This window comes from Mus musculus, chromosome 14, assembly GCF_000001635.26.
Source record: "Mus musculus strain C57BL/6J chromosome 14, GRCm38.p6 C57BL/6J".
Classification (NCBI taxonomy): Eukaryota; Metazoa; Chordata; class Mammalia; order Rodentia; family Muridae; genus Mus; species Mus musculus.
This window is the reverse complement of record NC_000080.6, coordinates 49,106,063-49,178,151: the sequence shown is the minus strand read 5'-3', so window position 1 is coordinate 49,178,151 and position 72,089 is coordinate 49,106,063. Positions and strand designations below refer to the sequence as shown.

Genomic DNA, 72,089 nt, shown 5'->3' with positions numbered 1-72,089 from the left:
AGTCCACGGCTAACATGGCTATATAACCTCTGCGGAACATCTTTTTGTGCATATCCAACTTGCAAACGATGGCACCTACACACTCCTCCCCTACCATGGCCTTGAAAATAAACAAACAGTTATGAAGACACATTGCCATCAGATACTGCACAATTACCAAGGGAAACAGCAACAGACTCTGGGGCAGCATCTCTGAGAGATCAGGAGAACTTCGAGCAAGACCGCAATCTCAAAGCTTCAGAGTCTGAAGCCCAAAACTTTTCAAATATTATTGTTTCTAAAACTCAAACTTTCTTCAAAACATGACTTTGTTTGTAATGCTTATTAAAACCTTCAGGCCAGGGGAGACAAGATTTCTACAAGGTAAAATACTCAAATACATTTACTGACTACATGTCAAGTGCTTACAATTAAAATCATTTGCAATAAAGGTCTGTTTACATTTTGGGAAGAGGGAGTAAGTGAAAACCTATTTTAAAGAAAAGTCTACTTATTAGAATACAATAAAGTATTGTACAAGTTATCCATCAGTAGAGTATTACAACTTTTTATAATGAAGATTTTAATAAAAGATAAATATAAAACATAACTGAAAATTACACCTGGCAATTAATTTTGATCAAGAAAAAAGTACCTAAGATTTTTTTTTCCCACAAAAAGCACTGTTTAGAAGGTATTACTTAGATCACACTCAAAAAGTACGTGAACACTATAAATACACGACGGTCTCACTTTCAGGATATTCGACAGTATGAATCCTTCTCATAAAGCTAAGGTGGAAGGATGGAAGGATCTGAGTCAGAGGATCCCAAGTTCAAGGCAGCCTGCTCTTGCTGCTATACAGCAAGGCCCTGTCTCAAATACATTTATCTCAAATTCCAATCTTTCATTAGTGTAATAGAATAATGACTTATTCATATTTTAATAGAACTATCAGGTTATCCAAGTATTAAAGGTAAATTTTAAATAATGCTGATAACTCATTTTGATATGCCAGTGTTGTCAATGCAAATGTTTTTCAAATATTTCAAAACTGCTAAAAAGTTCTAATAGTGTATCCTGGGAAATATAAATAGGACGTTATCTTAGCAAGCAATATTTATTTGTAAATTAGCTTTCCAGAAACACCTATTTGAACATCACTAGGAATTAGTCAAAAAATTAGTAAGCAATGTCTAGCATACACTTAATATAATATCTATTTTAATTTGAATTTGCTGTAATATTTTGTGGTCTATTACTCAATAAATTTCCAGTAATTCCTTCTTAAATAAACTATGGGAAAATCTGTAGGCAAGAGAACTTTAATCCATTTCACACAAACCTGAAGTAGGATGAAAGAAAACCCTTTTGAAGGAGTATTAAACTCAATAACCATTAATAGTTCATCCCATTGTATATCACATATTCCATAATTATTCTAGATCAAAAAACCTTACAATTATTTCCATTTTGTTTTCTCATTCATAAAATATCAGTTTAATTCACAACAATCAATTTGGTTTGTTTTTGGATTAAGTCCTAAAACAGAGAGAAAGTTATCTTAAAAGACAACTTTTACATACTTGTAGTGCTGAGAAAACCTAGGAGCAGTAACATAATATGCATGTACACTCCAGCCCTACTAAAAGCATTTTCTGATTTGGATTGTCAAATAGTGTGTATGTCTAAGAGACAGAGAGAGAGTATGGACATGTGTACACATATACACAAAATAATCACAGACCAAATCATATATTTGTAACACCCAAAAAATATTTGCCCTGACCTAATAAGTTAGGTTCATGTGAAATGGAAATATATGTGAACCTTATAGACCATAGAACAGCTGTATCCTACAGTTAATAAACCCACTCAAAAAGAAAACTTAAATCCACTAAGTACAGCTTGACAATACTTTCAAATGCACCAGAGTTTCAAGTATTTGTCCTCTGATCATGTAAGTAAAAAGCAAACAAAATACTGTTGTTAGTTCATTCTTGAGACTACATTGCTTCCCTAATTTAAAAATGTAAACAAGTATAAATCAAATTGTACATATTATCTAAAAATAAAAACCTGATGTGGCTTGCTGGTTATGAAAATCAATATTGCAATTTCTTCCTAATTAATTGCATTATCAACATTTACAAAAATCACTAAATTACTTGATTTTTTTTTTCCAAAGAAAAGCTGCTGCACACATTTTGAAGCATATTATTAAATGTGTTTTCTGAAGTACAGGAAGTGGGAAGTCTCTGGTTTAACTTCACAAGGCTAAAAGTCTGTTAAGTCTATAGAACTATGAAAAATGTGTATGTGCAAAATACAGTTTCCCAAACTTCAGAACACTAACCCTGGAGGATGCCAGAAAATTACATTTAGAATAAATGGAAATACTGCATTATATGGCTTGTTGTCTGTTTAAGAACTTCTAAAAAACACTACCACTGAAAATACTATATAAAGGGATACAAGCTTGTGGTAAATGACAGGGACTCATATTTGTACTGGCTTCTATTCTCTAAAGTGTTAGGAATATTAGGGAGAATTTTAAGAAACTTATTTTTATGAGTCAACCAAGTACAGGCAATTTTTATGGTTCATATATTCTTCAAATATTCCATTAGGTCTACCACGTTATCCCTGGAACCTGGGGGCACACGGCAAAGTTTAATCCCGAGACTTATTCATGTAAGGACAACTTTCCCTTGCTGAACACAACCCCAGCTACAATGTGTTTCATAAACTAGGTCAACGGTATGTCATAGTCCCTCACCTTACTGTCATGAGAAGCCAGGAGACCTGGATTCTACCTTTACCTATCTGCTACTAAATAGCTAGAGATTTAAGCATTGTACATCACCATGGGTTTTATTTCCATTAAAAAATTAATAGAAAGTGAGTCTATATTATCTTTAGGGCTGTCCTTTCAGATATAATTTGGAAAAAAAAGTTTTATTTATAAAAATTAGTTCTTATGGGAAATTCAATTTGAAAAGCATACCAATATAAAATACCTAGTTGTAAACTACCTCTGTTGCATATCACTTTGTTTGCTATCTCCAAATTCATATTCTATACTTTCATGTGAGATACCCTAGAAAAAGCTTTTTGTACACATTTCAACTTCTAGATATGTGTTGCTTAATGTTCAACTTTGGCTAGTAAAGGCTGAAGTACAAGTTATCTATCTGACAATTAAGACAGGTCTACATAAAAACTGACACTTACCATAGTCTAAATGCCAGGAAACTGAGCTATAGCTGAAACATAACTCAAGCCCACTCCCATGAGCCACATCCCCAGCTCCATTTCAGTTTAAAATGTGACTCCATTACACACTTTTGTGGCTTACCTTACGACTAAGTCAATCCACAATTTTGAGGAGTGGCATTTGATGACATATGCAGTAGTGTTGTAAATACTGCACCATATTCACTGACACTGTCTTAGAACCTCTTGTTTTGTTTTTTAAAACAAGTTCTCTCTACATGGCCCAGTTGTCATAGAACTCAGTATGTGTAGACCAGGCTGCCCTTGCCTCCCAAGTGCTAGGATTGAAGGTGTGCGCCACCATGTCCAGCAGAACTACTTTAATACAATGTTAAGAATCCGGGGCGGGGTACTGAAATACAAAATAGTACCTAAAGTTTAAACAAATGTTCTAAGAAAAAAAGTTTAAGCATAATTTACATGGGAGCTAGCAAATTACCAATATCTACAATATCCATTAGTATTTCTGTGCAGTATTTCTGCTTGCTGTGCAAGCAACCACGAGACTTTTTAAGTCTTGTCAAAACATACTGCAAGGAAGACTGAGTGCAACTATGTCAGGGTTAAAACAATAAATAGACGTGGGAACTTTACTCTCCTAAATATGTGCCTTTAGTAAACATCTAAGCCTGTGCTCGCCACACACGGCTGACACCTCAAGTCTAATTAAAGGTTTCATACAGACTGAAACTGAGTCAATATTACTGTTGAGTGATTACTAGATTACTGATGCTGGCAATGTAAACTTAATTATTCATCTTACCCGACAGACAAATATACTCAGCTTACATATAAGTAAAAAAAAAAAGCCTTCACGCAGCTATACCCACACTAACCAATGGTACTAGTTTTTAGACTGTTTTTGAGTAGTTTCACACTTAAGTTTCCTGCATCCCACAAAAGGGCCTTCTATTCAAGTTTCAGGGCCCTCTCAGGCACCGGAAGTGTTAGTGACACCTTCTGCAATAGCACACCTGAAAGCAGGCTGACTACAACTGTTAATGGTCCACAATCAATGAACAGGGCCTGCGATTTCATTCTCCTGTGTGGCCACAGCAAGTTTGCTGACAGCCATGTTGACTAAAGCACATTTAGCGCATATATTCTTCCCCGACCATGGCTGTAACTGAGTTATTACTAAGGCCTGTATCGGATCAAAACCATGTTCCAATTCAATCACAGCAAAGTGCTCTAAGGATGAGGAAGGTTAAACATGATTAGAAGCTAATGTAAACAGGATGTAAGACAGCCCCCATGTGAAACATGCTCTGCACAGGATTGCTGCTGTTCCAAAAGTCACAAGATAACCCAGATCACGAGCTCTTACCTTCCACACAGTTCCACGGAATACCTGGGAAAAGTGCGCACCTTCGCGCCTCCCATCTGTAAGGTACTATGAAAATGAAGGATACATCCACGGCCACACTCCGGGCCCTCACACTCCCTGCCCCGAGTGGCCTGGATCTCTGCTGGGCTCACCCTGTTTTCATTCCATCCACTTACCAAGAAACACAGCTGTGGCCAGTTGTGGATAAAATATCTATACGTATAAATGGAGTAGGGTTCAGACAGATCTTTGGTGATCAGTCTCATGATATCAGGCATTTGGAGCTCAGATTCATATCGGACGTATCGTATCGTCCGATCCTCCCCGGGCTCGGCCTCCCTGCCCTGGGAGCTCCTTAAACTGCAGCCGGTGGTCAGAGACGAAGACAGCAGCCGCACCTGCTCGTCCATCTCCTCCTCCTCCTGCTGCTCGGTGCCCTCCACCAGTCCATTTCGGGCCGCAGCGGGGTCGCTCGCCGCCCCCGCCGCCGCCGCCGCTGCCTCTGACCGGCCGGGGAGTGCAGTTCTTGCATTGTTGGGGACCGAGTGGGGAGGTCTCTCCCCCGGGTGTCCCTCGGCTCCTTTTGTGGCAGTCACTTTGGAGGCCCCGTCGGGGGCGGCCGCCTCCGCTGCACTCAGAACCTTACTCTTGAGGGTCGCCGCGGCCCGGAGGTGTCGCAGTTCTGGGCCGATCAAGCCGTTGAGCTGCTGCTGCTGCTGCTCCGGAGGCAGCTGCGGGCAGCGAAGGCAAGAACGCGCCTTGGCCGAGGTCGCCGCCTCGCCGCCCGCTGGGCTCCCGCAGCCGCCTTCGTGCTCCTCGTCGTCCTCCTCGTCCTCGCTGCAGCAAGCGAGCGCGGCCCCCGCCGGGAACGGGCAGCGGAGCTCCGCCGCCGCTGGGGCCGCAGGCGCTGGTGGTGGGAGGAGGCTGCTAGGCCCAGGCGGTACCTCCGCCATCCTAGAAGCGACACAGCCGAGAGAGGAGGCCATGAGAGGCGGCCGACCGGCGCCAGGCAGCGCGGACTGGCGGGCCGGGGGCGGCCGAGGCGGGGGGAACAAAGGCAGAAACCGTCCCTCACCGAGTGTCCCCAACGCCGCGCCGCCCCCACGCCGCCGCGCCGGCCACCGTCCCTGGCCGCCCGAGCCCCGCCGCCGGCCGTGTCACCGCCTCCCACCCGCCCCTCCTCGCGGCTCACCCCGCGCCGCTCCCCGCCGCCGTTTCCGCCGCTCCTCTCCCTCAGCCACCGCCGCGCCGCAGTCGCCTTCACCGCCGCGGCCGCTCCGCCGCCACCACCGCCACCGCTGTCGCCGCCGCTGCCGAGCCTCTCACCCGGCCGCCGCCGCCGCCGTAAAGCGCCTCGCCTGTTACCCCGGGTAAAGTTTCCTGGGCCAAGCTTTACGACACTTCCCTGCCTGCCGGCTGCCGGGCCAGAAAAGGGGGCGTGGAGGGAGGTGACCTGTGCAGGGGCGGGGCCCGAGGTGTCTCCGGAGGGCTTCCGGGAGGCCGCGTGCCGGGGGTGGGGCTCTAGCCTGGGGTTCCAGAGGTTCCTGCGGAACTCGCCCCGCAGCCTCCCCGGGTGGGCAGGGCTAGGTGCCCTGGGAGCTGCTGGCTGTTGACATCCAACCTCTAGTGCCTTTATGCAGCTGTACTGTTACAACTTTTGCTCTGACCTGGCGCGTGGGGCAGGGAGCGCCGGCTACAAAGGCAGCAAATCCCGGCCTGGACCGCGAATTAGAGGGAATTTAAAACATTGAGCTGTGAAGATAGCATTTTGCAATTTAAAAAAAAGAAGAAGAAGAACCTTTACCTACCCCGTTGGGACAAAAGAATGGCTAGTAGTCTTGTTGCCCCATTCCTCCACCCCAAAGATTGAAGGCATAAATGTGACAAACAGGTGCCGGACAACGAAAGGCAACAACTGGGGGAAGCGACAGAGATGGTGGCGGCTAACAAGCGTACTCCTGATTTGTGGTTGTAATTGTGTTAGGTTGGGAAGCACCTGGTAAGAGTTCACGGGATCCTCCCATGTGATATGCTAAGCAGGTGTAAAAACTTTGAGCGTGTGGGTTACCTCTGCTCTAATCCACAGCTGGTAGTTTTCTGCATATCTGATCTGAGAGTTGAGTAACTCACACGCATACTAATCAAGTTACTTATTAACTTGTAGGAGCTGAAGAGATGAGTCAGCAGTAAGGAACACTAGGGTTAGATTCCCAGCACCCAAATGGCAGTTCACAACTGTCTGTAATCCCAGGTCAAAGGGAGGCTACAGCCTTTTCTGGCCTCCAAGGGCATCAGGAATGTGCACAGATACGCCTACATACAGGCAAACACCCATAACAAGTTTAAAAAGAATAAAATGTGTTAGATAGCTTTTTTATTTATTTCAACTGATTTATAGAGCTAGTCAGGTATGCCCAAGATTCATGTTTTCAGAGATAGGCTTTTATGACAGGTGTTTGCAACTTTGTGCCATAATCTAAACTGAAAAAAAAAAAAAGTGAGCTGCAGTAGTCAGCACATGTCTGGAATCCAAGTACTCAGAAGGCAAAAGTAAAAAGCTATGGAATTCAAAGGAAGCCTGGGCTGCATAGCAAAACTGTTTCTAAAAATAAATACTAAGTAAAAATAAAAATAAATTTCAAGTGAGATTAACCTGCACTGTGGCATGGTTTGAGACACGAGGGTGACAATCCTTTTCACTAAGACTATTAAAGGACACCACCAGCTCAAACAGAGAGACTCAGCCTCTAAAGATGATAAAATGTGTAAGTATCTACCAAGTATTGTACAAAGTGCCCTCTATACACTACGACTTTTATGAGTTCGTGTCTTACAAAAGTACATTCCTGTATAAACAGGCATGAAAACACATATATATTTCAGTTTTCTCAGTAATATGGAAGAAATAATTAAGTAGCTATAAATTTGAGAATGACTAAATAAGCTACTTTGCTTTTTTTTTCTCTGTATGATGTGTGTGCCAACGTGTGTGCCTGTGTATGTTGGTGAGTGTGTGTGTGTGTGTGTGTGTGAACACACGTGTACAGGTATGTTCAGGCCTGAGGATGCTTGACACGGATGTTAGAAATCCTCCTCCATTGCTTATGTGCCTTGTTCTTTGAGGTGAGCTCTCGAAGTTGAACCTGAAGCTCCCCAGTAGAGCTAGTTTTTCAAAGCAGATTGCTCCAAAGATCCTTCTTTCCCACCTGCTCAAGCTGGAATTACACGATCCATCACACCCACCCAGCATTTACGTATGTTCTGAGGACTTTGAACTCAATAGAGTTCACTTGCATGGCAATTTAGCCATCTCACTGTCCTAGATTAAAATAAAGCCTACTACTGTTAAAGTATGCTATTGTTTTCAAAAACAGAAAGAAATATTGCTATTGGTTCTCTTGTAGCTCCTATGACTCCTCTGAAAATTACTCCCACAATTATTCACTATAAAATAACCATTTGTTATGTGTGCTACCTAGCCTTAACTTGACATAAGCTAGAGTTAAGAGAAAGGAGGGAACCTCCATTGAGAAAATGCCTCCTTAAAATCTGGCTGTAAGGTATTTTCTTAGTGATTGATGTGGGAGGGACCGGCCCATTGTGGGTAGTGCCATTCCTGGGCTGGTGGTCCTGGCATCTGAAAGAGAGCAAGCTGAGCAAGCCATGAGGAGCGAGCCAGTAAGCAGCACACCTCCATGGCCTCCGCATCAGCTCCTGCCTCCAGGTTCCTGGCCTGATTGAGTTCCTGACCTGACTTCCTTTGATGATGAACAATGAAATGGAAGCATGAGCCAAACATCCTCCCCGGCTTGCTTTTAGGCCCCAGGGTTTCATTGCAGCAGTAGAAACCCTACCTAAGACCATTTTGGAAAAGTTGAGTTTCTAAAGGTATTTCCATGGAAACACATCCTAAAGCCAAGCTAATGAACCGCACCTGTACTCTCAGCACCTGGAAAGCAGAAGCAGGAGAACTGCCACAAGTTCAAGACCAACCGAGTCAATATATGGAGTTCTAGACTAGGCATGACTACGGAATCAGTATGGCATAATCCTCTTTGTCCTCTTCAAAAAACACAAAACAAAATTAATTTGCAAACCCAAGCATGGTGACATGTACGTATAACCTTAGCATTTGAGATGCTGAGGTAGGAAGGTTGCAAGTTCAAAGCCAGCCTTTGCTACAAGGTGAGTTCAAATTGAGCATGGCCTATGTGTAAGACCCTGTCGAGAAAAATACAATACAATCATATCTTTAAACATATGACTATGTCATTTAAAGATAAACATTTAGCTCAGATACATAACCACCTATAATCCCAGCATCCAAAAACCTGAGGGAAGAGAATCATGATTTTGAGATCAGCTTGGGCTACACAGTAAGAGTCTATCACACAAAAGAACAAATATAGGGGCTACAAAGATGGCTCTGTGATTAAGAGCACTTGTCACTTTGTGTGGGGGGGGGAGGTTAGATATTTTCTTTATTTACATTTCAAAAGCTATCCCAAAAGATCCCTATACCCTCCCCCTGCCCTGCTCCCCTACCCACCCACTCTCACTTCTTGGCCCTGGCATTCCCCAGTACTGGGGCATATAAAGTTTGCAATACCAAGGGGCCTCTCTTCCCAGTGATGGCCGACTAGGCCATCTTCTGCTACATATGCAGCTAGAGATACGAGCTCTGGGGGTACTGTTTAGTTCATATTGTTGTTCCACCTATAGAATTGCAGACCCCTTGAGTTCCTTGGGTGCTTTCTCTAGCTTCTCCATTGGGGACCCTATGTTCCATCTTATAGATGACTGTGAGCATCCACTTCTGTATTTGCCAGGCCCTGGCATAGCCTCATATGAGACAGCTATACCAGGATCCCTTCAGCAAAATCTTGCTTGCATATGCAATAGTGTCTGGGTTTGGTGGCTGATTATGGGATGGATCCCTGGGTAGGGTAGTCTCTGGATGGTCCATGCTTTTGTCTTAGCTCTAAACTTTGTCTCTATAACTTCTTTCATAGGTATTTTGTTCCCTATTCTAAGGAGGAATGAAATATCCACCCATTGGTCTTCCCTCTTCTTGATTTTCTTGTGTTTTGCAAATTGTATCTCGGGTATTCTAAGTTTCTGGACTAATATCCACTTATGAGTGAGTGCATATCTAATGACTTCTTTTGTGATTGGGTTACCTCACTAAGGATGATATCCTCCAGATACATCCATTTGCCCAAGAATTTCATAAATTCATTGTTTTTAATAGCTGAGTAGTACTCCATTGTGTAAATGTACCACATTTTCTGTATCCATTCCTCTGTTGAGGTACATCTGGGTTTTTTCCAGCTTCTGGCTATTATAAATAAGACTGCTATGAACATAGTGGAGCATATGTTCTTATTACCAGTTGGGACATCTTCTGGGTATATGCCCAGGAGAGGTATTGCTGGAGCTTCCAGTAGTATTATGTCCAATTTTCTGTGGAACCGCCAGACTGATTTCCAGAGTGGTTGTACAAGCTTGCAATCCCATCAATGGAGGAGTGTTCCTCTTTCTCCACATCCTCACCAGCATCTGCTGTCACCTGAATTTTTGATCTTAGCCATTCTGACTGGTGTGAGGTGGAATCTCAAGGTTGTTTTGATTTGCATTTCCTTGATGATTAAGGATGTTGAACATTTTTTCAGGTGCTTCTCAGCCATTCCGTATTCCTCAGTTGAGAATCTTTGTTTAGTTCTGTACCCCATTTTAATGGGGTTATTTGAATTTCTGGAGTCCAGCTTCTTGAGCTCTGTGTATATATTGGATATTAGTCCCCTATCAGATTTAGGATTGATTAAAAATCCTTTCCCAATCTGTTGGTGGCCTTTTTGTCTTATTGACGGTGTTTTTTGTCTTACAGAAGCTTTGCAATTTTATGAGGTCCCATTTTTCAATTTTTGATCTTACATCACAAGCGATTGCTCTTCTGTTTAGCAATTTTTCCCCTGTGCCCATATCTTCGAGGCTTTTCCCCACTTTCTCCTCAATTAATTTCAGTGTCTCTGGTTTTATGTGGAGGTCTTTAATCCACTTAGACTTGAGCTTTGTACAAGGAGTTAAGAATGAATCAATTCGCATTCTTCTACATGATAACCACCAGTTGTGCCAGCACCATTTGTTGAAAATGCTGTCTTTTTTCCACTGGATGTAAAACCATCCAGTCAAAGATCAAGTGGCTGTAGGTGTGTGGATTCATTTCTGGGTCTTCAATTCTATTCCATTGACCTACTTGTCTGTCACTGTACCAGTACCATGCAGTTTTGTTTTGTTTTTTATCACAGTTGCTCTGTACTACAGCTTAATGTCAGGCATGGTGATTCCACCAGAGGTTCTTTTATTGTTGAGCATAGTTTTTGCTATCTGTCTTAGTCAGGGTTTCTATTCCTGCACAAACATCATGACCAAGAAGCAGTTGGGGAGGAAAGGGTTTATTCAGCTTACACTTCCACATTGCTATTCATCACTGAAGGAAGTCAGGACTGGAACTCAAGCAGGTCAGGAAGCAGGAGCTGATGCAGGCCATGGAGGGACGTTCTTTACTGGCTTGCCTCCCCTGCCTTGCTCAGCCTGCTCTCTTAAAGAACCAAGACTACCAGCCCAGAGATGGCACCCCCCACAAGGGGACCTCCCACCTTGATCACTAATTGAGAAAATGCCATACAGCTGGATCTCATGGAGGTATTTCCCCAACTGAAGCTCCTTTCTTTGTTATAACTCCAGCCTTCATCAAGTTGACACACAAAACTAGCCAGTACACTATCCTAGGTTTTTTTATTGTTCCAGATGAATTTGCAAATTGCCCTTTCTAACTCAGTGAAAAATTGAGTTGGAATTTTGATGGGGATTGAATTGAACCTGTAGATTGCTTTCGGCAGGATAGCCATTTTTACTATATTAATCCTGCCAATCCATGCACATGGGAGAGATCTTTCCATCTTCTGAGATCTTCTTCAATTTCTTTCTCCAGAGACTTGAAGTTTTTATCATACAGATCTTTCACTTCCTTAGTTAGAGTCACACCAAGGTATTTTACATTATTTGTGACTATTGTGAAAGGTATTGTTTCCCTAATTTCTTTCTCAGTCCGTTTATCCTTTGTGTAAAAAAAGGCCATTGATTTGTTTGAGTTAATTTTATATCAAGCTACTGCACTGAAGCTGTTTATCAGGTTTAGGAGTTCTCTGGTGGAATTTTTGGGGTCACTTATATATATACTATCATATCATCTGCAAATAGTGATATTTTGACTTCTTCCTTCCCAATTTGTATCCCCTTGATCTTCTTTTTTTTTTTGTCGAATTGCTCTGGCTAGAACTTCAAGTACTATATTTAATAGGTAGGGAGAAAGTGTGCAGCCTGGTCTAGTCCCTGATTTTAGTGGGATTGCTTCCAGCTTCTCACCATTTACTTTGATGTTGGCTACTGGTTTGCTGTAGATTGCTTTTATCATGTTTAGGTATGGGCCTTGAATTCCTGATCTTTCCAAGACTTTTATCATGAATGGGTGTTGGATTTTGTCAAATGCTTTCTCAGCATCTAACAAGATGATCATGTGGTTTTTGTCTTTGAGTTTGTTTATATATTGGATTACGGTGATGGATTTCCTTATATTAAACCATCCCTGCATCCCTGGGATGAAGCCTACTTGGTCATGATGGATGATCATTTTGATGTGTTCTTGGATTCGGTTTGCGAGGATTTTATGGAGTATTTTTGCATTGATATTCATAAGGGAAATTGGTCTGAAGTTCTCTTTCTTTGTTGGATCTTTGTGTGGTTTAGGTATCAGAGTAATTGTGGCTTCATAGAATGAATTGGGTAGAGTACCTTCTGTTTCTATTTTGTGGAATAGTTTGAGGAGAGTTGGAATTAGGTCTTCTGTGAAGGTCTGATAGAACTCTGCACTAAACCCATCTGGTCCTGGGCTTTTTTTGGTTGGGAGACTATTGATGACTTCTATTTCTTTAGGGAAAACAGGACTGTTTAGATCGTTAATCTGATCCTGATTTAACTTTGGTACCTGGTATCTGTCTAGGAAGTTGTCCATTCCATCCAGGTTTTCTAGTTTTGTTGAGTATACCCTTTTGTAGTAGGATCTGATGATGTTTTGGACTTCCTCAGGTTCTGTTGTTATGTCTCCCTTTTCATTTTTGATTTGTTAATTAGGATACTGTCCCTGGGCCCTCTAGTCTGGCTAAGGGTTTATCTATCTTGTTGATTTTCTCAAAGAACCAGCTCCTCATTTGGTTGATTCTTTGAATAGTTCTTTTTGTTTCCACTTGGTTGATTTCAGCCCTGAGTTTGATTATTTCCTGCCGTCTACTCCTCTTGGGTGAATTTGCTTCCTTTAGTTCTAGAGCTTCTGGGTGTGCTGTCAGGCTGCTAGTGTGCGCTCTCTCTACTTTCTTTTTGGTGGCACTCAGGGCTATGAGTTTTCCTCTTAGGACTGCCTCCATTGTATCCCATAAGTTTGGGTATGTTGTGGCTTCATTTTCATTAAACTCTAAAAAGTCTTTTATTTCTTTCTTTATTTCATCCTTGACCAAGGAATCATTGAGGAGAGTGTTGTTCAGTTTCCACGTGAATGTTGGCTTTCTATTATTTATGTTGTTATTGAAGACTAGACTTAATCCGTGGTGATCATATAGGATGCATGGCATAATTTTAATATTTTTGTATCTGTGGAGGCCTGTTTTGTGACCAATTATATGGACAATTTTGGAGGAGGTACCATGTGGCGCTGAGAAGAAAGTATAACCTTTTTTTTTACGATAAAATGTTCTGTAGATGTCTATTAAATCCATTTGTTTCATAACTTCTGTTAGTGTCCATGTGTCTCTGTTTAGTTTCTGTTTCCAGAATCTGTCCATTGGTGAGAGTGGGGTGTTGAAGTCTACCACTATTATTGTGTGAGGTGTAATGTGTGCTTTGAGCTTTACTAAAGTTTCTTTAATGAATGTGGCTGCCTTTGTATTTGGAGCATAGATATTCAGAATTGAGAGTTCATCTTGGTAGATTTTACCTTTGATGAGTATGAAGTGCCCCTCTTTGTCTTTTTTGATAACTTTGGGTTGGAAGTCAATTTTATTCAATATTAGAATTGCTACTCCAGCTTGTTTCTTCGGACCATTTGCTTGGAAAATTGTTTTCTAGCCCATGTCTGTCCTTTTCCCTGAGGTGGGTTTCCTATAAGCAACAAAATTTTGGTCCTATTTGTGTAGCCAGTCTATTAGTCTATGTCTTTTTATTGGGGAATTGAGTCCCTTGATGTTAAGAGAAATTTAGAAAAGTAATTGTTGCTTCCTGTTATTTTTGTTATTAAAGTTGGGATTCTGTTCTTGCAGCTGTCTTCCTTTAGGTTTGTTGAAAGATTACTTTCTTGCTTTTTCTAGGGTGTAGTTTCCGTCCTTGTGTTGGTGTTTTCCCTTTATTATCCATTGAAGGGCTGGATTCGTGGAAAGATATTGTGTGAATTTGGTTTTAATATTTTGGTTTCTCCATCTATGGTAATTGAGAGTTTTGTTGGGTATAGTAACCTGGGCTGGCATTTGTGTTCTCTTAGGGTCTGCATAACATCTGTCCAGGATCCTCTGGCTTTCATAGTCTCTGGTGAGAATCCTGGTGTAATTCTAATAGGCCAGCCTTTATATGTTACTTGACCTTTTTCGCTTTCTGCTTTTAATATTCTATCTTTATTTAGTGCATTTGTTGTTCTGATTATTATGTGTCAGGTGGAATTTATTTTCTGGTCTAGCCTATTTGGAGTTCTGTAGACTTCTTGTATATTCATGGGCATCTCTTTCTTTAGGTTTGGGAAGTTTTCTTCTATAATTTTGTTGAAGATATTTGCTGGCCCTTTAAGTTGAAAATCTTCATTCTCATCTACTCCTATTATTGGTATGTTAGGGCTTCTCATTGTGTCCTGGATTTCCTGGATGTTTTGAGTTAGGATCTTTTTGCATTTTTAATTTTTTTTTGATTGTTGTGCCCATGTTCTCTATGGAATCTTCTGCACCTGAGATTCTCTCTTCCATCTCTTGTATTCTGTTGCTGATGCTCACATCTATGGCTCCAGATTTTTTTCCTAGGGTTTCTATCTCCACCATTGTTTCACTTTGTGCTTTCTTTATTGTTTCTACTTCCCTTTTTAGGTCTTGGATAGTTTTGTTCAATTCCATCACCTGTTTGTTTGTGTTTTCCTGTAATTCTTTAAGGACTTCTACCTCTTTAGCAGTGTTCTGTATTTCTTTAAGCAAGTTATTAATGCCCTTCTTAATATCCTCTACCAGCATCATGAGATATGATTTTAAATCTGAGTCTTGCTTTTCGGATGTGTTGGGGTATCCAGGACTGGCTGAGGTTGGGAGTGCTGGTTTCTGATGATGTTGAGTGGTCTTGGTTTCTGTTAGTAAGATTCTTTTTTTTTTTTTAATTTTTTTTATTGCATTTGAAGACATTTCCAGTAAATGTTTGAAGCCTTGGCCTAGTAATCCATCTGCCCTACTCATCAGATTTCTCGAGCACAGTCCCATTGCTCGCAATGGTATTTATCAAAACTAAAAATGCTAGCATACTGAATATGCCAACACTGCAGTAAAATTAGGCTCCACTACCCATGGTTTCTCGACTTTTTAAAAAAACCTAAGCTCTAAAAGGTGTTAGTAAGATTCTTAGGTTTGCCTTTCGCCATCTGGTAATCTCTGGAGTTGGTTGTTATAGTTGTCCCTGGTTGGAACTTGTTCCTCTTGTGATTCTGTTAGCCTCTTTCAGCAGACCTGGGAGTCTAGCTCTCTCCTGAGTCTCAGTGGTCAGAGTACTCTCTGCAGGCAAGCTCTCCTCTTGCAGGGAAGGTGCACAGATATCGAGCATTCAGACCTGTCTCCTGGCTGAAGATGAAGGCCCAAAACTGGGCCTGTCCCAGAAGATGTGCTGCCTCTGCAGTCTGCGAGCTCACCTGCACAGACTGGTCTCTGAGGGACATGGGACACAAGATGGCTTTCTCACCTTCTCTGGCGGTCAGAGCCCTTCCAGGCTTTCTCCTCTGGCGGGGAAGGTACCTGGATGTCTGGAGCCCGAAACGGGGTCTGTCCCAGTAGCTGTGTCGCTTCTGCCTGTCCCAGAAGCTGTGTTGCTTCTGCAGTCTGCTCGCTCACCCTTTGTTGTCTGAGAGCTGACCTGGGCAGACTGGTCTCTGAGGGACCCGGGACCCAAGATGACTTGTCACTTTTTAAAGAGGACCCAGTTTGGTTCCATATGGTAGCTCCTAACCATCTATGACTCGTTCATGGAATCTGATGCTTTCTTTTCAGCTGCATGGGTACCAGGAGTGTACACAGTGCACATGTACATACATGCAAGCAAAACACCTATATAAATAAACAAAGTTTTTAAATGTTAAGTAGATATAATACATATATATATATATATATATATATATATATATATATATATATATACACACACACACATATATATATTTCAAAATACATGGAAGTTTGGCCAAAGAAACATGATCTATTCAAGATCATGAAGGAAGAATGCCCAAATGGACTCACACAATCCTCCTCACACAATCCTCAAATAAGTTTATGGGAAACTTTCATTTAGAGTAATGTTTAACTGGAATGGTTTGTATATGCTCAGCCCAGGGAGTGACACTATTAGAAGGTGTGGTCCTGTTCGAGTAGGTATGGCCTTTTTTGGAGTAGGAGTGGTACTGTGGTGTGGGCTTTAAGACCCTTGTCCTGGCTGCCTGAGTACTCTGCTAGCAGCTGTCAGATGAAGATGTAGAACTCTCAGCTCCTCCTGCGCCATGCATACTTGGATAGTGCCACGTTCCCGCCTTGGTGATAATGAAGTGAACCTCTGAACCTGTAAGACAGCCCTAATTAAACGTTGTTTTTAGAAGAGTTGCCTTGGTCATGGTGCCTGTTCACAGCAGTAAAACCCTAACTAAGAAATTGATACCAGCATAGTGGGGTATTCCTGTGAAGACCTGACCATGTTTTGGGGAGGACTGTGGAAGGACTTTGGAACTTTGGGCTAGAAGAGCCATTGGGTGTTAAGAGCTCTGTGGGATGTTCTGTAGGAATTTGGAAGATACTGTTGAGAACAGTGCAAACAATGGAGGCCTGACTTGTGAAATTTTAAAGGGAAGATTAAAGACTCTTATCAGGGCCTTGCTATTTTGATTGTGAAGATTCTGTGGTTCTGGTTAGCTGGGTTTGAAGAATCATCTGCGATTAACAAGATACCAGAACTACTAAATAGAAACCTTTGCATTACTGAGTAGACTGATGCTGGTTATCTGGAGCTAAGAAATTAGCAGTGATTAAGAAGAGACCAGCATCACTTAAGTGAAGTCATCTGATAAGTGTTTTCTGAGTGCACAGAGAAGCTGTGTTCCAGAAGCAGCCACAGTTGTACCTCATGTTGGCAGCCAGACTTGATAATGTGTAAGAGTCACCCAGGTGATACAGGTTTTGAAACATGAAGTGGTAGCCGCAGATACTTGGCACTGTGAGAGGCCAGGAGAGGCCATTGGTGACGGTGCAGCCTCAGTGGCAGTTGGAGGCCCAGGACTGAAAGTGTCATGCAGCAAAGTTGAGGACTGACACCATGTAAAGAGCCTATGAGGGGCTATTTGTGAAAGTGCAGTCCAGTTGCAGCAGAAGACAGCAGTGTTTTGGAGATGCCAGTACCATGAGATGACCACCAAGAACAGCAACAGCAATGGAGTACAGGCAGCTGGAGTCTAGAAGGAGAGGTGTGTGCTACAAAGGGCAGAGTTGGAAAAGTGACCCTTCGAGGAGCCCAGAAGATCATGAGTGGATTTCAGACATTGTGCCGTTAGAGTTTAATTTTGCTTTTGATTGTGACTGTGCCCTGATATTTTTCCCTCTTGAAGGAAGAAAGTATTTTAGTAGAGCCCACAGTTAAGAGATTTTGAACTGTAAAAAGACTTTGAAATTCAAAGGAGATTGGATATTTTAAAGGGACGGAAATGTTAACATGTAAGAATTTGTAAAGACTGTGGGACTTTTAAAGGTATTTAGATATTGGGGATGAATAAGAAAGAGTTAAGGCTTCATAGTGATGTGTTTGTGTGTCAAGTGGACCAGGGGTCAGTTGTACTGGCTGGTTTTGTGTGTCAACTTGACACAAGCTAGAGCTATCACAGAGAAAGGAGCCTCCCTTAAGGAAAGGCCTTCATGAAATCCAGCTGTAAGGCTTTTTCTCAATTAGTGATCAAGGGTGGGAGGATCCATTCCATTGTGGGTGGTGCCATCCCTGGGCTGGTAGTCCTAGGTTCTATAAGAAAGCAAGCTAAGCAAGCCAGGGGAAACAATCAGTGAGCAGCACCCTCCATGGCTTCTTTGTGCCAGCTCCTTCCTCCAGGTTCCTACCCTGTGTGAGTTCCTGTCCTGAATTCCTTTGGTGATGAACAGCAATGTGGAAGTGTAAGCTGAATAAACCCTTTCCTCCCCAACTTGCTTCTTTGTCATGATGTTTGTGCAGGAATAGAAACCCTGATTAAGACATTAGCCATTCACTTTGCAATACAGCTGTATCAAAAAAAAATGACTCTAGTATAAAAAAGAAAGGCAGCTGGCCTTCAGGATTTTTTTATATTGTTATTTGACAATGAATTTAGTTACACCGAAGAGCTGGTTGGTTGGATATTGTCTCTCCAAAAGTTATTTAAAAAAAAATCTCAGATTTTTGGGACATGAAGATGGCTCACAGGGTAAAGGGAGGTTCCACCAAGCCTGATCCCAGGAACTCACACTGTGGAGGGAGAGAAACGACTCATGAGTTGGCCTCTGACCTCTACTCTTGAGCTGTGACAAGGCTACCCTCTCCCCTCCCCCTCTGTCTTACGCACACACTTGATAAAATGGCTTTTAACATGTTATTATCATTGTTGTTGTTGTTATTATTATTCAGAATTGTGAAGACCTCAAAGTCAAGGACTGTTACTTTGTATCCCTCAGCTAACACGTAGAGGAATCTTCAGCCTTTTTGACACTATCATTCAGCCTTCTAGAATTCTTACAGAAACGAAGTAAATTCTGGCTTCCTTTACAATTAGGCAGAAATGTCTCTGACCTCTGAGAACCAAAGACCTCTCTTTGTAATCCAGAATTAAAATCTCAGTAATGTACTTCTGGGTCAGATGACCTGTCTAGGAAGTTTTCTTTTCTACTTGGGAAAGAGAAAGTTTTTACTTTTTACTTGACACGATGATAACATTGTTGGAGTATGGAAATAGAGGAAATTCACTACAATGCTGCAGGCGTATCTGCCTGCTGGGAAAGTCTCAAAAGAAAGCTACCTCCATGAGCAAAGGCTTTCCAAGAAAAGAAATGGCCTCGGAGCAGGGAAGGGATGCACAGCTACTCCTCTGTCACAGCTACTCCTCTGTCTGGGTAGTTGGTAATTTCATGGTTTTGTAAGATCCTATGATGCAATAGTCACTCAGGGGAAAAAAAAAAACTACCTGTTCTCTTTTGATAACAAAAGGACACATCTTAAATTCTAGCAAGGAAAACCACTCTCCTCATTAAACCTGTTAAAATGCGCAGCAGGGATTTCAAAACATCTTAAAGCAACTTCCTGGAATTTCTCCGAAGAAGAAAAATTCTTTCCTGAGTCTCTCTACCAGCAAGCCATTTTTCCCTTGTTGGCTAGGTTTAGAGCTGTGTGCCTACCTGCGTGGTAACTGTGGGAATGAAGACATTAATAATGAAAAGATGCTTTGAGGTCCCTTAACTCCACAGGATGACACGATGTGCCATAGGCACAAACACTGAATAATTTAAGTATGTGTGTAGTTTTGTTTTACATGTCTTGTGCTTCTAAATCCTACTCATCTTATCTATTATACATAAAGCACGGGATGTGTGTGTCCTTAGCTCTTTTTCATTATAGTGGAAAGAAAGGGCGCAGCTCAAATCTGGGGGCATATAATTTAGCCAGAGGACAGATATTAGAAAACTGTCGTTTTGCTCCCTAACCTGGTGTGCTCTGAGATTCCCAATTTAAAGTGCTTTAATTAACATTGATTCTTCACTTCGAATCGAGGGCTCGGGGTGGCAGTCTGTTCTTTAACCTTTTGCCTTCCTTTGAGAACAGTAATTGGCAGTCTCAGCCGCAGGCACAGACCCCAGGCCTCGGAGCCACACAGGCTTATAGGCAAACAACAATGCTCTTCCCTTTCTTTCTACCTCTTACTCTGCCAGCTGAGCTGAACCGACTGATCCCGTAGGTACAACAGGGCTGGGGAGAACTATCCTTCCTTCAACCGAAAGCTGTTGAAAATTATTGGCCTCCAATTTAGCTGTGCCCTTAGCTATTGGTACTTCAGATTCCGTTCATCCGGTCTCTGGGGCCAGTCTCAGCCAACCACAGTTGAACGGCTGCCACTTCACCAAGAAAGTGAACTATTTCTTTTTTTCTTTTTTTTCAGATTTATTTATATATTTATTATATGTAAGTACTTCAGACACCCCAGAAGAGGGGGTCAGATCTCATTTCAGATGGCTGTGAGCTACCATGTGGTTGCTGGGATTTGAACTCAGGACCTTCAGAAGAGCAGTCAGTGCTCTTAACCGCTGAGCCATCTCTCCAGTCCAAAAGTGAACTACTTCTTAACTGTGCATGCCATCCTATCCAATAAACTCATCCATATCTGAACTCCCCTTACCTCCCTCCCTCCCCTCCCTCCCTCCCTCCCTCTGGAGGTGGGAGAAGGCCCTCCTGGTTCTCCATGGCTCGCACCTCCCTCTGTCTACAAGATTCATGAAGCCTGGTTCAGAGCCTCTGGATTCCCCCGGTCACAGATGCCCAAGTGTTAGTTCCATGTTGCCTTTGCTGGCAATTGTGCCTCTGCGTTGAAAACCATGCTCTGTTTGGAAACTGTCCCTTCTTCCGTGCTATATCCAGCCTTTCATCTGTCCTGCTTCAGGGGCAGGCTCAGGCTTGCCCTTTAACTAATGTGTTGGTCTCTCTTGTTCTGTCGGCTAATGTCCCTCTGGCAGCAGTCGCTTGCTGTGTTCCCAAAGCTGAACCTTTCACCTCCTTAGTGCCCCTTCATCTGTTCCCGTGTGGCATTTCTCCCTGCCCTTCAGCTATTTTTTTCTCTCCTGGTCTATTAGTCCATTTTCCATTATTTTCTTCTAGTAACGAATTCAACTCAAAATATTCAGTTAATGGTGATTATTCATATGAGTGTGTGACTTTAGAGATGAGTTGTCTGCATTATGCCAAATGATTTCTAGCCACTGTGGGCTGTGCTCATGATACCACATGAGTGCCTGGAATCATCCTTCTAACCTCCCAGCTGTTCCTGTTTTGTTTTTTAAAGATTTATTTTTTTTATGTACATATGAGTACACTGTAGCTGTCTTCAGACACACCAGAAGGAGGCATGGGATCCCATTACAGATGGTTATGAGCCAGTATGTGGTTGCTGGGAATTGAACTCTGGGCCTCTGGAAGAACAGTCAGTGCTCCTAACCACTGAGCCATCTCTCCTGCTCCTGCCTTCTGGTTTTACACGGGCATGTACACCTTCCCATGATCAACCAACCTGTATGCGCTTTGGACATCTGTGCCTGCGCTTCTTTGAAACATCCATTTGTCTATCTGTGGCTTCTAGAAAAGGTTTTAAACATGCATTTATTTATTCCTGTGGGTGTCTGTGCATCGTGAGTGTGCAGTGTTCCTGAAGGCCATAACAGGAGGCCAAATCCATGAAACCAACGTAAGCCACCACGTGGGTGCTGGGAACTGAACCCAGTTCCTCTCCAAGGGCAGCAAGTGCTCTCTTACAGAGCTGTATTTCTAGCCTCTACTGAAAGATTTCTTTTTTTTTTTTTTCTTTCCATTTTTTATTAGGTATTTAGCTCATTTACATTTCCAATGCTATACCAAAAGTCCCCCATACCCACCCACCCGAAAGATTTCTTAAGGGTACGCGTGCTGTCTTTGTGCAATGCATTAATTCTAAAGTTACGGATGCAAGATTGAGTTCTTTTACATCCTTTAAGAATATGCTCTCTATTGGTATAAATGCCTAACCAAGTTTAATTACATAGGACTTTCTTTTACCCCATAAATGACATATTTGGGGCCTAAGGTAGCATTTCTTAAATCATCACTTACAGATATAATTTTGTTATTAAAATGAACATTTGGAGGCAATGTTTACAAGAAAACAACAGTTTATATGGTTGACTCTGTTATTTTGGCTTCAGGTCATCATAACCTGCATGAAATGTCTCAGTAAAAGGACAATTTTCAAGGCCAGGACCCAGGCTGTGAAAAAGGAAAGTATACTTTGTAAACTTGAACATTGCATTACAACACAAAGCATCTGAAATAAAATACTTGTTTTATTTTTTTTGTATACATGAGAAAATTCAGAAAACAACTGAGACTTTAAAAAAGAAAAAAAAACTTGTAGAAAGTCTCACACACACACACACACACACACACACACAAACACGGAAAAAAAAAAACACATAACACTAAGCCAGAACTACAGTGCTCATTGAAGTGGATCGGTCTCTATCCCTAATATGCACTTTGATTTGCAACTCATTTTTAGTATGTGCACAAAATCTCCAATGCAGCTGTAGTGAGGAAATAGAAAGATGCCGTAACCTTCTGAGGTAATGCTGTGTTTCCACACAGTAATGGAACTCTCCAAAGTAGAAAGGGCCAGCCGCTCCTCGGTTCCCACTAGAGAAACCTTTGAAGTTCCGGAGCGGTTGATGGTCCCTTTGATCCTCTTAGTCTTCTTGCACTTCAAGGAGCTTTGGGGGAGAGTGGTTTTGCTTATCACTGGGACCTATTGTTAAGCAAGAGAAAAGCAACTTCCTAGATTTGTTGAAGTAACTGGAGCAGGTGAGGGACTTCCCTGGCCAGCTGTGGGGGTGCTGCTTAGAGCCCTGTGCATCCCTTTTGCCTAGTCTCTAACTCACTTGCAATAACTGTACATTGGTTAATTGCCATAAAATTCATGCTAGTATAAAGATTTCTTAAATTTATGGTTCTTTAACAAAAGAGAGTCATTCAGAGAAAATACTAAAAATTCTTTTAAAAAAGTATTTTACACAGAATGACCCTCAGAGACATAGATACATACATACATACATTTATACATACACACACACACACACACACACACACACACACACACACACACACACACACTGGGTCTTCTATGTGTCTCTGGCTGTCCTGGAACTCACTATTTGATACTATATAGACTAGGCCCGTCTCAGACTCACAGAGACCCACCAGCTTTGCCTCCTGAGTGCTAGAATATCCAGGTACTTTCTACATCTTGATTAAATAAACGCAGAATATATTTTATGTGAAAGACAGCAGTTTATTTAAATCATGCAGTTTGTATACTAAAAAAACTATTTTTTAGAGAGGAGAACCTGAAACAGGCTTTATTCGCAGCAAATACAACTGTGCATGTAGCTGAGTGTGATGGCGCACACTCAGGAGGCATAGGAATGCAAGTCTCTGAGTTCTTAGTTCAAAGACAGCCTGGTCTACAGTGCAAATTCTAGGACAGCCAGGGCTATAGACAAAAACCCTATTTCAAAAAAAATTTTTTTATATACATGAAAAAACATATTCCAAAGTTCAAAATCTGTGTATACACTTTTGTTCACTAATTATATAATTAAATATATGTTGGACATCAATTAATAAATAGTTAATACTAATTAAAATTATATGGACATTTCTTGTGTCCTTAAAGATTATTTTTAATCGCCTATTTTATTCACTCCCTTACTGTAAGAGGTGTCTTTAAAGTATTAGAGGCCGGTCAATGTATCACAGTGTAGTCATTCTCCCCTCCATAAAACATTTGAAAAGCAAATTTAAAGTACAGAGTCGGGGAAGAAGGGAAAGAGATTGACACAGAGAACAAACTTGAGGGCTTGAGCCTGATGCAATACTCCTAGCATCCCCTGAACCGCCATCATTACAAGACTCTCACAGTTATTTCACTATGCACGGGTGTCTAGGAATGTTTTGTTGGAAGTGTGCAGAGGCAAAATCTGATCAGGCTACCTCATTAATTCATTTGCTCGTTTACATGTAGTGGACAACTGTGGCTTCCCTGCCAAGCACTATCTGTGACAAGGAGAAAAGCGAACACTTAGTTCTGTCCTCACCGAGACCATGATCTGGGGGAAGAGATGGACAAATAAGGCAGAGTTAAGGATGGGAGGCTGGGAGGTACTGATTAATGGTAAACTCCTACCCCGGAATGCATGGGAACCTGGATCTATCCCCAGCACCAACTACAGAGACCTCAACAACATCCATAAAGGACTTCATTGGGGAGAGTCAATCCAGGAAGGGTGTGTACAGCAGGTACCACTAAAACTCCCAGAAGAAAGCAGCATTTCATCGGAGTCTTAAAGTGTAGGTAAGAATTGAGCCAGACAAGACACATCTGTTTTACCTCAAGTGACCACGAGGGGGCAGTATGGTGAGGAGCAGAATGGCCTGTAAAACCGGAGCAGCTTAAAAGAGTTGGGTAAGTAGAAGGCAGGTCACTAGGAGTCTTGCCAGCTACCGAAAGACTTTCAGCTTCATCCCACGAGACACCAGGAGATTTGTTCATCGGCTGCAAACTGGAAAATGGACATGGGTCCAGTGAGACGTAAGAGATGGGGTTGTTTAAAAACTTAGGGTAGTGACAGCTACCCACTAGCTGAGGAGGTCCTACAAGAAGACTGGAGTTGAAGTTTAGCTCCATCTCACTCTGTCCACTCCTTCCTTACATTTAGTATCCAGCCTCATTCAAGCAACCTAACACTCAAAGTGCTTAGTTAGGCTGCTGCTTTCTTTACTCTGTGTTTAGGGAAGGATCTATTATCTGACTCCTTTTTTTTTTTTTTAAATTGGATATTTTCTTTATTTACATTTCAAATGTCATTCCTTTTCCCGGTCCTCCCCTCTCCGGAAACCTCCTATCCCATCCCCACTCCCCATGCTTCTATGAGAGTGATCCCCCACCCACCCACTTACTCCCCACCTCCTGCCTCCCGCTTCCCTGCCTCCCGCCTCCCCGTCCTGGCCATCTGATTTCCTAAAGCATCAAATATGTAGAGTTAGTTTCTGATGTACGAACCTTAGTCTAATGCAGGCGCCCCCACTTTCCTACCTGTACTCACTGAGATGCTGTGTCCTGAGCTCAAAGCTGAAGTCTGAGTTTTCTTTCTGAGCTTAAACATCAGAGTTCAGAATGCATACCTATGGAAAGAGGGACATTATCTCAGCTCTACCAAAGCTCAAAACTGAGTAGTTCACCAATCAAAGCATTAGTATAAGTATATGTTGAGTATGAAATAGATATTAAAAAATACAGACAAATGAAAAATAGAGGGAAACTCACCTGTACTGCCATCACCAAATGACAAATATTATAGTATTTTGAACCATTTCTGGTTTTGTTGTTGTTACTATTGTGTCAGAGATGAAAACCAAGAGTTCAGACATCCTAGGCAAGCACGGTACCACTAAGGTGTTTTAGTTTTTAGGAGTTTTGCTCAGAAGTCACTGTGATACATGCGTGTGTACACACACACACACACACACACACACACACACACACACACCCTGATGCTTTTAACTTAACATAATACAAGAAGGTTCATGTCAATTAAAATATTAAGATACAAAATGAAACATTTATTTATGTATTTGTATGTTATTACCGGCATGCATACATGTGTTTCACATACACGCCTGGTGCCTGCCTAGACCAGAAAAGGATGTCATGTTCCCTGGAGTTGGAGTTACAAGAAGATGTGTGCTTTCTTTTTTTGTTTTTTGTTTTTTGTTTGTTTGTTTGTTTTGAGACAGGGTTTCTCTGTGTAGCCCTGGCTGTCCTGGAACTCACGTTGTAGACCAGGCTGGCCTCCAACTCAGAAATCCTCCTGCCTCTGCCTCCCGAGTGCTGGGATGAAAGGCATGCGCCACCACTGTCTGGTGGATGTGAGCTTTCTTATGAGTGTTGGGAACCAAACCTCAATCCTCTGCAAAAGCAACAAGTGCACTTCCGCACTGAGCCATCCCTCCAGCCTCTATGACGAAGTGTTAGTGGTTATAGATCATCTCGGTGTGTGGATTGTATGGCAGTCTAATTCAACATGGCACCATGCATACGTTTTTGTATTAGAAAATAAAGTGTATAATCAATAAAGTATTTACATTGTAAAAAAAAAGTTATGAACAGTTTGGACATGAAATTTGGGGGTCCTTAGGATTGTGTTAAAATGATTACTAGAAGCAAGTCTAGGCTCATAATGCATAGTGCTAATTTGATTTGAAAAAAAAAAAAGTACCAGTCAATAATCCATGCATGGTGGAGCTTGAAAAGGAAACATGAAGTTTTAGGCTAGCCTGGACTACATCGGAAGACCCTGTCTCAAAAGGTAACTCAGTGGAAGAATACTTTCCTAGACAAAGGGCGGATGTCTGTCCCACAAAAAGTCTGGGTATGTGCATCCATGTGCATGCACACATGTGTGCATGTGTGTTTACATGTGCGTATGCATGTGAGTGCACGTGTATGCATGCATGTGCACCAAATTTACATTTCTACTGGCAACATAGGAGTACCTGCTTTAGCTAGAAAACATTGAAAATGAAATTATTTGGGGGATAAAATGTGACTATTTCTACTTGGTTCTGGTTCTCTTTATTATTAGACCGTAGTGTTTATAAATGATGCTAGTTAGGGGTTTAACCTCATTTAACAAGTCTTAACACTGATCTGTGTCATTCTTTATTGTTTAGTATAAAGTTCATTTAGGAGCAAGTTAATTTTAGTTAGGAAAGTTAGAAAGAAAGCTAAATTAATAAAAGTGATTACAATTTGACTAGAGAAAACACAAGAGGGCAATCTTGCACAGCAATAAAATGTTTGCATAAGGTGAAAAATACGTCAATATTTTTAATCAACTGTGAGCTTTTCAATAGAAAATGTATACAGTCTAATTACTATGTGTTGTCCTTCTATTAACTTATAAAAGAGTAAATTTACAAGGAAATTTAGCATTGATGTCCATGTAATGAATTCTTGACTAGAATTGTGCTGACCTTGTTTTTAAATCTTGGGAAAAAGAATCTATCTTTATTTGACTACTCTATATGTTGGTTTCAATTTCTAGAAAAGCAAAAGATAAATGGGGACACAGAACAATTTTTCTGTAGAATTTGGTATAAATATCACACACATAAAGATGAAACTATCTGTATGTGTGTATATAAGTGTGTGTGTGTGTGTGTGTGTGTGTGTGTGAGAGAGAGAGAGAGAGAGAGAGAGAGAGAGAGAGAGAGAGAGAGAGAGAGAGAGAGAGTTTGTATGTGTGTTGTCATTTCTCTGTTTTATTTTGTGACAGGTATCACTATGTTGCCTTGGCTGCTCTCCTGACTCAACCTCCTGAATTCAGAGATTACAGACCTGTGCTACCATGCCCAATAAGGCTTTTTCCCCCCTTTTCCTTTCTTCATTTTGTTGTTTTAATTATACTTGTGGGAGTAGGGGTATATGAACATGAGTGTAGGTAACCACAGATTCCAGAAGAATCTCTCATTAAGTTGCTATTTGGGTGCTTAGAACTGAAAATTCTTTGGAATAGGTTCTTATCCAACAAACCTCTTTTCCAGTCTCATGCTATTTGTTTTACAACCCAGGGTTTAGGGATGGTTCAGTATATGGAAATCCATCAACGCAATCCACTATATAATCAAATGCAAAGGAAAAAAATCAAATAATCATCTCACTAGATGCTGAAAAGGTCTTTGACAAAATACCACACTCCTTTATGTTAAAAGTCTTAGAGAGATCAGGAATTCAAGGCCCATACCTAAACATAATAAAAGCAATATACAGCAAACCAACAGCCAATATCAAATTAAATGGAGAGAAACTTGAAGCAATTCTACTAAAATCAGGGCCTAGATAAGGCTGCCCTCTCTCTCCTTATTTATTCAATATAATACTCAAAGTTCTAGCCAGAGCAATTAGACAACAAAAGGAGGTCAAAGGGATACAAATTGGAAAAGAAGAAGTCACGGTATCACTATTTACAGAAGATATGATAGGTTACATAAGCAACCCCAAAATTTCTACCAGAGAATTACTATAGCTGATAAACAACTTCAGCAAAGCGACTGGGTATAAAATTAACTCAAACAAATGAGTAGCCTTCCTCTATACAAAGGATAAATGGATTGAAAAAGAAATTAGGGAAACAATGCCCTTCACAATAGTCACAAATAATGTAAAATATCTTGGTGGGACTCTAACCAAGCAAGTGAAAGGTCTGTGTGACAAGAACTTCAAGTCCCTGAATAAAGAAATTGAAGAAGACCTCAGAAGATGGCAAGGTCTCCCATGCTCGTGGATTGGTGAGATTAACATACTAAAAATGGCCATCTTATCAAAAGCAATCTACAGATTCAAGGCAATCCCCATCAAAATTCCAAGGCCATTTTTAACTAAACAAATTGATCACTAAAGAAAAAAGTATCCCAAGGATTTAGTCAAGAAGAGTTTAGTCACGTCCCAAGAGTCTTCTGACACTTTAGTAAAATGCTCTGGAAAATGAAGGTCATGGGACAGTGGCAAGTTCAGGCGATGGATAACACACTTGAGCATGCAAAGGCTCTTCTAGATCTTGATTTGCAGGTGCAGTGCCAGTTTCCTGTGCCCCACCCACTTCGATCAGATTTGGAGCTTTGTGTGTGTGGCAAACAGCATGGGAAGGAGTAGAAGCTGAGATTCAGTGACCATGTACCTGGTACTAAAGAGCAGCATAGCACCACAGCTAATTGTGGAGTTTGGATCCCCAGTTTTTACCACGACTTTCCTGGGCTTAGAGCTCATTTCTTCACCCACTCTGAGCCTTCTTTTTCCTTATCTGAATAATGATAAAAACCCATCATCCCACCATGAAATTGGGTGTGAGACTGAAATCTGCAGGAAACGCTTGGAGCTGCTTGTCTGTTTCAAGGTAAGCTTCATTTAAGTACTTTCTCTTCTACATACCAACCTCAGGAATCTCTGAAGGAAATTAAGGTCCAGCCATCAGAAAATGGGATACAGGTAAGAATACTGTTACATGCAGAGGGAAAAATTAGCAGAGGCTACAAGAAGATAAACTCCAGTTATAATTGTTTTTCAAGATACATTTGGCCAGGGTCTTTCTTAAGTTCCTAGAGAAAAAGGGTAATTAGTAGCACACACACACACACACACACACACACACACACACACACACACACACACACACACACTGCTCAAATACATATGTATATTAATAAATCTTCTACATATCATATATGTATCTACATACATACATACACACACATACCCCTACACACATACACATACATTTACATATGGGCTCTATATTTATCCCAGGCTGGACTTGCATGTGAATTGTTCCTTGACCTTGAGCATTTGACATTACTGGCGTGTGTCACTATTTCCCATTTATGTCATGGTGAGGATAGAACCCAGAGCTTTATGCATACTAGCAAGCATTTTTCCATCCGAACTACATCCCCAGCCCATAACTATAGCAACTTCTGCTCAATAGCCATAAATGTGTTTGTTAAAGAGTCTCAGTGTCAGGCTGGGCTGCAATGGTGCTCACCTTTAATCCCAGGAGAGGGAGGCAGGCAGGTCTCTGTGAATTTGAGACCAGCCCGTCTACAGAGTGAGTTCCAGGACAGCCAAGACACAAAGAAACACTGTCTAAATAAATAAATCAATCAAACAAACAAAAAACAAATGAGAGGGGCAGGAGGGAAGGAGAGGGCAGTGAGAAAGGAGGCCGAACTAAATAAAATATTGTCTTGGTGAGGGTTTTACTGCTGTGAACAGACACCATGACCAAGCCAACTCTTTTTTTTTTTTTTTAAGATTTATTTTATGTATATAAATACACTATCTTCACACACTAGATGAGGGCACTGAATCCCATTTCAGATGGTTGTGAGCCACTATATGGTTGCTGGGAACTGAACTCAGAACCTCTGGAAGAGCAGTCAGTGCCTTTAACTGCTGAGCCACCTCTCCAGCCCCCCAAGGCAACTCTTATAAGGATATTTAATTGGGGCTGACTTCCAGGTTCAGAGGTTCAGTCCATTATCATCAAGGCAGGAAGCATGGCAGTGTCCAGGTAGGCATGGTGTAGGAGGAGTTAAGAATGCTACTCCTTGTTCTGAAGGCAAACAGGAGAAGACTGGCTTCCAGGAAACTAGGATGAGGGTCTTAAAGCCCACGCCCACAAAGACACACTTTCTCCAACAAGGCCACACCTACTCCAACAAGGCCACACCTCCTAGTAGTGCTACTCCCTGGGCCAAGCATATTCAAACCATCACAAGTATGTATTGAACACATGCCTCTCCTTTGTGTGCTGACTTAAAACATAAAGATAAACTGTAATACTACAATGTAACAGTTTGCTGTATGCTCCTCCACATTGGAGAAGTCCACTCCTGAGTCTCGTTCTGGATAGTCTGCTAGCACACCTCTCCAACATCAAAGCCGACTTCTTTCCATACTTTTCTACAAGTCTTTTTTGATTGTTAGGACGGTAAGTCTTTGAACACACTAATAACGTGTGTCAGTTCTATGAATGAAGCGTTCTTTCATCCTAGAAGTGCTATATCAGTGTCTGGTTCTATTTGTAGCTCAAGACTCTGATCCCACAGGTACCTCAGTGTGCTCAAGGAAGAAACAACATGAACCCTCCTCAGGTAGTTGATGTATGCACTCATAGAATTCCTAAGGCGTTAGGAGGAAGGAACAATGAAGAGCTGCTCGACTGCCATATGAAAATGTATAGCAGCATTACTGATGACACCTAAAAGGTAGAAGCAACCCAAATGTCCATCAACACATAGATGGATAAATAAAGTATTATCTGTACATACAATGGAGTACTACTAGGTCTTTTAGAAAAGTGAAGTTCCAAAACATGCTACAACATGCATGAACCTTAAAGATACTGTGTTGACTAAACTTAAGCCATACACAAAGTGGTAGTGACAGAAATTATGATCATGGATACCAGAGCTAAGGAGGAAAGAGAGTGAGATGTTCTCACATATGACACAGTTTCTGTTTGAGATGATGAAGATGATAGGGAAATTAGTAACAGTGATAAAGCCAGTAGTTTAAACGAGTCTGACGCCAGTAAAATATATAATGAGCAATGGTGAGAATGATACATTTTCTTATATAGCTGTACCACAAGGCATACATATAAGAAGAAAAACAACCGTCCAGACATCATGATGAAGGGCTGCAAGTATCTTGTGGGTTATAAATATAAGAGTATTATTTCTGGTACACATATAAGATCTAGTGTTTTTCTCAATTTCTCTTTCCACATGCAATTATCCCATCTTTTAACTACCATCTATTCATCTCATCCTGTTGTCCACAGTGTTTTGGGCATGTGGGTACTGTGGTACCAATATAGGTGTTCTTCCTATTGTTAACTCTGGGCTTGCATCCTCTGCCTGGTGCCCTGATGGTATAGGAGTTTGATACACCACTGTTAACCAGTGAGTCCTGTATTCTTGGACAGTGCTGTTGATCAGCTGGTGACTGTGTGTGTTTCTAGTGAGCTCTTGTTCTTGACACATGTCTTAGTTGGGGTTCCATTGCTCTGGAGAGACACCATGACCATGGCAACTTTTATAAAGAAAAATATTTAATTAGGGCTGGCTTACAGCTTCAGAGGCTTAGCTCATTATTGTTATGGCGGAAACATGGCACTGTGCAGGCAGACATGGTGCTAGAGAAGGAGCTGAGAATTCTACATCTATATTCAAAGGCAGTAGTAGGAGACTGCATGCCACACTAGATGCAACCTTTTTTTTTTTTTACATTTTTTTATTTGTTTCTTAATTTTTTTAGGATTGGATATTTTCTTTATTTACATTTCAAATGTTTTTTCCCTTTCCAAGTCTCCCCTTCAGAAACCCCCTCCCTATCCCATCCCTCCTCCCCTTGCTCCTATGAGGGTGCTCCCCCACCCACCCACTCCTGTGCTGGCATTCCCCTACACTGGGGAATCGAACACTCTCAGACCCAAGGACCTCTCCTCCCACTGATGCCCAACAAGACCATCCTCTGCCACATATGTGGCCAGCGCTATGGGTCGCTCCATGTGTACTCTTTGGTTGGTGGTCCAGTTCCCTGGAGCTCTGGGAGGTCTGGCCTGTTGACACTATTGCTCCCTCCATGAAGCTGCAAACACCCTCAGGTCCTTCAGTCCCTTCTCCAACTCCTCCATCAGAGACCCCTGAGCTCAGTCCAGTGGTTGGCTGCGAGCTTCCACTTCTGTATTTGTCAGGCTCTGGCAGAACCTTTCAGGAGACAGCCATATCCGGCTTCCATCAGCAAGCACTTCCACTGGGCACAACTTAAGCACAGGAGACCTCAAAGCCCACCCCACAGTGACACACTCCCTCCAACTAGGCCATACCTACTCCAACTAGGCCACACCTCCTAATAGTGCCACTCCTTATGGGCCAAGCATCCAAGCACACGAGTCTATGGGAGCCATTCCTATTTGAACCACCACAGCAATGCAAGATGCTATCAGATACAACGGAAGCGTCTCATCTGGACTCCTTCAAGAAGCCCTGAGCACAGGCTAACCTTAAAGCACCTGGACAGCATAAGCTCCGTAGGGGAACTGCAGGGTAGAGAGGGGCTTCTGCTGTGAAAGAACTGTATAAAACCAAGAGGAACACGTGCCTAACCCCTCTCTCTTTCTAACACCTGTTTGGCCTTGTAGAGATATTTTCATCACTGGAAAAAGTGCTTATGGCGCTCTACCCTGGGGATCTTAACAAGAAAAGGTAATTGTGAGTTTCAGCATGGGTAGAACTGCCAAAAGAGCTTGTTTTGTGATTTGAAAGAGCTCAAGAGATACTATTATTCATGAAACAGTGAAAGTTGTTTACAGGTACATTTATTATGTAAAGCTATCTAATAATCAACCTAGACCTGGTGATCTAAGAAAAGCAAATAGATAACAGATATAAAAATGTTTTCCTCTGTAGGGGCCCCTGCCAACAGGGCCACATTCCATCTAAGTTGAGTTGCAGGTAAATGGTGTGATAAATAAATAAATAAATAAATGGTTATAATATCAAACACTATCTACAGCTTGTGATAATTTATTTTATTTATTTATTACTTTTACAGCTTGTTTTCATTTATTTTCTTAAATAGTAAGACAAAAGGGCTGAGGAGATGACTAAGCAGTTAAGAGCACTGACTGCTCTTCCGAAGGTCCTGAGTTCGATTCCCAGCAACCACATGGTGGCTCACAACCAACTGTAATGAGATCTGATGCCCTTTTCTGGTGTGTCTGAAGACAGCTATAGTGTACTCACATATATAAAATGAATAAACCTTTAAAAATATTAAGAAAAAGTAGTTTATACACTGTCCTACTGTATAACATTCAAAAATTTGACTGGTACATAATAAAAATAACTTTTACTTCTAGTAGGAAAAAAACAGAAAGAAGAAAGAATAGAGGAAAAAATTGCTTATTCACGATTACTATGAGATTAGATTTGCTAATATTCTTTTTTAACACCTCTATTATTTGTTTACCTAACTTACTTTGGCTTCTTGAGACAGATATTATTATGTAGCTCAGGTTAGCTTTGAATGAGCCTCCTGTCTCAGCCTCCTGAATGCCTCCACACCTGGCTTGGGTTAAGTTTGAAACATAGAAAAATCCACAGTGGAAAAAAACCCAAAATCTTGTTTTTGTCTCTCTCCTCTTACCACATAGTCCTTCAGGCGAGGTACTATGTTTGTCTGCTTTTTGTAGCCTCTGAACCTAATATAGTGTTTGGTATAAAATAAGTTCTAAGTGTGTGTGCACTACAGTTCTAAGGCTGACTCCCCTGGGGAGTATATATATTATCCTGGATGGGCAGCATTGGTAGTCTTTAGTCCTGAGATATACAACCCAGGCTTTAACTCATCACTAATATATTATGTCAAGCTGACCTGTGTAGAAAACACCACTGGGCATCACATGGTAAATGCTATGGAAACCAACTGCCTTAAGGGCTCAGAGATTCAGATAGGGACAGTGTGCTCCAGCCTTTTTTTTTTTTTTTTTTTTTTTTAACCTCAGAGCTGCCATACTCAGGGGGAAGGTGACATCCCCTTATGACAGACTTCTAAAGTACACACCACAGCTTCACCCGCCCTCAGATCCCTGCATAACTGTCGGAGGGGGAAGTCTGAAAAGTCTGTCCTTTTAGATCTAGCTAGTTCAATCCCCAGAGCCCAAATGGTAGAGGACAGAAGTGATTCCTGCAAGTTGCCCTCCAGCCTTCACTCACGAGCTGCAACATGCATATATCAGCCGTAGAAAGAAAGAAAGAAAGAAAGAAAGAAAGAAAGAAAGAAAGAAAGAAAGAAAGAAAGAAAGAAAGAGAGAGAGAGAGGGAGAGAGAGAGAGAGAGAGAAAGAAAGAAAGAGAAAGAAAGAAAGAAAGAAAGAAAGAAAGAAAGAAAGAAAGAAAGAAAGAAAGAAAGAAAGAAAGAAAGAAAGAAAGAAAGAAAAAGAAAGAAAGAAAGTTGTAACAATTGTTTTCCAGAAACAAGTTCGTGGACATGTATATTCTCTCATTGTAGAAGAAGATGGTTCATCAGCTCACACCTGTGGGCATCCAAGAGCAAGTGCTGGCATTGAATCAGCCCTGGACATCGCCAACTGCAAAGGGGTGTTTGCAAGGAAATGATCTCATGGGAAGACAGAAAGACAGCAACACTGGGGTCCTTTCTAGCTGGACTCTCCCAGTAACTGAAGGCTCTGACACTAGGTTCCACCACCTCTGTGAAGAAAGCTAATCGGCTCTCAGCACTGCATGCACTGCGAGGAGGAAGACAAACACCCAGACCACAGCAATTCCACTCCCATTGGATCATCTGCAAAGACCCTGTTTCCCCAGCAAGTACATTAACAGCTGCAGCAGCAATGACTTGAACAGAAGTTTGAAAGGATGTGATTTAACTCTAACGGTGGGTAAGATTTCAGTAGGAAAGAATTGATGGGGGGGGGGGAGACAATTGGGAGCAGTGGTGGGAGGGAGGGCAGTCCCCAGATTTCAATAGAAGAGAACGAGCAGGAACTAAGAATAACAACAGCTTTCAATAGGATGCACAGGATAGCCAATAAATTTCAAACACGTCCACAGCGCTGCGCAGTTTCGTAAGTAAAGGGCTAACTGGCAAGCCTTGTACCTGTTCCTTCTCCAGGGAAGAGCAAATACTGAACCCTTTAATCAGATGGCACAGGTCAATTCCTGAACCCTAAAAGGGTTAGCCTGAAGCTGTTTGGAGGATGGACGGAATGGAGAAACAGGTGGAAAACCAGAGAAGAATCCATTGTCACTGCAATTGCTGGTTCAGAGAGGTCAGGAAGCAAACCTTGACCTTCCAAAGTAGGGAGTCTCACAAGTTCTGAGACTTCCACAGCCTGGGAATGAGGGCACAAAAGGGCAGCTTGCTTGTGATTTGCATATTCCCAAGGTCCAGATGCGTCTGTCCTCCTCTCCCTCAGAAACAGTGCTTGCAGACCGCTTTTCCATTTCTCCATCTGACTGGGTTGCTTTGAGAGTCGCAGGGTAGTTCATTGCCAAGGGAGATGATGTGTATGTTTGCTCCAAATGAGACCCAGGGGTTGTTTATGAATCTTTGGAAGGCCTTTCTGATTCTATTCCACAGCGTTTTCAGATTGCGTCGCAGAAACATCCCGAATCCAGAAATGAATTTGAAAAATGTCTTCTTTTTAAGTTCTTAAGAGCTTTTCCGCATCTCTCTCTGTCTTTTTTTTTTTCCCCTGTCAAAAGGGTGTATAAAAGTGGGTTAATGGCCGAATTAAACAGGGCCAGCCAGGCAGGTATTGTCTGCGTCTGCGGAGGAAGTGTCCACCCGCCGCTCACCATTGTGTTTGCCTGCGAGATGCTTACAATTATGTAGGGGATCCAGCAACAAAAGAAAATAAAAGTCACCAGAAATAGATGAAAAGTAGCATTGTGTCCAGGAGCATGGGCGGTGCACGGTTCAAAATGACCTGTTTTCTGCTACGAGAAGAGGAGCCGAGGTGTGTGTGTGTGGGTTCTCCGCCATGTTGAAGACTGAGCAGCCGCCCATTTTCGGACTATTTCCTTGAGGGCACAGAACACATTTGGAATTACATTGGTCCCTTTGTTCAGACAAGGCTATCCTTCGCTCCATCTTTCACAGCAGTTGGCTTTCAATACCAGGCAGCCACTTGGCTTGATCCTGAACTGCTGTGGTGCACGAACACGCAAGCAACACTGTAGCCACACATCGGCAAAGAACCAACACCAGTGAGCCCCTGTGAGCCAGGGATACACCCTCTCGCAGGGAAGAAATCTGGAACAAACAAACCAACCTAGAAATGCTTAAATCTAAATGCCAGCACTAACAGTTGCTTTAAAGCACATAGCATTTTGCTACACACCCGAGCAGCTATGTTTGCTCAAGGTTTGGCTTGAGCCCCACAGGGGCCAAGCTGGGTCAACAGGCTGAATGCTAATTAATTGCAAGGTGGTCCTGGCAGCAAAACTGAGTTCAAAGAGTAAAGTGAAATAATAATAAAAAAATGTCTATAAAGTAAAAAAATAAAAAATAAAAAAATGAACCTCTTAACAGCATACATGAGGATAGGAAAATCTACACAAATGGTACTTTATAAACAAAGCAAACCAAAACAAAACCATAAACAATAACTATGCTTTTAGTCTTGCATCCAAGCACATTAAGAGGTAAAGGTTATCTTTAAAAGTGTTTTCTGTGAGATAAAGTAATGGGGAAGAAGACACATTTAGGACTCCTGTTTCTACATAGTATGTGTACTTGGAAAATACATCTACTTAAAGAAATGGGTGTGGCAGGAAAGATGGCTCAGCAGTTAAGAGCACTGGCTGCTCTTCCAGAGGTCCTGGATTTAGATTCCCAGCACCCACAAAGCAGCTCACAGTCATATGTAACTTCAGTTCCAGCAGCCCTGATGCCCTCTTCTGACTTCCAAGGACATGGGCATTCATGTGACACACAGACATGCACGAAGAGCAAAACATCCACACACATAAAAGAATTTTTATGGATGTTGGGGTTGCAGAGATGGCTCTTAGATTAAGAGCATGAAGTTCTTTCTCTCTTGTAGAAAATCAATGTTCAGTTCCTAAGATGGCTCACTGCCTATAACTCTAGCTCCACCCTCTTCTATTGGCCTTGGGCACTGAGCTCGAGCACATGTACGCACACCATTAACACATTCACAGACAAGTCAGTAACTCTACTAAACCTTGTAAAAATCAGTCCCTTCACATTCTCTTCTCTTGCTTGTTTTCCTCCAATGGTATTTGAATATGCTTGGCCCACGGGAAGTGGCACTGTCAGGAGGTGTGGCCTTGTTGGAGGAAGTGCTTCATTGCATGTGTGGGCTTTGAGATTCTATGCTGAAGCGCTGCCCAGGGCAGAACTCAGAACTAATCCTCTTCTTGGCAGCCCTCAGAAGACAGTCTCTTCCTTGCAGAACTCTCAGTTCCTCCAGCATCAAGTCTGCCTGCATGACGTCATACTTCCCACCAGGACGATCATTGACCGAACCTCTGAAGCTGTAAGCCAGCCCCGCTTAAATGTTGTTCTTATGAGAGTTGCCTTGGTCATGGTGTCTCCTCACAGCCATGGAAACCCTAACTAAGGCACCTCCTTTCCTGTTTTGTTTTTTTTTCCTTGATTTTTGGTTTTTCATTTGTTTTCATTTTCTATTGTTAAATTTTCTTCTTTTTTTCCTTTCATTTATTTTTTTCTCATTACGTTTCCTCTCTTTCCCCATCACACTTAATACCTATGACTTTATATGTAAGAGAAAATATTTCAGAAAATATCGCACATGCATCAAATTGTTCTTAAATATTTAAAACTAATCCTTCCTAATCCTGTGCCTGTTAACGATAAAAAAAATGCTCATTAAAAACTCCATCTGATTTTTTTTCTTGTATCTTTATTTTGCTTAAGGTTTCAGACAAATGGTTCCCCTTGCCTTATAAATACCATAGTGAAACCAGGAAAGGAAGCCTTGAGATGAACCGCATCGCATCGCATCGACTTGTATCACATCGCAATAAAAGAGACTGATGATTGGGCAGATAAAGGGAAGGTGGAGCAGAAGGTTGAGGGAGAGAAGGAGGTTTGGGAGAGAGAAGAGGAGGAGGAAGAAGAAAAGCAGAGAAGTAGCATGAGGTCTGGGGAAACCACAAGTTCTAAGGGGTCTCATAGATGTGGAAGATGGTAGTGTAATGGTAGATCTGCCCAATCTAGGCACACAGAATATATTCATATTAATTGAGTTGTGTTTTCATTGCCAGGGCATATTTGGGTTGGAGATTTACCGTAACACCACCCCTTTCAGTTTCTGTCAACTTCCTGGCCTCTTCCTCTTCTTCCTCATCTTCCTCTTCCTCCTCCCTAATTTTTATTGTTTTATACACACACACACACACACACACACACAAACACACACACACAAACATATATACTCATAAATATATACATACAACTTCCTGAGCCCATTCAGTATTGCGGGACTGACCACTTGGTAAGGAATAACTAGTTGGAGGTCTCCTCCACGGGAGAAGGCTGTTTCTCCCAATCTCGGCATGTTTTAGCTGTCTTTAGTTCCTTGTCTGAGGTTGGGGCCCTGTGAGTTTTCTCCATTCCATGTTAGCATGTCCTTTGGTAGTGCACTTGTTCAGGTTGAGCAGCCATTTGTTAAGGCATCAGAGTGAAGCCTCCCTGTCGTTTCCAGACACAGCCTCACAGCAGATGCCCTGGTCCTCTTCCTCTTACGGTCTTTCTTCTCCTTCTTCCATGATACTCCCTGAGCCTTTGTTGTATAGATGAACCCATTGGGGATAGGTACCCCATGATCTAAACTGCTTTTTTAAAAAAGCAGAAGCATACACACAAATGTATTAAGTATATATAAAAAATTAAAATTTAAAACCTCAAAAGAAAGTGGTAGATAAATCAGAGCTTTGGTTGATTGCTGTAAAAAAAAAAAACAAAACAAAAACAAACAAACAAAAAAAACAGCACTCAATATTAGTCATAACAATACACACAGAGGATTGAACCCAGGGCCTTCCTTCTACCGCACTACTGGGCTTCAGTCTCAAACCCAACATTAACATTCTGTTGCATGTGGTGGGACAGGTCATGTTTTTCATGTGTGTGGAGGCAGAGGTTGACATCCGGCATCAGAAGATGCTCCATTACTCTCCAACTTATTGTTTGCAAGAGAGTCTCACACTGAACCTGGAGTTCACCAATTCACCAAGACTCTCTGGCAAACAACCCTCCAAGAATCCTCCTGTATCAGCCTTCCCAGTGCTAGGGTTACAGGTACATGGACCCATGGCAAAGCCTCTTCTATGCTGCTGAGGGTCTGGCCTCAGGTCCTCAGGCTTGCAAAGCAAATGCTTCACTCTCTGAGCCACCTTCCAAGTTCTCAGCCTGCATGTTCTCCAGCAAGCCACATATGGTACTGGTGTGTATGTCTATGAATGAGGTATGCCGTTATTAATTCGATACATTCTTTACTTTTCAAAAAATATGATTACATACTTATTTATTTGGTTTGAATGTGCAAGTGAGGTATGCCGTTATTAATTCGATACATTCTTTACTTTTCAAAAAATATGATTACATACTTATTTATTTGGTTTGAATGTGCAAGTGAGTATGTGTGTGGAGGTCAGAGGACAATTTGCAAGAGTCACTTCTCTTTTTTTCATCGTGTGGGCCCCAAGCATCAAACTCAATATTTGGTCTTGGCCACATACACATTTCCCATCTCACAGGCCTCTCTTTGTTCCTCCTAAGTATTTCCTTCCCCACTACATCTCCTGTACCCTTCACCTTTGAACAGACCATGTTGAATCTACTTCTTTTCTTGAGGCAAATCTAATTTGAGGAAATGGGTGGCTGCCTGTCACACCATGACAGAAGGATTCCAAAGACAGATCTGGGTCAGCATGCCACTATCAGTTAGACCACCAACACAGTGATGAGTGTCATCCCTGAATCAAGCAACTGTGTTACAGCTTTACCCCTGGGCCAACCCCCCCACAGTTACCACTGTAATTTGGGAATAGTAATTTGTATCACTACTTTGTTTAGAATCTTTGAGTGGCTTAGAAAACGAGGGAAATCAGAATTAAATGGATCAGAGATTATGTCACTGATCAATGATTCTTGGTATCTCTTAGATGTATGTATGTATGTATGTGTCTTAGTCAGGGTTTCTATTCCTGCACAAACATCATGACCAAGAAGCAAGTTGGGGAGGAAAGGGTTTATTCGGCTTACATTTCCATACTGCTGTTGGTCACCAAAGGATGCAGGACTGGAACTCAAGCAGGTCAGAAAGCAGGAGCTGATGCAGAGGCCATGGAGGGATGTTCTTTACTGGCTTGCCTCATCTGGCTTGCTCAGCTTGCTCTCTTATAGAACCCAAGACTACCAGCCCAGAGATGGTCCCACCCACAAGGGGCCTTTCCCCCTTGGTCACTAATTGAGAAAATGCCTTACAGTTGGATCTCATGGAGGCATTTCCTCAACTGAAGCTCCTTTCTCTGTGGTAACTCCAGCTGTGTCAAGTTGACACAAAACTAGCCAGTACAGTATGTATGTATGTATGTATGTATGTATGTATGTATGTATGTATGTATGTATGTATGTATTACCTCTCCTCAGTTTCATGCATCTGACTTCCTCTGTATCTGGCTGGCAAATGTCTCTGCCTGAAAGTCCTACCTGATCTCTTTTTGCTTTGCTATAGGCCATTGGACTGTGTGTGTGTGTGTATATGTACACTTATGTGTTGGGGTGATCTTTTGTGTACTATGTAAAGATTGTCTTTGTATTATTCAAATACTGATATATGAGCTCACAGAGAGCTGAATGCAGGGCAGACTTCAGTACTGTTAAGTATCACCTGTCTCAGTGTTTTGTAAACACTCCCTCTATCACCTTCTGATTGGTTTAATAAAGAGCTGAACGGCCTATAGCAAAGCAGGAGAGAACACGCAGAACTTTTGGGCAGAGATATAGGAACACTGGGAGAGATAGATTTGCCAGCCAGACAAGGCAGAAGTCAGATGTATGAAAATGAGGAGAGGTAACAAGCCACATGGCAGGGCATAGATTAATATAAATGGGTTAATTTAAGCTATAAGAACCAGTTGGAAACAAGTAAGCTAAGGTTGTTATTCAGAAGCTGATGGGCCTAGAAAGTCAGGCCATATTCATGCAAACACCTGTACATGTCTGTGGGTATTTTCAAAGGCCAGGAGAAGATGTTGGATACCCTGGAACTAGAGTTACAGGCTGTTGTTAGACATCCATTGTGGGTGCTAAGAACCATACTCTGGTCCTATGGAGCCCTCTGGGTTGTTTTTGCATTATGATTTTACTTAGCATATAGCTCTTGAGCCTCTCAGGCAATCGTGGCTTTGTAAAGACAGTGGACACACTAAAAACACAAGCATTGACTTTCTTCCTGCCTTTTGTTTTTAGTAATGAAAGCGGCAGTGGCTTCCTGTGACTCCAGAGCCACAAAGAATTGTCTCTATATCTCATTTTAAAACCATATATACCTCCTGTGGGAACTTTTAGATTGCTTCCATTGTCTCTTCTTTCTTGCCTCTCCTCTGCTGTCTTCCTCTCTTCTCCTCACTCCCCCGTCACCCCCAACTTTCTCCTCTCCATTCCCGATTGGTTGCACTTTGTTGTTCAACTGATTTGATCAACTCATCTCTGGCTAAGATGACCCTTCCTGAGTTACAGGTGTGCTCCAGCTCTTGGCTTTTGTGAATCTGGTTCTGTGAACATCTGAACCTGTACAGATGAGTGCCTATCTTCAGTTCTTTTGTGTGCACACCTACCAGCAAAATTGCCAGGTCTTTCAGTAATTCTACATTTAACTTCCTTGGAACTTCTCAGCTGCTGCCTTCCTTGGCCAACAGTGTGTGAAGGTTCCACGTTCTAGGCATCCCTGCCAACATTTGCTCTCCTCTGTCTTTTTTTTTTTTTTTTTTTTTTTGGTTTTTCGAGACAGGGTTTCTCTGTATAGCCCTGGCTGTCCTGGACCTCACTTTGTAGACCAGGCTGGCCTCGAACTCAGAAATCCGCCTGCCTCTGTCTCCCGAGTGCTGGGATTAAAGGTGTGTGCCACCACGCCGGGCGCCTCTGTCTTTTATTTTAGGAATCTTAGTGTATATCAAGTAGCACGTCACGGTGGTGACTTTTTTACTTCTCTGGTGATTAGTCATCTTGAACATCTTTTCAGGTATGTACTGGACATTTGTATGTCTTCTTTAAAGATGTTTCTGTCCAGATTCTTTGCCAGCTTTTCTTTTTTATTTGTATCTTTGACTTTCCTTCCTAGATTTGCCAAGATCCATATAAGAACAATATTTATAGATAAAGGATACCTACTGTCAGATTGTTGTTGTTTGGTTTGTCTTTTGTTTTTAGCAACAACGGTTTCTCTGTGTAGAGCTGACTGTTCTGGAACTCTGTCTGTAGACCAGGCTACTCTAGAATTCAAAGATCTGCCTGTCCCTGCCTCCTGAGTGCTAGGATTATAGGTGTGTACCACCCCCACCTGGCTACTGTCAGATTATTATAGGGAATTAATTCAAGTTTTTTTCCCAGCTCAGAAATGGGAAAATGCACTAGACTTCTGATTTTTATACATATAGTAAGAGGATTCCATTTTTAATATTTTATGTAGACTTTAAAAAGATTCGACTAACACAGCACTATTTTGTTTTGTTTTGTTTTATTATTTTTGAGATAGGGTCTCAAATAGCCCAGACTAAACTGGACCTCACCGTAGAGCCAAAGGTGATCTTGAACTTCTGATTTTTTCTGACTCCACCTCCCAATAGGTGAGACTAAAGGTATGTATTCCACATCTGGTTTATGTGGTATGGTGGATTGTATGCAGGGCTTCAAGCATGCCAGGTAAGCACTCTACAGAGAGAGCTATCTATATCCTTAGCCTCAAACATTTTTTATATACTACGAAGATTTATAATATCTACATGATGGTGTTGTAGTAAAAAACATGAATATTTCACTACTATCCCCATAGAGTCAGTGCTTCTCAACCTTCAACCCTTTACAGCAGTTCTTCATGCTGCAGTGACCCCCAACCATAACATTGCTTTCATTGCTCCTTCATGACTGTAACTTTGCTACTGTCATGAGTCATAATGTAGATACCTGACATTTCCAACGGTCTCAGGTGACGCCTGTGAAGGGTTGTTCAACCCTCCCTGAAAGGGCTTGCAACCCCTTTGGAACTGCTGCCCTAGAGGTTAACATGGTAGCGGATATACAGTAGGCATTCATAAATACATGCTAGCTGAATTAAGAAAACATTCCACCAAGCCTCACATTAGTAAGCCCCGGTTTTCTTGCCATCTTGTTCAGGAAAATACAAAGGACAGAAGCCTGAGAGCTTAGCAGACCCCTGTGAGATGGCAGGGTTAGGGTTCAGACCCCTGTGAGATGGCAGGGTTAGGGTTCAGACCCCTATGAGTTGAGTACCTTGCTCCCTAAGCATGACGATCTGTATGGAGCCAGGTGCTTCAAAGAATGTGAGTGCTGCTGGCCCACCTGACTCCATTTTTAAAGGAGAGTCTTGACAGATGGCATGTTCAGGTGAAGAAAGATGCAAAGGTCCCCACGTTGATAGGTATGTAAAGCTGAGTCCTTTTCCATTTAGTAGGTTTTCTGGATTGATACTCACAATGTCAGCAATTCAGAACATCCCAAAGTCACCGAAATGGAACCATGGGAATGCTCATGTGAAACCTGGGATATCTGGGTATTTAAACACAGGGGTTTGGGGTTTGTTTTTGGGAATGATTACATGCCAAGTGTCATCACAACTAATATACCAATTGACATTTCGGTAATCAGTATGTTAATCAATAATGGAAATTGCAGATAGGAACATCACAGTACCACCTAATAAAGTTAGTTAATCTTCAAGAAGTGTTAAGAGAATACTATATAAATCAGGAAAATTTACCACTCACTGTCTAATATTTCTTATGCCGATGCATAATCCACCATGACAAACGGAGTGTGACATCCACCTCATTATGAGCAGGATTTGACTCTGGGCAAGAGGAAACAAATGACTAAGTGCAAATTTGAAACTTCATTTTCTGTGATGTCAAAATAGTCAATTAGGATTATAAAAGTTTGTAATACCTATACACTAGACGTGCTAACTGTGCACTGTATATAAATACCTGGGAACATATGAAAGTTCAGGATTTAAAAATATCACCTTTTTTGTACTTAAAGAAAAAGAAGTATTTTAATAAAAAAAAGAAACTCGGGGCAGGGATAGTTCAGTAGTTAGGAGTGCTTGCTACTCTAGCAAAGGACCCACACTTAGTTTTCAGCACCTACATAGGGTCTTACAACTATTTGAAACTCCAGTTCCAAGGGCACCCTCTTCTGACCTCTGCAACACCAACCCAGCATGTGATACACATACATGCAACACTTATACACATAAAATAAAATAATCAAAGAACCCCACCCTTTGATAACGTACTTCATATACACTTAAAAAAACAAAAACAAAACTTGACCTTTCAAAAATATGTATTTAACCTTGTTGAGCACTGACAATAAGGATGTTTGAACCTGAAGGAAAACTGCCTCTTCGCTCTTCTAGGTACAGAGAAGTCATTGAGAATGTACAAATCCCATTTCAAACCCAAGTTGGAATGATTTTCTTTCTTGGAGCTACACTAGGTAGAGTCAAAGACCAAGGTATTCTAAGCAGTGTAATGTACTCCTGGGACAGACTTTGAAACTCCCCCTAGTGCCGTAGACAAGCAGCTCAATACCCACAATGCTATGCTACCTTCCTTAAAGTAGTTATATTTTCTGGGGTCTAATGCAGGCTTTCCTTGCAGCCTCAGGTGATTTGGAGCACTTGTTGCCTGTGGTATACTTTCAGTCTCATGGGAATTTGTTTGTTGTAAAGAAGATGGAAGCCCAATATCAGAGTTTAGTAACTAGATCCTACTGTGGAAGGAAAGAACTGATTCCTGAATGTCTTCTGAACACTACTTGTGTACTGTCACACATACACACACACACACACACACACACACACACACACACACACACACACACCTACACACCCCTATACTCAATTCCCCCACAGTAAATGGATGCAATGAAATTTTAAATAAATTTGTTTGTTTTATTTTATGTGTATGGTTGCTTATCTGTATGTGTAGTACACGAATTCAGGTGACCAAGGAGTTCTGATGAGGGTGTCAGATCTCCTGGAGTGGGAGTTGCAGATGCAAGACTCCCACCCTCGGTCAGTGGTGCTTACTTCAAGATGCTCCTGAGTGAGACACCGAGACACAGATTGATGCAAAAGCAAGAGGTTTATTTTCTGACACATCAGGGTCACCCTTCAATTAGTCCCTCAAGGCAAGTTACCAAGAAGGTGACCCTGAATGGCTATTACAAGCAATTTTTATACTTTTTAGAGGCACAGGTTACATCAGCGAGGTTACAGTTCAAAAAAAAAAAAGTTATTGGCTAAGCATATTGACCTTTAAATCTATTGGCTAGCAAGCATGACATGAATTTGAATCTACCTGGGACTTTCCAAAGGGTCAGGTAACTCAAAAATGCTCCTGTGGGTGGAGAATGGAACGTGGCCTAACCTTGACCCCAGGAAGGAAGGGGGATCTGGAAGGAGGGTGTGAGACTGGAAAACCCCTTAGGGTCTCTCACAAACAGTCTTAAGCCTCCCTAAGTGGGTGCTGGGAGCCACACCCAGGTCCTCTACAAAAGCCTCATGTACTCTTAACCTTCGGCCCATCTCTCCCACCCCTAATACATTGTTCTAAAAAGAATATTTGAATAAGATCATTTTCCTTTGCCTCTTCTTCATTGTACACTGGTTTTTCAGTTTCCCCTTGAAATTTAATTTCAGTTATTCATATTCTTAAAAGCTTTTTATCAGTGCTGTAAAACATTTCATGACCACAATCCTGGTAACATTGACACAATTCAAGGAAAGCTATCCAGTATAATTTATTATTCATTTCTTTTCTCCTATTATGCCATATTATATGAAGTCATGTCTATCATATCATGGGAAAATGAATAAGGAGTAACTATTTATTATGAAATATCAATGTTCCTATAGCTGGAGCAAAGGAACTAATTAATATTGACAGTGATTTACAGAACCACTATTTAAAAACTCAGCTAGCAAGTTAAATAACCCCCACTGCTTTGGGTTACCTGAGGAGACAGATACTATTTTCTTTTAATTCTATTTTAATCTCACTATATTGCCCCTCTCCTCAAGATTCTGCCATTTCTTCACCTTGTTAATTGCATAATAAGTATCTTGAGGGGCTGGAGAGATGGCTCAGTGGTTAAGAGCATTGACTGCTCTTCCAGAGGTCCTAAGCTCAATTCTCAGCAACCACATGGTGGCTCACAACCATCTGCAGTGGTATCTGATACCCTCTTCTGGTGTGTCTGATGACAGCTGTAGTGTGTACTCTTATAAATAAATCTTTTTTTTTAAGTATCTTAAATGTGAATATATATTTCTTATTCTCGCCACATATTAAACCTCATCTTTCAATTTTTAAAAATGTAGAAACCATGCTACCCAATTATACAGTTCCAACACCTGCATGTGTTCTTTTACTCCCAGTTGAGATATGAAACAGTATTGCCAAGAAAATGGTTAGAAATTTGAACTATATCTCAATTGTGGTAACCTTAAAATCACTATGCTTATATTCAAATTATCCCCAGCAAAAGTTTTCAGGACAGAGCACTAGTGATTCTCTTCCAACTGCAGCTCAATCATGAATTTGATAGAACATTTGGATAAATTGTCAGGGCAATTTCCACTTGTCATTCCTGTAAATATACCAAGCACCAACATACTCACAGGCTAGTATGACTATTAGAGAACTTGTTTGCAGGGAAGTGTCAAGATTCCTAGGAATTTGAGACAAAAGAAACATTCAGGAAAGCATAGTCAGTCTGTCACTCACTTGAACCTGAAAGAACCTAGTGGGGAAACCCCCACTCACGCACCCAAGAATCACGAACAAACAGACCGTCTTGATGTAAAAACACGAGGTAGTTTAATGGCGGAGCTCCGGGTCGAAACGTAGGAGACAGTGGATTCGGCTTGGAAACTAGGGGTTTTTATAGGAAAGGGGCTGGGGGTGGGGGAGGAATTGGCTCGGTTTCACATGATTGGTCCATTTAAACATCAGCAGACTGTACATGCAGATAACATTTAACTTAGGTCAGAAGGGCAGGAGATAGGGAGGCACCGGGCCAGTCCTGACATGTCATTCTCTTTATCTTTATGGCCAAGCAGCCTCAGGAATGTCTTAACGACCGGCCTGCCTGGGCATGTCCTGGCCTGTTCTGCTATGTTCTCAGCCCCAGGTTTCAAAGCTCACAGACAACTCTTTGGGCTATTTGACATAAATTACATGAATCACAGGTCTCAAGTTTTATTTTCTTTCAAACCTATGTCCTCATTTATTCTTATGTGGGTAATACGCCTAGTCACGTACAACTTCTAAGTAGCAATACAGTAAATCCAGGACAGACTATCAACTGTGAAAAAAAGTCAGAGGGAAAAAGGCAGGTGAAGCCTGAGAGCCATGGCCATGCAGCTTCTAACACAGACCAGTGCCGCAGGTTCTGTTGTAGATCTTTTTCTTTTACATTTCTCCAGTACAGAACACTCCAGCACTCCTATAGCAAGGTGAGAGATGGACACAGCTAGGAGAATTTCCTGCAGTATGTGCTGCAGCAGCAGCAGCAGAAACAAAGGAAGATCCTGCCTCAACAAGGCAGCAGGCAAGAATCAGTTCCCTGAAGGTGTCCTCTGACCTCTCCCTGCACACCATGGTACACACACACACACACACACACACACACACACACACACACACACACCCTAGAATTGTAATGTTAATTAATGCCTTTGACTCTGAACACATGTTACGCCTTGATCATAGTGTTTTGCTGCAAGACATTGAACTAAGGCTATTTTAATCTTCCTCTTCCTCCATTCCTTTCCTTTCTTTTTCAATATTGAGGGTTGAACCCAAGGCCTTAGATGGGCTAGACAAGGGTTCTATTATCAAAATACACCCCCAGCCTTAATTCACATTTTTCATTTAAAACATAACAGATTTAATAAGGGAAAGCACTTAAGGTCAGTTGTGTTGGCTTTGTTATGGAGGCCATACCATAAGCCCCAGATTCCCCTTTGCTTGTTTTACTGCATCTCTTCCTTCCTGAAGAGCTGCCTGTTTGGGCTTATCAATAACTGCTTGCTGTTAGTAAAGAAATAGGCTGAAAACATTAGCTTCTATACTGCCACTAAAAGGAGCCACTTCTAGTATTCTTACCCTCCATGTTCTGGATGAGAGTGTGAAAACCACTTATCAAGATTATATTTTTCATTTTTGAGTTCTTTTGTTTTATTTTTCTTCTTCCATCTCTCCCTTCTGCCAAAGTTAATGTCTTATTTATTTATTTTTTGATGCTTTTACTGAAACAGGGGCCTCAGTTGCTTCAGAATGATTGGTCTTATAAGTTTATAAACCATCTACCCTTTAAACAAGGTACAGAAGCATGGAATTGTGCATCCACTCAGTTATATGGAACATTCAAGTTACCAGTGCTTTGAGTTCTTGCTGTGAGCCTTACCCGGTTCTGAATTCCCTCAGAAATTATTTGCGGTAGTCGATCTTCCAGAGACACTAGTTTCCTGTTCTGTCACTGGTAGCTTTCACGTGTGTGCTTCATGATGGCTGTAAAGGGCCACACTGAGAAGCCATGTGATTGATCATGAACTAAACAAATAGTATTTTTTTTTCAAGCAGCTTTAAAAATAAAAACGGACTCTAAACGAGTTGCTAGGACGTATGTGGATCACCACATCCTGCTTGCTGTCTCTTTTATGTTATGGAAACTAGCCGTAGGGATGGATTTTAAGGGACAGTAATAGTTATAGGAGCAGTTGCCACAATGTCACAGACTCCTTTGATGTCTTTATGTACTTGCAGTCGCAGGTGATATTTGAATCTTATCCAGTGCCATTTCCGTCTTGCCCAATGGGGAAAACGATTCTTGTGGGCATTCTTTGTACTGTTTCCACCTGCCACGGGGTATTAGCAGATTACAGGAAACACTGGGAGGTGCCCTGTGACATCCAAGTGAACAATGGCACATTTGTTTGCCTTTCTGCCTTCAAGGACATTTGAAGGGTGACTTCTGAATAGAGTGTTTTTGTGAACGTTAAAAAGCTGTGTATTCGTGTGAACATAGACAGAGGAGAGACATAACTTCCAACCCCATAACTGAAATGAGAGCTCTAACACAAGAGGCCAGTTTTCTAGTGTTTTGTGTTGTGTTGTGTTGTTTTTAATTTCCAGTTTGCTCCTAGGCACCTCCTGCTCAGGAAAGCCGTCTTAGAGACACCCAGGATCACACGGGGGGCTGCGGCCAGCAGCCAGCAGCCCTACCTTCCTTTGACAATGTGGAAGAATTGTTAAGAGGAATGCCTTTCTTCCCACATCTCTGCCTGTCAGAAAAGACAGCTATGCAGACTTTCTCATGCCATTCCTGATTACCATACCTTTTATTACCTTGGATCATGACAACTAGAAGAAGCAATCAAGAGAGGAGTCTGTGAGATTTTATGTTATCATAGAAAGAATTCCAACAACGGAACTAGCATGGCTAAATCCCTCATGAAAATGTGACTAACAGTAGCTAAATCACTTTATTCCACAACATTTCTGACACCTCACAAGCCCAGATTGCACAATAGAATTCTACAGAGAATATGTGGCCAACCTGAATTTTATTTCTTATTTCCATAAAATGAAAAAGATACTAGTTGGATGAGTCTCAAGTGTTCCAAAGTCCTGTTTGGTTGGTTAGGTTTTTTGTTTGTTTGTTTGTTTTGTTTTGTTTTTCAGAAACAGTGTCTCACTATATAGCTATGGCTGTCCTGGAACTCACTATGTAGACCAGACTGGCCTCGAACTCACAGATGCACCTGCCTCTGCCTCTCTAAGTGCTGGGATTGAAGGTGTGTACTACTACTCTGGCTAAGCGTTAGGACATTTTCTGCATGTTGACAAACATTTGTTTAAATTGAACTTGGGAGGCTCTTAGCTCTTAAGATTCATTTATGTGTTATTATCCTCTATTACGACAATTAGAAAAAGACAATCAAGAGAATAATTGTCTGTGAGATTTTATGTTATTGTAGAAATTGGCTGGTCTGGGTTGTCTAAAGGTTGGCCGGTAACAATACAGACAGGCATGTGGCTAGTCCATAAACCTCTGAAAAACTGCAGTGGGGCTGGTATCTCTCACTGAAGGAGAGATATAGGTGCTACGGCTCAATTGGTGTTCAGTGTTAAAAGACTCAAGATTAGATCAGGGACAACTGAAGAATAAAGACCTCCCTGTCAATGAGCATCAATCGTGCACAGAAACGGACATTCACCGAGCAGAGTTCCGTCCTCCTGCCCTGGAGAGTTTTCCAAAAGTTTAGAGACGTCAATAAGGCCAAGCTTCAACTGGCTGCAGGCGCAGCAGCTTTTCCACCGGCAAGAACATACGTAGTGAACCAGCATCGTTTTGCGTCTCCCATGGTGACTGCCAGTCGCGTGCAGGCTTTTGTCTATCCTTTGTGTACTGTTAGACTCAGCTAGAGCCAAAAGAATCAGCTCTAAAGCCAGAGCCTACCTTTCTGCAGAGAGGCTGACGTTTGATGTTTCTCAACGTTTTCATGGCAAGCCGTCCTGAGCTCCTGCCGCCTTACAAGCACTTCTCACATGAAAGTACAAGACTCAGACCGTCCATGCCGCACTCTGTCCTCCTGTCCGGGAGACAAGAAGGCATTGCTTCCTGACAGAGGGCTGCTCCGCTGTTATGATGTGTGGCAGAAGGGCGCTGCGGTGTAATAGGGGAGATGAATTCTTTTCTGAGGTAAAAACTGGGCTTGAGTGTTCCCTCCTTCGGGGTTCCTACTCCTCTGCCCAACATCAGCCAGGGTGCCCAGGGTCGCACCATTACCTGTCCTCATTGGCAGTATATCTAAGCAATCTGTGCTTACCAGCGTTTTCTCTGGAGCACAATAAACGTTTCAAACCCTCTGTTACAGTTTATCATTGTGAATGCATTACTAAAGATTTTTTTGTCGTTGTTTGTTTTTGCTTATGTTTGTTTTTAAAAGAATGTCTACTCTTGTACGCTTTTATTCTTGCCTGAAATTCTTTATTTTTACTTACTTGGGTATGTTTTCTAGCCTGTCTGTCAGAGAAAGCTGGGAGAAATGTTTATGCTAATCACAGACTTTGCAAACCATAAATTTGACTGAAGGTAATCTAAAAACAAACAAACCAACCCTTCGTTAATCTTGGATTTGCTGTGTGCGAAATGAATAAGTAGTTCAAACATCTGCATATAATATATATATATTATAGATGCCCAGCTTAAGAATTGTTTGGAGAAATATCACCAGAGATGACTGGGTAGGGTATGGTGGCACACAGCTTTAATACTGGGGGGCAGAGGCAGTCAGCTCCAGGGCAGCTCAGTCTACATAGTGGTTCTAGGTGGGCCTCGGCAACATGGCGAGACAATGTCTCAAAAATAAATAAATAATTGAACTTGGGTCTGGTGAGATGACTTAGTGGGTAAAGGTGTTTGAGGCAAAACCTAATGAACTGAGTTCAGTCCCTAGAACCCACGTGATAAAGAAAACTAACTCCCACAAGTTGTCCTGTGACCTCCACATAATCATACACACACACACACACACACACACACACACACACACACACACAAAACACAGATACACACACATGAAGTAAATAAATGTCATAAAAAAATCTTAATTGTATCTGGTGGCTACAAAAAAGTTTGTACTTTTATGGACAACATCTTCCAAGTAATGAAATATAAAAGAATGTGATTTAAGTGGCAGAATTTTCTAAGTTGTCCTATTATTGATAACATGCATGCCTTTTTTCAAATAACATAGATGGCAGGGGTACAAATCACATACATGGTTATACAATAAAACTTTAAAAGAGTTTGATTTTATTTTCCATGTAGGTGGTGATTTTAAAGTAAGCAGTGCGCAGAATTAATGACGGAGAACACCTGTTTCAGCTTGCTTTCTGTTGCTGTGATAAACCCCAGGCAGGGCCAAAAGCAACTTGGACAGAAAGTGGTTTTTGTTTTTTTTTTTTTTTTCTTTCACACTTTCAGGTTATAGGTCCATCAGGGAAGGCAGAGCAGGAACTCAAGTGAGGAACCTGGAGCCAGAAACTGATACAGAGGCCATGGAGGAATGTTGCTTACTGGCTTGCTTGCTGACATTCATCCAGCTACTTTTTTATACAGTTCAGGACCACCTGCCTAGGGATGGTACTGCACACAGTGAGCTGGGCCCTCCTCCATCAACTAGGAATCAAGGACATGCCCCAGGGACATCCCCTTAGACCAATCTAAAGACTGCACTATATCAATTGAAGGTATCTCTTCCTGGGTGTGTCATGGTGACAACCACAATTAGACATCAAAGCACCCACAGGCTGACCCCTGAAAAATGAGTGCTCCTGAGCTGTGATTATCAGGACCTTGTAGAGGAAGCAAACAGCTTCCAAATGCAGCAGTCTAGGCCCCTGCCTTCCTGGGGTCTTCTCTGTTATCCATAAATAGTTTGAGGACCTCAAAGTCTTCCCCATTAACAAATGTGGTCTCTGGCTCTACTCTTCAGATTTTGCCCCTTTGACACAAGAGTGAGGCTGTCCTAGATAATTTTGAGTCATGGCCTAGCATCTAGTCCTGGGAACCTGTAGACAGACAGATGTGAGGAGACAGTCCAGGGTTTGCCAGATCTATCAGGTCCACTTCTTGGATCCAACAACTAACTGTGTTCTTCTGATAGAAGAATAATGGGAATTAGAAGGTTTTGGGTTTCTTTTCGTTTGGTTTGTATTGTTGGTTTTGTTTGGTTGGTTTTTTTGCCAGCTGTGAGATCAGACCAGAGGACATGGGGTGCCATGAAAATGGCATTTATTGCTACATTCTTTATTATCAACACAGGAAAAAAAAAGTGATTTCAAATAAGTTAACTGTCAATAATTCTTTGATGCTATGTAGAAAATTTTGTTCCAAGAAATATAATTTAAGAGGCTCAAAGAGGTGGCTAGTAGGGATGGAAAGATGGCTCAGCTGTTAAAAGCTAGGCTCACAACCAAAGATATAAAAGGTGGCTAAGGTTTGCAATTAAATAAATGATAAACTAAGTCAGAGCAGTAAAGTGGAGAACTACCATCAGTAGGCAGTGCTGGAATTTAATACCAATTGAGGATGGCCTTGAGTGTCTGATCCTGCGGCCATCACTTCCCCAGTGCTGTGGTTACAGCCACCTGTCACAGTGCCCTGTTTACACAGTGCTAGGATCAACCGCAGGGTCTCAAGCATGCTTGGTAAGCTCTTTACTGCTGAGCTACATCCCTAGGTCTTATCAGGCACTCCATGTTTCCTAGTTATGAGGGCATTTTTCCCCACCAAAAAATGACAGAACGGGAAAGAAGGGAGGAAGAAACAGACAGACAGACAGAGACACTGAGAAAGAGACGGGGGGGGGGGGCACACGGGTGTGGAGAAAGGGGCGGGGGAGCGAGCGAGCAGGAGACAGACAGAATTTAAACACCAGACTTGATTATCCATGATCTAAAGCTTGGCATCTTCTCATGGCTTCACATCTTTGCTCTTTCTAAAGTGGCTGGGGATATTGAACTAGCAAAGTGGAGGAACACCAGCTGGTCGAGGCCAGAAGCCACAGGACAGAAAACAACTATGCCCTGCGCTACATAAAAACATGATTCTGCCCACAATGGGTAGAGCACTTGCCTGACATGCGGGAGGATTCCTTTCCCAGCACTGGAAGCGTCTGCCAGGCCCATCTCTTTGCCGCCTGTGTTGAGGCAGTAGCAGTTAGCCACTACTGCAAGCTTTGCGCCTGCGTGGTCTAGTCATGCCATTTCCATCGTTTGGTTTCACTACTTTCATTCTGCCTGGCCAAGATGTCTTTGGATTTCTTCTGTTTACCATACATGGGGCTTCTTGACTGTATGTGCACATCTTACAATGTGGGCATTCCTCATACATTATACAATAAAAGGTCTGCACCAATCTTCCCCCACCTCCTTCTTCAGGACTCCAATAACGTGCACTGAGCTCAGCAAGCACCTGGAGCTGTTCTTCCAACAGGATCATTCTACTAATGCTTATTCAAGTTTGTCAACTCTTTTCTCCGCCATCTTAATCGTGCTATTGATCTATTTCAATAATTTTTCCCCAGTTTGAGACAGGGTCTTGCTAGGTAATCCAAGTTAGCCTTGAGCTCAACCCTCCCGTCCCAGCCCCCTTAGCGCTGGTATTACAGGTTCACTTAACTTTGTTTTGTTTTTGAGACAGTCTCATGTAGCCCAGGTTGACTTCAAACTTACTATATAGCCTGTGGTGACCTGGAATTCCTCTACTTCCAGAGTGCTAGGATTACAGAACGAACCACTGTATTTTGCTGGTGTTTTTAACAGCTCTATTTCTCTGCTGAGAACATTGGGTTCCTTCCAGGAATCTTTATACTTACTTCATGAACATTGTCACTAAAATGTGCTTGAAGCCATTTTGTTATATCTTGGGGGTTGACATTAGTTAACATCCTTTCTTTCTTTCTTTCTTTCTTTCTTTCTTTCTTTCTTTCTTTCTTTCTTTTTCTTAGAACTGTTTAGATTTTTCAAGGTCCTTCCTATGTCAAGTTATTTTTATTTTTCTATTGAAACTCCTAAATATTACTTATTTGGGTCTCCAAATCCTCTGGTGCATGTTGGTTTTCTCATATCAGCCTTTATAGGCACAGAACACAGTTTTGTCTGGTTCTCTTTGACCACATTCTCAATGTCACTTCCATTCTCAAAGTCTTCAATCTACTGGTTTTCTCCTCTTCCCCCTCCCCCTCCCCCTTTGCATCCTCTTCTTCATATAATTCTTCGTATGTAACTTGGAGGCAATCCCCTACTTTATATCCATTCACTCACAAAATTAGATTTACCCTCGAAAACCATGTCCAAGATTCCCTAAATACTCTACTGCTTCCAAAAACCTGACTCCTCTGGCTTTAAAATAAAAAAAAAAACCTCCAACCTTGTATGCTAATGAAGCATTGGAGAGGCTCTGGATTTCATTTCCAGTGCTGAAAGAAGAGCTGAGAAGGGAGAGATCATCATGAAGAGACTCTGCACACTCTTCCTTCTGGAGACCTTCTGCCTAATGTGACAGTGCTGACCCACGACTGACTTCCAGAATGGATGGGGAAAAAGAGTGGGAGGAGAAAGAAGCGGAGTAGGAGAAGACAGAAGAGGGGGAGGAGGCAGAAGCGGAGTGGGAGGAGACAGACGAGGGGGAGGAGACAGAAGTGGGGGAGATAGAAGGTGGGGAGGAGAGAACAAAAGCCAGCTGTGACTATCTCACCAATAATCCCAGCACACAGGAGGCTTGAGGCAAGAGGATGGCTATGAGTTTGAGGTCAGTGTGGCCTCTACAGTGAGTTCGAGAAGGTTCTCCCACACTCTCCTGCTTTACTGGTTTTTCATTCTCGGCCCCTGTCCTAAAAGGTTCTGTTCTCTGCATCTGCTGACAGGTCCTCTAGCTTGGTTCACCGTTCATTGAAATCTGGAAGACCAAGAAGCAAAAATTCAAAAGTCAAAACGACCACAAAAGGCCGGAAAAATGACTCCCAGCATTGAGCTGCCTATCCCACAAGAAGCGGGTGAGTTCAAAGAACCCAGAATCACAGTCTGCCTTCCTAGGCACTACCTTTGTGCTTTCGATTCAGTCTGTATTTCTTCTCCAAACTGCCTAATTTAGTTTTCCTATCTTGAATTCCCGGGTAGCTGGGTCTTACATTGTGTACAGAGATTGTATTTGTACAAAGTAGCAGCCAAGGTTTAACATACAGTGTGATTACCTGTATGCAAAAATATATGTAGTTACATATAGTACGTTTTTAAAAGACTGTAAAACCCAAATTATCACCATGATTACTGTGGACTATCGGGATAATAGTTTCCTCCTGTTTTCTATTTACTAAATGTTTTGTAGCACACCCTCCTCGGCTGCTTCCAAATCTCTGATTAGCTGAGTCCTTTCTGAAGGAGCATGCAGTTTCCAACCACTGGAAACCATTAAACCCGGTCAGAGCTGCTTTCAGCTGCAAGAAACGGAAATCGCCAAGGCGGTGCCTCAAACAATAATGAAGGATATTTTCTCACATAATAAAAAACGACCCTGGGAAAGTCACGGCAGGGCTGGCTGACTTTATATCATGGCCTGCTACCCTTCGGCTGTGCTTTGGCTGCCGTCCTTCCAGTTAGAACTTCCAGACACCACAACATCTAGTGGCTGAAAACAGCTTTCTTTGTACTCTTTGTTTAATGTTACCTGGCTGGAGTATGTTTTCTTTTCTGCTGTGTGATACGCGGTGTTCATTCTGAAAGTCATCCCTGGACCACCCACGATGAGGCCATATTGATGTGCCTCTCAATCACCTGGAAGCCACTAGCAGATTCCTCTTAGACATACACCACAGCACACACACACACACACACACACACACACACACACACACACACACACACACACACATGCCTAAGCCAAGCAGAAGGAAGGAAGGAAGGAAGGAAGGAAGGAAGGAAGGAAGGAAGGAAGGAAGGAAGGAAGGAAGGAAGGAAGGAAGGAAGGAGGCCATGGAAACAGCTTATGTTTATGTTACAAAGTTGAGCTAACCTCTTCTAAAGAACATGGCTTCCAGTAATAGGGCACATTGCTGATTGACATCAGAATTCTTAGGAAGAAGAGAGACACAGCAAAGGCAGGAACCCACAGATGTTTGTGGAGGATGGCCAACTGTGCTCCCTTGGTACAGAAAGCAAGCTGTCCAGGTCCCCGACTCCCTCAGGTGTAAATGTTTATCTGTGACAGTCTCCATGTGGTGTCATTTCTCTCCAGGTGCTATAACCAATGTGGATTTCCTGGGATGAGAGAGGTGAGGGAGGAGTCAGAATGCTCACCCCAAAACTATTTATTGCTCCCACTTATTCAATCCCTCCTGTGTCACTCAAACCAAAACTATTTGCATGCAAAAGCATTAAAATGATGCATTTTCCAGCAAAAACATTGCTGTTCCTCACTAGGGTTGACTAAGAAGAGTGTGACAGAGAAACAAGCCACACTTCAGGGTTTAGAATATTTTGTTTAGTTACTCATATGCTTTTTTTGTGGCCTACATCTTTTTTGAGAGTGGAAATAAAGCATGCAGGAAAGGAAAAACAAAATGAAACAAGCCCAAACAGATGGAGGGGACAGTGGTGAGTGGGAGAAGCAGGAGAGGGCATGTATGTGGCAGAGGAGAGGAGCTCTATGTTTGTATCACTACTGTGCTGCTATGGTAACACGGCAAAACTGGGCCCCTCGAACTCTAGGAATTTACTATAAATGAAGGGCCAAATATGTGTAAGCCAGATGATAAGAGGAATCTATTGTGAACCAAAGGGACAGTCTGTTTAGACCATCAACTGAAACGTTGTCACCACCTCTGTAAGACTTCCTGTCATCCACTAAAGAAAACTCCAGAGATGTAATTTTGAAAATTCTTCCCACAAATTGATAGTAGATGAAAACTTCACAATTATGAAGTTCATGGTCCACAAACAAAACAGCAGCAGAAGCAACACACACACACACTCAAAAGGACAAAGCAGCCAATGAAAAAGCTGCCCGATCCTGTCTATCAACTCTTTGAAGCAGCTCTTCAGTCTTGCTTTTGCTGAGGCAGCTTATTAGATTCCAGATGTCAGCATTGACTTCAGTTAACTCTGTTCCAAGTAAGATTACCAGGGAGAAAAAGCTCAGATTATTTTGTTACACTCCGTTAAGCACCTAGAGCCATTCTTGATACATTGTAGCTATCCAACACAAAGGCAAAATCCTAGGGATTGTGAGTGACATTATCCTTTATTAACTTGTCCATTGTGGTTGTTGTTCAACTACTACAGGTGTGGGATTCAGGTGGATGGCAGGCAGGGTTAGCCTTCTACCAGGGACTCACAAGGAAACTTTTTATTCTTTCTTATGTCTTTCACAGGGAAAAAAATATATATATATATAGCATAAAGTTTATGGAACATGATTGTATTAGTCAGGGTTTTACTGCTGTGAACAGACACCATGACCAAGGCAAGTCTTAGAAAAAAAGCATTTAATTGGGGCTGATTTACAGGTTCAGAGGTTTAGTCCATTATCATCAAGGTGGGAGCATGGCAGCATCTAGGCTGTCATGGCGCAGGCAGAGCTGAGAGTTCTATGACTTCATCCAAAGACTGCCTAGTGGAAGACTGATTTCCAGGCAACTAGGGTGAGGGTCTTGAGCCCACACCCACAGTGACACACCTACTCCAACCAGGTCACACCTATTCCAACAAGGCCACACCTCCAAATGGTGCCGCTCCCTGGTCTAAGAATATACAAACCATCATCACATTCTACTCCCTGGCCCCCATAGACTTGTTCAGACACATGAGTCTATGGGGAACCATACTTAAACACAGCATAATGCAAAATGCAACATTTTCTTTCAGTGTATTTCCTTATTAGTGTGCTTTCTGCTCAGAGATATTTATGAACACTTAGCAAGTTAGCTTGACCTGGGCTTCTTTTAGTAGTGGATATCAGCCAATTTATTAGCTATTTAATTTTTTTGGATTATTGCATCTAAAATACAACTTGGCTTTTATATGGATTTTAAGTGTTTTAATGGACAACCTGTTTATCAAAATCTTCACCTTTTATAAGTTCCAAAGTATTAATATCTTTTCTTGTGAGGGTGAAGAGTGTTTGTGCACTTAAACAGTAACAACTGAAGTCATAAACCTGCACTTGGTGGGGAGCTAATTAGCGCAGAGAAAGAGATTTTCATCTTATGTAAGCTTCAAGGCTGCAAGGTTTCATTGTGAGCCACAGCTTGCCTGTCAGCCTCATGCGTGTAAGACATGTGAATATGTGTATTTAAAGCTATGAATATCATCATGTATGATTGTTGTATGAAGCACCCTCTGCAGTACCTTGTTTGTTAACAGAAGTCTGATCTAGATAATTGCATAACCAGGTATCGTTTCCTTATGTCATGCATCTATCGTGTATTTACACTGACTAAAGAGATACTCCAAGTTCAATTCCCAGTCTTCCCCCCCCCACCCCCCGCCCCCTGCCAACCCAGGCAGGCGCTGTAGTACACTCCTGTAATCCTAGCACCTTAGATATGGATGCAGGAGGATCAGAAGGTCAAAGCCATCCTCAGGTACCTAGCAAGTTTGCCAACAGTCCAGCCTCAAAAGGTAAATAAAATAAAATATCAAAGCTGAATCAATGCATTGCACGCTTATAGTAAAGAATATTAAAACTGCCAGGCGGTGAAGCTGGCTTTTATAATGACACAGAGGAAAGGAATGTTTCCATCACTGCATCCTTGAGCTCCCTGGTTGGTGTCTAGCAGCGATCTAAAAGTTCTTATGGATTCCCTTTCCTGGATCCACACCACCAATCCTTTTCTGCTTGTCCAGGCAGCCTCGAAATCCCAGTAGGGGGCGCTGTTGTCTAACACAAAGTCCGTTGTTTTGTTTTGCTTTTTAATTTAATTATTTTTTATTGAATTCTTTCTAAGCTTTACCCTTTCCCAAGATTTAATCTGTTTAAATGGATAGTGGTTATTTGCTCTTAAGTTCACTACGAATTTCATCTCACATTTAATACACTGAAGTGCTATATTATTTTTTTTTTCTGCTCTGATTAACATAACTTTCCTCAAAATGTATTCTGACTAGGAAGCAATCTTTTTCAGGAACATGAATAATAATTTCATTGTTTTAAAAACAAGGACATATTTGATAATTTTGAAAAATATGAAGTGAATTTTGATGAGGTTGGTTCTGGAATTAATCTGGGACTTTTAGAGAAATTGAATATATAAATTCTGCCTGGAAAATTTATTTATTTTCCTTTTTAGCTGGGAGAGATGCATTCTATTTGCATTTTCGAGCCTGAATAATTTTAATTCCATATTTATTGACAAGGCTAAGAGGAACTTTTACTTTGTTTCTCCTGATTACTTATACAGTTAATTCTTTTCAGTTACCACGTGAGCCATGAACCATATTATATTCCTTGCTAATACATTTTGGCAAAAGTATTAGTATTTAATGTATTTACATGAAAAGACAATACATTAATGTAATAACTTTCTCAACTGCGTACATCATTGCCACAAAGCAATCACCTTTATTTTAATACAAGCAAAATTCATTAAATATTTCTCAGTTAGCTGAGCAACTTTTCCAAATGAACTAGCAAAGAAAAGCATTGCCTGTTTTGCTTGTGGCAGCTGAGCTGCCTGCTGCAGAGGAGAGAAATGCAAAGAAGGGTTTAACCTTTATAGATGAGATGCTGACTCCTTGGGGATTGGGTGGAGTCCTGATACACTCAATCTCTCTTTGGTTCATTCCTAAGGAGTGTTAGATTGCCAGGCAAAAACCTGTAAAACAAGGATTTGTGTGCAAGACTTTCTAGTGTTACAAGTAGAATTTGGAAGCCCCACTGAATGACTCCTTTGAATTACAAACTTAATTTAAACATAATAATATTTTATTTTTCCTCCCTCACTAAAATTTTTACATCCCATCATAAATTTAAGACCACATGAGTTGAGTTGAGTCCCATATTTTTATGTACAGATTAAATGTATTTTTTTGAGAAAAAAAGATAAAATTAACTTTGAGTTCATATTTATATAGCATAAATATCATGTGAGTTTAACTTCTTTTTGAGTTCTACTATTAGCCAATACTAAAGGTACAAATATATTTTTAAGATTAAAAATGACAGTGCCTGTTTGCACACTGAAAGACTTGATCTTCTTAATAATAGACTAAAACTGTTAATTATTTTACATATGTTGATGGGGTCCCTGATACTAAGGTGTTTAATATCACTGACTCTGTCTCTTGGAATATGTGTTTAACATTTTAGGTAGCTTATGTATGGTTACCTACTATTTCTAAGAGTATTGTGGTGTATGTGTGTGTAATATATATTAGGTATGCAATATATTATATATACATACATACATATATATGTAACTCTAAATGTATTTTACAACATTCTTTTATTCTACAGTTATTTTAAAGATAGTTTACATTGTAGCGAGGATATTTGAGACCAGGTCTGTTTCACAGTTCTGATAGATTTCAGGAAAGTGGAGCAGGGATGCATGCATCATTGTGAGAACAGTCATGCTGCCCGTGAGGCTTGCCATCTTTATGGATTTAGGTGATGGGACATTGGCTGGGTTTGAAGAAGTCCGTGCTTGTGTTTGAAGCTGATCTTCATATGAAGAATTTGCACAGGCTGGTGAGCATAGGCTGGTCTTCATTACTTTTCTATTGCTCTGATAAAGCACCTCGGTCGAGGCCATTGACAGAAGACAGAATTTATTTGGGTTTATCGCACCACAGTGACAGGAGTCCACGATGGGAGAGCAGGGGCGGTTGGAGCTGGAAGCTGGGAGCTTACACTTTGAATCACAAGCAGGAAGTAGACAGTTCACACTGATGGTGGCACCTGCCTTTGAAACCTCAAAGCCCAAAAAGCATAGAAAAGGCAAAGAGACCTTGCAGGCATTAGCTAATGCCCAGAAACTGCTTGAAGAACTCTAGGAAGAACGCCTGTCAGAGAGGACTTTCTCAGAAAAAGGCCCTCTCAACTCTAAATCAGAGAAGTAGAGACACTACTGATGCGGAGGAAACAAGGCCACATGTCCAAACCCTCACAAACAGCACCACTAACTGGGTACCAAGTATTCCAATACCAAGACTAGGGAGGACATTCTGGCTCAAAACCACTACAGGCTGGAACTGTGGAGATTATATATATATATGGAGAGAGAGAGAGAGAGGGAGAGAGAGAGAGAGAGAGAGAGAGAGAGAGAGAGAGAGAGAGGGAGAGAGAGAGAGAGAGAGAGAGAGTCTAAAACTCTGGTCATCAGGCTTGTCTGAGCCATCTCACCAGCCCCTAATCCGACAATGGCATACATGTATACAACATATCTTGATCATGTTTACTTCCCACCCCCCCAGGCACTCCCAACACAACTCCCACATTCATGGCCTCTTCTTTATCCACATAACCCACCGAGTCCAATAGTGCATGTGTGTATCGTGTGGAGCCATTACCAACCTACCAGCAGCCACACCCCCAAAGGAAAGAAACGTGTACCCTCCTCCAGTGACCAGCGATTGACAATGGCTCCTCAGCTAGGGGTGAGGACTCACGAGCCCCTCCCCTGACCACGATAGAATGTTGACGGCCTTGATCCTGTGTGGGTTACCACAGTGGCTGCAAGTTCATGTGTGCGACAGCCACATCCTGTCCTCTGGACTCAGGATTTCATCCTTTTCCCTCCCCTCATCCTCTAACTCTTATCTTCTTACATCCTTTCTGCACCTCCTCTAAGATGTCAGAACTCTGGTTTTGACATGACCTAGTGTGACGTCATCTTTAAGTACTGTTGTTCTGGGATTCCTCTTGCCTTCTGAGTGTGTGCAATATGTATCTTCCGATCAGCTTCCCTTTCTGTTCTTCTCGGATGAAGGACTTTCTACACTGGTTTCATGAAAATTGACACATACAAGCAAATTTGGGGTCCTTGAATCTCAACATCTGTAACTCAAACGGTATTTCAACTGAAGTCAGAACTCTAAAACTCCTGTTATCTTCTCACACTTTTTCTGACTTCCTGTGACCCCCTGGCCCCCAAGAAATGTGAAGTAGTTTTGAGATTTGAGTGTTTATATCTAGCCTATTTTACCTCTTTGCAAATTTAAAGATCTTTCCATTGTATTCTGAGTTCTGAAATGACAACATGTTTATGAGCCTGGTATATTTTATCTGTTGTGTTGGACACAGCCAGGGCCTTTTGAAATGGAAAACTCTTCATTAGTTTAGAAAATCATCGTGAAATTTTAAAAAAAAAAGTATATTATGTATTCCAGGCTTGCTTGGAACCCGCTACATAGCCAAGGTTGGCTAGAAAGTCATGACAGTCCTGCCTTCCCTTTCCCAAGCGCTGCCACACCCAGCTCTCACGAAGGCTTTTCCTGTTGGTGGCCACCCCTCCATTCCTCTGTCACAGTATCATGCTGGCATTGGATTGGCTGTCTTTCCTCTATAATATGTTGTGATTACTATCCCAGCCCCCCTTCTCTCTCTCTCTCTCTCTCTCTCTCTCTGACATTATCTGGCTATGTGGTCTACACTGGCCTTGAGTTCTCAGTCCTTTGGCCTCTACTTTCACAAGAGCTGGGACTAGAGAGGCACGGACTAACGGGGGGCGGGAGGGGGTCCACAGTGCTCTGATTTCAGAAGGGTCAAGGGTCAAGTTTTCTTCCACTGTACTTCTTGGGCTTTTCCTTTAGATTCTGATTTTTTTTTTTTACATATTTTTTAAACATTTTTCAGAATGCCTATGTTAATTAGACTTCCCATTTCAGGAACTTTGGTCTAATGCAGATTTTCTGAGAAATAATTCCATTTCTCCTTTCTCATTTCCCTCTATGGTCTTTATTTCTTCCAAGTTGAAACTTGTTGAGGTTTTTGTCTGAGTATTCATTTGTTTTGAAGTGGTTTTCCTTTTTTTAAAGCTTTTTTGAGACGGAGTTGGGAGTTTTTCTCAGACAGTTAAGATTTCTTGGTGTCTTGCCTGTTTTAGAGTAGTTCACTTAGAAGCTTGAAAGGTTCTATGCTTTGCACGAGGAGCAGGTTCGCTGTCTGCAGGTCTCACTATAGAGTGCCTGGCCTGGCCTTAGTACTCCTAGTGGCTGGCCTGGGAGCTCAGTACTCCTAGGTGTTTCCTCTAGGCTGCTTTAGGTTGTCAGAGAAGAAACTTTGTAGCTGCTGAGTGGAGTAGACTGCACTGTCTGCTTCCAGGAGCCAAGCACAAGAAGGAGGATGGCAGGTGCAGAAGAGCATGCATCACAAGTCGGGTCTTCAAGAGACAGTTCATTCCACTAACAATTCCTAGAGCTCTCTCAAGTTCACCCATCCATTCCTAACACCCCCTTTCCCTCTTTTTATGGGAATTGGGCTCAGTTTTCCACCAGCTAAGAGAGATTGAAGTTAGTGGAGTTCCAACTTTTCTAATGTTCCTCTTGGTTTCAGCTTCATCTTCATATACATTTTCATAAACACTGGGGCCATCAACCCCAGAGGCGTCAGGGACATGGTTTTGGGGGCTGTGCGTCTCGTCGCGCTGACGCCCCTCCCCCGATGAGATGGAGCAGCGGCCATTTCCTTACTTCAGTTTCCTTCCTGCTGACCTTGAGCTGCAGAATAGTTTTAAAAGAATAGTTATTTCTTTACTTATTCATTTATTGTGGTTCTAGGTATCAAACCAAAGGCACCGAGCATGCTGGGAAAACACTCTATCTAAGCCGCCTTCAAGTCCTCCTCTGCCCCAACAAAACAACAACAACCACAACAAAACCACCACCATTATTACAACAACCTCAAAACAAAGTGAAATATCTCCTGCTGCTTCTGTGTTTGGATAAAGTACTTAGGAGAAATTTGCATATCTAACTACTTATCTGCTCTTTCGTGGGAAGTAATCGGATAATAGGACGGAGACGGTCTCTTGGGTCATATAATTGAACCACCAGCCAGCTGCCTATTTCCTAGAAATTAAAGCCAAATAATTATTGTAATAATTTTGTGAGTTAGAATACAAAAAAAATCCTCTTATAAGTACTTTATGTACTAAGATTTCTTTAAAAATGTTTTAAGTGGATGATGATGATGGTGATGCGTATCTGTGTGTGTATGCACACACATACACGCACACATGCACACAGACACACACATACACCCCACGGCATGGGTCAGGAGGTCAGAGGGCAGCTTCCAGGAGTCAGTTCTCTCCCGACTTAGGGATGAACATACGATGTCAGGCTTGTGCTGCAGTCACTGTTAGGTCTCCATGGTAAATCTATAGTGAATTATTGTACCTGGCCTTCAACCTGTTAGTGTCTTGCGACACAAGCAATCCAAGCAGCCAAGAAAAACTAAAAGCACATTAATATAAAATTATATGGTGAGATATTAAAACACTAAGGTGAGGAATCCTAGCTTAAAATTTTTTAAATATTGGGAAGTAGCTGACATTTTTAAAATACTGTTTAGAAGGAAAATATATTTGTGAACCGAGATTGAGTTGCAGTGTATTTGACTTGGACTCACATTTCAAGATCTTATTGGGAGCTCTTTCCTTTGGCTGCTGCATCTGCAGTCATGAGTATGCACAGGCTACAGAAGAGGCTTGCTGCGAATGTCCTCCGCTGTGGCAAAAAGAAGGTCTGGTTGGATCCCGACGAGACCAATGAAATCATCAATGTCAACTCCGGTCAGCAAATCAGGAAGCTGATCAAAGATGGGCTGATCATCCAGAAGCCATGACTGTCCATTTCCGGGTTCGTTGCTGGAAAAAAACACCTTGGCCAGTCGGAAGGGCAGGCACATGGGCATAGGGAAGAGGAACGGTACTGCCAATGCTAGGATGCCCAGGAAAGTGACCTGGATGAGAAGGATGAGGCTCCTGCACCGGCTTCTCAGGAGATACCGGGAATCCAAGAAGACTGACCGCCATATGTATCACAGCCTGTACCTGGAGGTCAAAGGGAATGTGTTAAAAAACAAGCGGATCCTCATGGAGCACATCGGCAAGCTGAAGGCAGACAAGGCCCGCAAGAAGCTCCTGGCTAACCAGGCTGAGGCTCGCAGGTCTAAGACCAAGGAAGCACGAAAGCACCAGGAGGAGCGCGTCCAGGCCAAGAAGGAAGAGATCATCAAAACTCTGTCCAAGGAGGAAGAGACCAAGAAGTAAAGTGTCCCTCGTGTCTGTACATAGTGGCCTGGCTGTGGCCTCACATGGGTCAGTTATTAAAATAAAACAAACCTTTAAAAAAAGAAGATTGTATTGGGTCATTCTTAACTGTCATGGTCAATGCTGTTCAGAGGCAACATTTACCTCTGGGAAGATTTAATTTATTAAGATACCGACAGGTAGCCTACGCCTGTACTCCCAGCACGTGGAAGGCAGAGGAGAGCAGACCAAGCACTTAAGGTCATCTTCCAACACATAAGGTAGTTATGGCCAGTCTGGGCCATATGAAAGCTTATCTTAAAAACAAAACAAAACAAAAACCCCCACTACCATCAATAGATGCAAAACTTAAGTAAATTTAGATCTACTAATCTTTTTCATGGGGCAAAACTATTTTCTCACACAGAGTTGCCTCACTTGCTCAAAGCCACCCTGTTTTTTCCAAAGTTCTGATCATAACGGATCCTGCAGCTACAAGCTTCGGGTCAGAATAAGTCCTGTAGTGCTCGGTAGCGGTACAAGGGTGTGAAGACGCTTCTGCTGATATCGAGGGGAAGTACAGTGTCAGCTGTTAGTGAGGGAGGATGTACAGTGTCTAATGTTAGTGAGAGGATGTACAGTGTCCGCTGTTAGCGAGAGGATGTACAGTGTCTGCTGTTAGCGAGGGAGGATCTACAGTGTCTGCTGTTTAAAAACCATCAAGGGAAAGGGCCGTGTGCTTAATATGCTACCTCTCATGTAAAAGCAGGAAGGCATTGAGATACACTTTTATATGTGTTTATATGTGCATGAAGAATATTTTATAAGGTTGCATTCTTAAAAGTTAAAGATGAGCTGGAAACATGGAGATGGAAACTTGGCAGGGGAAACTCCAGAGAAGACGATTTGCTATATACATTCTTCTTAGGATAGCAGGTTTTTTTGGGTTTTTTTGTTGTTTGTTTGTTTGTTTGTTTTTTAAAAAGAAAAGTTAAATTAAAATATTCAACTTTAATAACAAATCCACAACAAACTAAACTGGATTTGCAGGAGTGTTTTGTTGTTGTTTGTTTGTTTGTTTTGTATTTGGGTTTGTGTGCACATGTATGTGTATGTGTGTGTATGTGTGTGTGTGTGTGTGTATGTGTATATGTGTGTGCACGGGCATGTGCGTGCTCTCTCAGAGTCCAGGCTCAGAGCCAGCTGAGTAAAGACGTGGCTAAAGACATTTGGATTTCCATGTGCTCTGCCCATTTGTATCTCTTGTTCTCAGCTCTCGGCTGCATTCTATCTTGGAGCACATGGCTCCAAGCCTCAGAGCCTCAGAGGCTCTGGAGAAATGGCCATTAGATCCAATGTGTCACAGGTTGACATTGTTCTTATGCCTCCCAGAAGAGGAAGAGAACATCCTTCTTCAGCAATAAAATCTCAAGAAGATCCTTATACCACCTAGGGTCGCTTGCTTAACTCATCCTTGATCCATGAACCAAACTGTGGTGGGCGGGTGGCACACTCTGACTGCGGTGAGGCATAGGTCACATGCAGATGTTGTGGCTGTTTGAACCTTCACCGTGTAGGAAGGGGAAAGGTAGTCTCTGAAGCTAGGGCTGATGGGCAAACATTCACATCTTCTATAGAACCACAGTGCTTATCAACTTTGAATGAACATCCTCACCCTTGACATCCATGTAACTCAGCTTTTATTTTTATTTTTTATTTTTTCCCAGAACAGGGTTTCTCTGTATAGCCCTGACTATCCTGGAACTTGATTTGTAGACCAGATTGGCCTTGAACTCACAGATATCTGCCTGCCTCTGCCTCCCAAGTGCTGGGATTACTAATCTAGACTTGTTGAGAAAACAGTGAACTGCTCGATGCTAGAGACATGCTAAGGGATCACCCACTAAGTCTGGGATGCCTATTTATTTGGGTTTGAAAATTGAAAGTAGAGTATGACATCTTTTATGTTTTGACTCTAAAAGTTGTATTGTATAGATCTAGAAACCAATTAAACCCATTCTCTGAAACCACTGTTTATTCCCTCTTGGTATAAATAGTGTGAGACTACAATGAGGAGGCAAAGGAAAATTGATGTCAAAAGAAAGCACAAGACAGAAAGCTCTGATTTCAGACCTGCTGACCTGTTAACAACCTTGTAGGGTTTATTGCCTTGGTTTGTTTTGCTGAAGGGTGGATCTTCACAGGGACAGCTAACAATGCATTCTGTAGCCCTTTCAGAGCCTGCAGAGAATCTATTTTCTTTTTCAAAAGACAATTCAGATACACTCAAAGACAGTCATCCCTTTTTCATGGCCGAGGCAGAAGGGTGAACCAAGCCATTTGGACACCTTTAAATATCCCTTTCCCCATTACCAAGATGGTGGCTTGGCTTTGCAAAATGGCTGGAAGCTATGTTAGCATTTGCCATAGGAAGAAGGTTGATGTTCCTCCCCAGACTCATGTGTGGAATATCGAGCGGTGGGGACTTTAGGAGGTACAGAGGCCATGAAGGCATACCCCCCCATGAATGGAAGTAATTTTCCTCAGACAAGGGCCCAGTGAGTTCTTTCTCCTTCTAGTTATGTGAGGTAAGGTCTTTGTTTGTTTGTTTGTTTGCTGTTGTACCAAAATGACAGAAAATCAGCTATGGGAGGAGAACGGAGGAGATCTTGGTGATTCATGGTCACTTGGCACCATTGTTTCTGGACCACGGTAAGGGAGAGCATCATAGTGCACATAGACAGAAAGGTTTCTCACTTCATTGCAAACCTCAAAGCAAGGGCAGACTACAGACAAGACACAGTCCAAGGGCACACATTTTCCTACTTTTTCCAGCTAGGCCTCATTTTCTATATAGTCTCTACTAACTCGCAGAAGTCAATGCAATTCTGAGTCCATCTAAAGATGAATCTATTGATGATATCAGAGCCCTAAGGATCTAATTACTTCCTCAAAGTCCCACCTATAAACACTGCCACACTGAGGCCAATGCTAAATTCAACACATAAGCCTTTGGAAGATATTTCAGATCCAAACCATACATGAGGTTACAATGAAAAGCCAGTTCAGGTCAACACACTAGGAAATAGGGCCTCAGCAGACACCAGTGTTGATTTTCCATGTTAGGATTCCTAATTTAATAACACCTGGAAGGTCCTTGCCTTCTAAGATAACATATTCACAGGTTGTGGGTTTTAGAACATGGACATTTTGGGGAGGCAATTATTCTGCCCACCACAGAGGTATAAAAAGAAATATTCATGAAGATTCTTAGCATTGTGCTTTCTGAATTCTTAGACACCTGATAAGTGTTAACATATAGTTTATTAGTTTTAAAAATTCAAATGTTTGACCATGTATACCATCCCTATGGACTCATGTTTAAAATGCCAAGTCCCCGTCGTATACTATTTTACAATCCTGTAGCAGGTGGGGTTGGGGCCTGGCTGCCAAAATTAGATCACAAGGGGCATTTCTTTGAAGGTTATACCCATCTCTGGTTCTAACTTGCTTCTTTGCTCCCTGGTTAGCAAGTGAACTATGCCATAAGCCCCTGTCACCACAGACTAAGCCAGTCTTCCATACCTTCCCCACCTAATGGACTGACTGCAACTGTCAATCAAACAGACCTTTCTTCTTCTTTTTCTTGTTCTTGTTCTTCTTGTTCTTCTTGTTCTTGTTCTTCTTCTTCTTTTTATTTGCACATTTTATTTTATTTTTAAAACAATTATTTTATTAGATATTTTCTTCATTTACATTTCAAATGCTATCCCAAAAGTCCCCTCTTCATTCCCCTTGCCCTGCTCCCCCACCCACCCACTCCCACTTCTCGGCCCTGGCATTTCCCTGTACTGGGCATAGAATCTTTCCTTCTTTTAAGTCACTCCTGGTGGGCATTTGATCACGGTGTCACAAAAATAAAGTAGAATGGAGTAGAACAGGCCAATTAATTAGATACAGATTGATGGGTTGTTTAGGGCTTTACATAAAGCCTGTACTGCCTGTTTGCTAAGTGTGAGGTCACTTGCAACCTCAAACAGAATGGCCTGGAGAAATGGCTGAAGCAGTGGTCACTGCCCCTCACAACCTGCTGCTGAGTGCCCTGAAACATTTCTCTAAACTCTTGCTTGTTTCCCTCCATCCCCCAACCCACCTTGTGGTTTTAGAGTATAAAATGAGAATACAAACCTGACCCACACCGAAGCCTCTGGAGAGCTGTTCTGGCTTCAGCCACCAGTGGCACCTCCTCTCGTCTGTTCTCCTCGCTGTGGGAATACTTCTGGTCCCAAGAAGATCCCACAACAAAACCAAAACACGTACTGCCCATCATCCGTATCCAGGTTGAATCCATCACCAGTATCCAGGCTGAGGAAGAAACACCATGGTACAGTCTCCTGGGTGCCAAGGAAGTTTTACACCTGAGAGCTCTGTGTATTTAGCTCAGAAGAAATGTTCTTGTCCAAAATTAAAAGGTGGTACACAAATGGGAATTACTTTAACCAGAAAAATCTTCAATATATGATCTGTCTTTACCTAACATAAACCAAATATAATACACATGGATTGTGGAAAGTTTTTAGAAAATATTCAACTCCCTGAAAAAAACAAAACAAAACCCCGCTGTAGCTTGTCAATGGTGGTGCATGGATTCTTTCATCATGAAACATTGAAATTCCAGCGTTTGTGCTTCATTGCATCACCCGGCACTGTGTTTGGTTCTAAGGGTATCTTTCTTTAGGGAAATGGCTTGCTGGCTCCAAACTGAACTCAGCACAGGGCAGCAGCCCAGGCCAGGTAGTGGAGGCTTGATGGATGTTTTTTCCTGTTTACAATACTCCAACACGTTTAATGGCTAAATACAACTCCCATCACTTGGAGGCAGGTATATGGTAACTATAGAGAGCCTCTCAAAATGATAGGTGAAGCTTAGCTTTCACCTCTAAATAAGGGTACAGATTAAGGCTTTAGAAGTTCTAGTGGAAAAAAAAAAAAAAAAAACAACCCAAACCCAAGCAACCCATGATACCTAGAAGGGTCAATCTCTGCAGGAAGGAAGTTTATATTTGGTATGGTGGGCCATCCCTGGTAGGTGTTCTTTTTGGCTAATAATAGTCTTTGTTGAGTAGTCTCTCTCCTGGGAGGGAATGCTAATGCAGAACGCACTGAGTTTTCTGCTGCTGACTGGGAATTATCAATAGGTCATAAATAAACTACAACCGCACAGAAAAGACAATAAGATTATAGGTACTCCCACCACCTCCAATTACAGTAAGAGCGACAATTATAAGGTTGTACTCCTACGGCTACCCTGGGGAGAAAATGAGAGGAAAATGTTCCATTAGCTTAATGAAGAGAGGAGCAGAGTTGCAGTCAGATTTCCTCACTATTAGCACCTACGGTGTGCCCAGCACAGAGGAAGCTGGAGTTGCACAGAAACAATTAAACTTTCTGACAATTAACCTCTGCAGCCCACAGCCCCTGTCCCCAAGGGAGACATTTCAAAGACTCACATATACATTAGACTCACCAACATAAATTGACTTTGAAATTTGAGTGAATAATATTTTTTTGTTTGTTTGTGGAAATGGAGGGACTCAAGGTGACTAAGGAACGTCCTTGTCAGGGTTGCTAGGGAAGCACACGTGGATGGGAGGGGTCACCAGCTGGGAAAGGTAGGGTTAAGGAGTAAAGATGGGAAGCCATGGCCACATTTCCTCCCTAGGGAAAAGACGGCTGCAGATCAATGGGAGCAATGTGGCTTCGTGTTATGTGTACTAGGAGGGTCACTCAGGGAAAGAGTAGCTGTGAGGCTTCGCTTTGCAAATAACACCAGTGAGCTAGGTTGGTCTGCTTGCTAGGTGTTGTGTCAGATGCAGAAGAAAGGCGGCTCCCAACGCAGGCACAGAGGCTAGCTGTAGCATTTATTCTTCTCTGTTGTACAATGGCACTCCTGAAAGAATAAACTTTCAAGTGTTATTTGAGGAGTGTGCTGGCTAGTTTTGTGTGTCAACTTGACACAGGCTGGAGTTATCACAGAGAAAGGAGCTTCAGCTGGGGAAATGCCTCCATGAGATCCAGCTGTAAGGCATTTTCTCAATTAGTGATCAAGGGGGAAAGGCCCCTTGTGGGTGGGACCATCTCTGGGCTGGTGGTCTTGGATTCTAT

The 72,089-nt window shown here is 42.0% G+C and overlaps 1 protein-coding gene and 1 pseudogene across 2 annotated transcripts in view, besides 1 other annotated feature; one reads left to right on the top strand and one right to left on the bottom strand.

Annotated features, from left to right (window-relative positions):
* Naa30 (N(alpha)-acetyltransferase 30, NatC catalytic subunit) overlaps positions 1–5,906 on the bottom strand; it is an 18,644-nt gene extending 12,738 nt beyond the window's left edge. The window contains exons 1-3 of one of the 2 annotated variants that reach the window (NM_027492.2): positions 5,775–5,906; positions 4,759–5,536; positions 1–100 (exon numbers count right to left, since the gene is read on the bottom strand). The exon at positions 1–100 is cut by the window's left edge and continues 24 nt beyond it. In NM_027492.2, coding sequence (NP_081768.2) covers positions 1–100; positions 4,759–5,535 — 877 coding nt within the window. In that variant the 5' untranslated portion in view covers position 5,536; positions 5,775–5,906. Of the gene's footprint in view, positions 101–4,758; positions 5,739–5,774 lie in introns of those variants that run through there. The other variant, XM_006519542.4, reaches the window with a different exon arrangement.
* Positions 55,519–57,012: an enhancer, noted in NCBI's record as "VISTA enhancer mm1570". NCBI's record gives its function as "enhancer in: limb[7/8]" and the evidence as "EXISTENCE:transgenic organism evidence [ECO:0001131][PMID:17130149]".
* On the top strand, positions 65,322–66,021 carry Rpl19-ps3 (ribosomal protein L19, pseudogene 3; annotated as a pseudogene).